Here is a 72,089-nt window from a genome sequence, read left to right on the forward strand (position 1 = left end):
CAGATCATCATTTATTTGTTTCAACAATAGCCTTTTCAGTTAATGCTGAACTGCAATGCAATAAGAACGAGCTGGATGATGTAACCATTATTGCTGATGATCCAAAATGTATGGTACATCTGTTTCAGGAAGAAAGTGTGAAATATTTATATCAATAAAGACAAGCAAAGTCTGTTATAAGTGCTAAAGAATTGTGACGTTTCTTGAACCAATCCATTGTGGAAGCAGCTGAAGAAACTTAAGAAAGGGAGAGAAAAAATAGATAGAGATTGGAAAGGACAACCGTAGAGGCATTGAAAGTTGGAGAAGAAAAGAAGAAACTGTCTCAGAAAATATTGCACTGGAGGAGTATTGCAAGTTTAAACTGATGAAAGGCATGCAACAAGTACATCAAAAAAATTTACTGACATCCATTAGTATAATTTTTAGCTTTATTTTTAAAATGAGCTGGAATGAGATCAAAGAGAAGAAAATTGAAGATTGGGTAGGAATGACTCTGGGTTGATCCTGCATTGATCATCTTTTTAGCCTCCAGCTAATTAGTGAGAAGGGGCACCCAAAGTGTCAGGAAGCTCCTTTATTATTTGTGGATCTTGAAAAGACCTATGATTAAGTACCTACTAGTCAACTTTTGAAAGCAATGGAACGTATTGGTATTATATCTCAACTGACATCACTTAATAAATGTGTATACAAAGAGTGCCAATGCCAGTTTAAATGGAGTAAGGAGATACAACTAAGTATTTAAGAATTTTCAATCCTATGATGCCTCACAGAGAGAGAGAGAGAGAGAGAGGTGTCAGCTGACTTACAGGAAAAATATGCATTTTAGAGCCTAGCAGTGGACAGCATGTAAATATTGGAAGAAAGTAATAGCATACTATAGGGAAGTAAAAATAGAAGCTGTGATTAGGGTTGTTAGAAGAAAGCATTTAGCCGCTGTTGCTATTGTTTTGATAGCATTGGAAGCAAATAAAAGGGAACAAAGAATGAAAAAATGAAGGCCATGATGTGGATACTGTACTTCATAAAAGATTGGAAAAAGACGCCCTAAGTACGTTACATGGTAAATTAGTACCAAGTACCTCAAATCTACGTTCTACATTTTGTGACCTATTTACTTGAATTTTCTTTGAAAGTTGGCTACAGGAAGCATATTTCAGAATCTCTCATATTTCACAAGGATTCCAAAAACACTTAGTAGAAGTTGGAGCCTAAATCTTTAAAGGCCATCGCCTCGACTCTCGATCGAAAAAATTCAGTATCCAACGAAATAAAGTGGCAACCTGTTTCAGACAATCTTATACTCCTTGCTAATATCCTCATTGTGTCGGTTCTCCGATTTGAGAAGTGACTTGCGTATAAAAAGGTTTTCTCCCTGTACAGTGTCGATTCCAAATATAAGTAGAACATATCCGGGCGGTAAAATTACTGCAGATGAAAGTACAAATTACTAAAATTTTTCAAAATAGCTCCCTTGTCTATTGATCGATCGATGCCCGCGCCTCTGCCAGTCGTGCGATACTTCCTGGAAGGCGTTGATGGGTACCTCTTTTAGACATCACGTTACGACCTCTTTGACGCTGTCTAGCGTTCCAAAATGGTTGCCTTTCAAGGTGAGTTTTATTCTTGGGAACAAATACAAGTTCAGCGGTGTCACATAGGGGTTTTAGGGCGGCTTGGGCAGTGACTAAAAGATCACGCGAGATTGTCACCCGAGCAGCCTTCTGGTCTGCCGACAGCACTTAGGGGAGCATCTCGGCACCCACCTTTCTCATGGCTAAATATTCTGTAAGAATGTGAATCACTGTGGTTTTTGGAATATTACACTATTCTTCTAATATTCTGACGGTCAGACGCCGATCGGAAGCGAGCATGTCTCTCATTTTTCGCCCATTTTCGTCTCTCTGAGTAGTTGACGGACATACAGGGCATTACGTCATCAACTATCTCTCTACCCTCCCGGAACATCTTGCGCCAGCGGAAAACCATTCCTTGGAAAATCTCTTAACCACAGTTATGTTCTCCAAAATGATTTCCCACTATCTATGCCCACTACTATCTGAGACCATTTTTAAGTATCATCCTGAGGCATGACATCTTATATAATGTATAATGAGGAAATGTATATGAGTTAGATATCAAGTCACTCCTTGTGACATTGGAGCCGTCTGGTGTTCGACAAACATAATGAATGGTGTTAGTTGTATCAGTCATGTTCATCATGATTTTTTCATTATTTGCTTTCATTAGTTTTTCACTTTTCAGCTGTTACCCTGTGCATATTAACATCTCCAGACTTCTCGGTCACTGCACCCTTCCTCTTTCAAACCTAGATCTCTATTTATTTAAGATGTATTGCTCTCCATGTTTTCCTAGGCCAATTATATTTCCTTCTTCATGCTGCTGACCATTCTAACAGATTTCTAGCCCATCTTTTCTCGCCAATTCCTTAAACATGGCCATTCCATTGGAGTCCTCATCTTTCGATTCTCTGTACAACTGATTCTTTTACATTCACTACTTGTCTAAAATCTTAATTTTTTTCCTTCTAACTTGGATATTACGGCTCTCTTTATTCTCTCCATCTTCATGCACGTAATTTACTTTTCAGGTGTCTTATCAAAGTTCAGCTCTTTGCCTCATAATTCAGTACTTATTTATTTTTAATTAAATGCTCTGCTACTGTTTTCAAGACTCTCTTCTTTATTTCCTTATGTTAAAAAGTGCTTCATAAAACGCCTTTCAATATTTATTTTGCTCCTCAAGCCCGAAGTAGTTTATCTTTGAAGTCAAATTTATATCAGCAAGCAAGAGATATCGCCAAATATCATCAACAATCTATATCCTCACTCACTCTATAGAACGCCTTTTTCGAAACCTACGAAACAGACAAATACATGATGATTGTATTGTATGTTCTCCCCTATTTGTGTCATTATTGCAGTGGCATCTCGCGTGCCACTCCCCTTTCTGATCACAAACTGATCATCCCCTAAGTAATCATTTACCCTGCTCTCTATTCTCTTATTGATGATCCTGAGAACCATTTTAACTGCGTGCTTATAGGAACTCACAATGGTCTGACGAAGTCTTTCCTTTACGAGGTCGGATTCCTCCATCGCAAATGTAACGAATTAGCACATAAAAATTCTTCCTTACACAATTTCCCTTACCTTTACGTAGTTTCGCGGGAATATTGCCTACCCCCACGGCTTTATTTGATTTCAATTCCTCAAAACTTTTCTATCTCGCCTCCAAGTATGCCTGGACCTAAGCTATTATGTCTACAGCATAGTCTATTTCTATATCTAAATTTGCTGGACTAATATCTTTATCAAAAAAACACATTATGCATTCATTCGATCTCCATTGGAACTTTCTTGGTTTTGTTAATAATAATTCGTTCATATCTTAAATAAAGTGCTCGGATTTTCCCTTTTTACTTCCTGGTAGCGCTTCCTCTTTTCAGGAGCTCAATTTCACCCTTATTTTGAAAACTATATCCTCGCACTAAGTCTCCACCATGCTTCTTTCTGGCTATCAGCTTACTGCATCGGATTGATATTTGGTTCTCTGTATTTCCTCCAACCAAATTCTGTGTGTACTTTCTTCCATTTCATTTTCTCAGCTATCTTCCCCATCATCTAGTCAGTGTTCGATGGCTTCCTTGTTCTTTTCCTTTTAACTCTTCCTACTGTTTTGCTTGCGGGTTTATATGTGCTCCCATTATTCTTTTACTCGACCTGTCTCCCTGTCCTTGCACATAACTTGTTCTACTACCTCTCGGTGCTCCTTTCTTTCCATATCGCTGAATGTTTCTATGTTTCATTTCCTCGTCCGTCTTTCCGAGTTATCCCATGAATCTGATGCTGCCCTTCATTAGTACTAAGCTATACTCCGAATCCGTATCCGATCTCGGGAAACTGTTCTATTTGTTTACGCTGTTCCTTAAACAGTGCGTGACTATACCATAGGGTAACTGATATCTTATGAATCCTCGGGAATTTTAAAGAGATAAGTAAGCCTGTTTTGGTGTTTAAACCACATTTCATTATGATTAAACCCTTCTTCTTGTAAAACTTTAATGCTTTCTTCCCATGATCCTTGTCCCTAAAACCGTATTATTCTACCACGCTCCCAGCTAACCCTGCCCCCGCCACCACACTCCAGACACCATAACTTTGTGTATCAAAATTACCCTCCTAGGAATACGGGCATATATTCCTTCTATTTAAACATACAGGGTCGCACCCAAAAGTGGTAGGACTGATTTTTTTACAAGAATTTTATTGACGATATACTTACATCGACTTAATCTTCAAAGTATGCTCCTTGAGCTGCTACACACTTTGTATAACGTTGCTCCCATTCCCCGTACGCCCGCTGGAAATTTTCTTTGGGGATGCCGTTGATGACCCTCGTCGAAGCCTCTTGAACGGCCTTTATCGAGTCAAAACGTCGTCCCTTGAGCTGTATTTTCATCAGGGGGAAGAAGAAGAAGTCCGGTGGTGCCAGATCGGGAGAATAGGGCGGGTGCGGCAACGTGGCAACGCCGTATTTGGCCAGGAGCTGTCTGACGACGAGCGCGCCATGGCACGGCGCGTTGTCATGATGAAGCACGCAGCAGTTTGCGATGGCCGGTCGGACTCTTTTCACGCGTTCTCGGAGGCGGGTGAGCACCTGCTCGTAAAAGTTCGCATTCACAGTCTCCCCTGGGGGGACAAACTCCTTGTCAACCACTCCATGACGGTCGAAAAACACAATCAACATCGTTTTGATTTTTGATTTGCTCATGCGAGCCTTTTTTGGACGTGGGGACGCGGAAGTGTGCCATTCCGCGGATTGTCTTTTCGTTTCGGGGTCATATTGAAAAACCCATGTTTCATCACCAGTTATCACATTGTCCAAACAATTTTCATCGCGGTGCAAATTGGCAAACACTTCTTCGGAAATGCGCACACGCGTTGCCTGTTGGTCGACACTCAGAATTTTCGGTACCATCTTGGCGCACACCTTGCGCATGGCCAAATCCTGTGAAATAATGCGTTGGACGTTGGATGCAGACAGACCCAACTGGTCTGCAGTTTCTTCACTGGTTAAGCGTCGGTCTGTGTTCAGCAGTGTCCTCACTCTGTCCACATTCGTGTCGGTTCTTGCAGCCGACGGCCGTCCGGAGCGATGGTCGTCTTCAACGAGCTCCCTACCCTCTTTAAACAACTTGTGCCACTCAAATACTGTGGAACGGCTTAAGGCAGTGTCCCCATAAGCCTGCTTGATCATATCGAGGGTCTCAGTTGTTGTCTTCCCGAGTTTCGCACAAAACTTCACGGAATAACGTTGCTCTAAATTCAGATTCATTTTGTTTTTCGACGCGGACAAAAAACTTGCTTCACTAAAAACGGCGTCCTCACTCAACGACAGCCCGCAGGCAACTGAGGTTGGTGTCGGTCTGTTGCTAAGAGACCCCTCCACCTTTCCCTGCCAGACAGACCCCCCTCCACCGCTCCGTTCGCGCCAGAGAAAATCAGTCCTACCACTTTTGGGTGCGAACTTGTAGACTGCGTCTTTTTCTTTGGCCGTTAGTTTACTTGTTGGTATGTAAATAGTGACTTGGTTAAGCTATTATTTCTAATACAAGCTAATATTTGGAAAATAAAATTCTATCACTCACCTGCTCTTTGTTTACCGCGCTTCTTCATAGCATTTTGTTCAATATTATCGCCACAGCCCTCTTCGCCCACTCACCTGCTCGCCTGTGTTACCCGGTAATTTTCGCTCCTTAATCCCAGCCATCATATTCGCCTCACATCGTGCAGCCCTAACACAGGGTGGGACAGAATTGACTCCCTAGTTTCAAAATAGCACTGAGGAGCGCGCAGGTAAATTAGTGGAGTGAGAGTACTGTCGTTAGCTGGGGGCAATTCCGTAATTTTTTGCAGTTGCCATGCAATGGTGCGGTGAGTATCGAGGCTTTGCCGTAGAAACGTTCTTTAAAAGCAATGATAGTGTGGTAGCGACGCAGGGAGCTTTTCGTACGCGGTATGGTTTGACTCTTCATGACAGGGTTCCCGATTCTAAATCCATTAGGAAATGGATTACTAGTGCACGGGCGACAGAATCTGCACTTCCTAGAAAACCAGCTGGGCGACCTTAAAGTGTGCGGACACCTGAAAACATCGTGGCAGTGAGAGCGTCCATTGAACAGTCTCCATCGCGCTCTGTGGTAGGTGATGGTATAGCTCACCCAGTACTAAGCCCGATAGTGTGTGAAATTCAGACATCAGGGTAGGGGGGCCAGTTCCTTTCCCTGTGCCGGTTATGGTTTCCCAGGAAGATCTGTAACCCGATAGATCACATAGCTTGGGTGCAGCTGCAGGTGTCCAGAGACTTACCCGGGAATCGAACCCGGAACCTCCGGTGGAATACAGCGACATAGATATATATATATATACATGTTTGTATATATATACATATATATGTATATATATACATATATATGTATATATACATATATACATACATATATGTGTGCACCCCTTCCATGGACACTTGACGTAGTGGAAGGGCTTGTGCGTTCCGATGACCCCTAGAGCTGTGCTGGCGGGAGTAATAATAATTGCTCCTGGTAGGGTCACCCATGATAAGTCGAAGGTTAGGAGCCAGATGAAAGGTAGTCCACGCAGCGTCTGTTCCTCAGTGAGGTGGCTGTAAAGGTGTCTGACCCCAGTGGGGGGCCATTGAGTGATGGTGTCGTGTTCAAAACACTATTGAGGAAAGCAACAGGAAACCACCTCAATTATTATTCCCAAGACTTTTATGATAGACATAGCGGGTATATGTAAAGTTTGCAGAGGAAGGGTGAAATTAATGCGCTATACAAGAAGGTTAAAACACTATCGGGAAGTAAGAAGGGAAATTCTGTGCTGAAAGTTAAAGCCAAGTCGGGTAAAATGATATTTGACACCGAATAGATCAAAGAGAGATGGAAGGAATGTATATAAGCACTGTATGGTGAAGAACTTCGGCCAACAATGTTAGACGTAGAAAGAGAATATGACGTAGATAAAAATGGCATAGGTCCAGGCATACTCGACGGTGAGATAGAAAGAGCATTAAGGGAGATGATATCTAATTAGGCAGACGGGGTGGAAAACATTCCTCCGGAGCAACTTAAAGGTTTGTGAAAATCTGGAAGAAAGATTCTATCGTATATTGACTAAGTTGCAACATCTGTGAGGAAACAATCTGGCCGGAAGTCTTTGTGAGATCAGTGTTATTTCCTACTCCGAAAAAGATTAACGCTGAATCATGCGAGGACTACAGAATAATGGGTTTGATTTCTCATGCAGCTGGAGTAGTTCTCAGGATCATCAAAAAAAGGATGGAGAGCTGGGAAATTTGTCTCTTACCACGAAAAATAGCACCCTTCCGAAAGCCATCTGACCTGCCTTCATATCTCCGCATTGGTGCTATTTTTCGTCATTGGGGCCGTGGCATCCTTCGAAGAAATCCCCATTTGATTAAATCACACGCTCCCAGCGGTGCTTTCACATCTTAAAGTAGTCCTCGCACGCAGATTTTGGAATGGCCTTCAGCTCGCGCGTGGCATTACTCTGAGTGGTGTCGATGTCGTCGAACCGCTTTCCTTTGAGCGCCATTTTCTATTTTGAGAGCATCCAAAAGTCGCAGGGAGCTATATCGGGAGTGCGCGGAGGCTGGAAAATCTGTACAATCTTGTGTTTTTTTTCCAAAAAATGCTGTGCAAGGTTCGATGAATGCGCTGGCGCGTTTTCGTGGTGAAGAAGCAAGTCACCGCTTGACCAGGGACACGGTCGTTTTCTTCTCACGGTATCACACAATCTCTTCAAAACTTCAACATAATATTCTTTGTTGATCGTCTAACCTCTTGGAGCATATTCGCAAATCCGCATGAACGCCATTAAGCATTAATCCCGACTGATTCCGTTCACAGAAATGAGACCGTCTCCGCTCCTTAATTGTAAAAGTTTTTCATTGACTACAAATCACATTGCGCTACCCGTATTTTTATGTAATCGGAAGTCCGCTCTGTGCTATCTCACATTAAATGATCGAGAGATTTTTTAACCGCCTGAAAATAATATTCACTCTTGCATTGAAAGCTTGCCAAAATACGGAATACATGCGTTTACGATTCGAATCAACTAAATTCAATGCGTTACCCCAATGGAGGTCTTGATCTTTGCCAATAGAATATGTAAGATATATCCGTGATTGGTGATATCGCTGATTCGTCTTCATCGTCCAGCTCTCAAGTTTCCGTTTGTATTCTGCGATATTTCCATTCATAGTTTGTAATAAATCTTTTAGCTTTAAGAATTCCAGTCATGTTCTGGTAAATATTCATCTCAAATCCTAAGTTTGAAACTACTTGTCAGTTCGTGTTGATTAGGCTGCTAATGTATTTTATTCCCCGATGAATAGCGCAACAGATGCATATACTTGTAGGAACTAATTTATCGTCATAATGTTCTGTTGCCATCCTTTATGTTTTAGCAATTTATAACTTTGGCTCATCAACTAGATGAAATGACGTGGATGTGGTGGATAATTTGCCTATATTCCAGTTACACTACTGAGTTTATCATAGCAAAAAATACTCTTTCTTCCCTCAAAAAATTGTGATCAAAGCAAAGCTATGTCAAAAGTACCACCTATATTATTCATGATAACTATGATCGGAGAACCTAGCGGTAATTGGACTTACCCCCGGATAAACATTTAATCCACCCGAATTTCATTGTTGGAGAATGACTTCACGATGGTACCTTCTGTTCCCGTGACTCCCTCGCAGAGCGTGCCTTTCGAAAGGATTGTCGTTTGCCGAAGGGCCGATCGCCTTGTGTCCATCCGTTGTTTATCGCAAGGGCGGAAACACAAAAACCGCTTCGCTTTCTCTAGTTCAGCTGACAGCGAGTGAGTGAGGAAGCGTTATCTGCGGCTAAAGATAAGGGAGATAACATGCTTGAGTCTTTCGCCTCGTTGGATCCAGTACTAATCTGCAAGAAATGTGAAACGTGCCCGACCCTAGAGTGCCCAAGACTTCCACACTTCATCTCTTGATACCCTCAGCGTCACGTTCGCACGCATTTGGACGCCAGCTCGTCCTCAATCGCTTAGTGAGAAGACTGCCCGCGCCTTGCGTTCCTCAGCTGACAAAACCGTGGATACCCACCAGCTTATCATCCTCCTTGTCGTCGTGATTCCAAATTGAGTGATTCATAGCCTATTGCGAATTTCAAAAGGAGCGTCCTCACTCGTGTCCAAGTCCGTGGGAATTTACTCATCGCTACATCCCTTTGGAGCAACAATATCGTCTGAAATGAGAGATATATTTTCCGCGAATGGTGTTTTGTGGACGAAGCCTGCCCGAGACTAGCGTCATTTACATTAGGTAAGTGTATTTAAATTTAACCGTGCCTTGATTTAATTCAGTTATTTTCCTACGCCCATCACCCGAACAAATTGATGGCCCATAGGAGATTGATGTTGCGACGGTGAAGCTTCGGCATGTGTCTTCGCCCCACGGCCACTGCCAATACAAGTACCATCAAAGCGTCTCATTCACGTGGTCTCGATTGTTGACGGTCGCAATTCTCCCATTCCTTTCGGAGATGATGGAATCGGTACTTCGGATCGATTAATGCCAACATTGGATGGGGCCAAAGCCGGGCATTCACTCTGGGACGTTGAACATAAACACAGCCGAGGCGTTACTTGCCTTAAGACGAGTCGATTTGCCAAAAGGAAAGGTAGGTCATTAAGCCCAAAAAGATGCTAATTGTTACTCAGGATCGCGAACTCGCCTTAATAATGGCCATGAAAAATGGATAAAACGTATATTTTAACTTCTTAACCTTTGCCAAGTTATCAACTACCCACACAAGTTCGAATATTTCATCGGCTCCATGATTAAAAAGGATTATTCAATTACTTCTTGATTGCGAAACGTAAAATCCCCATTATTTTTTTATGAAAATTTTGTCCGTCAGAAGTCCGTCTTTTTCAAGTGAAGAAATAAAGGGTAGACATTCTCTCTATCCCGATTCATTCTACCCTTCTTGACGAAATTGTCCTTGATGATGGTAAAATAAATGTTTTTAATTCCAAAAATATCTACCTACGTTACCACTCAGAGCGAAAAAATACCATAACATGGACACTCTTGAAAAACTTAATATTTCCAAATTTTTCAGGTATCCCAATTTGAAGCTATGCAACGATAACGTTTTCCTAAACCCCTCGTTTTTAAAATACAAATCCCCACCGCTTTTTCCTAAAAAAAAACCCTTCCCCCTTCCGGGTCACCCTAGCCTCCAGAGGCTCAAACTGATTTTTATTCTCTCAACCCTCCTTCCTTTCCTTCCCCGCCCATTTTTATTCTCTCGGCACGGCCGCCAGCCAGGCCTGGGGAAACAATTCCCTGGGTTCCGTGACCATGAGTTGTTTCGTAAAACCATGGGTCGTTTAAACCCTCTGGAGGTCTGAGAGCCCTGCTCCGTCGCCCCACCTCCTACTCCCATTTCATTTTCGCACTCCTAACTCTCCCAATCCTTTCCTCAACTTCAACTTGCCTATTTCCTCCTGGCACGATCATATATCCGCCCGTACATTTAAGGAACTAGCTTCGGAAATGGCACCGTATCTATAAATCATATTTGTGAAGTCGCGAGTAGACCACAAGGTTGCCAGAGATTGGAAAACGACTAGCGTAAAGCCAATATTGGAAAACGGAGACAAGGAGAAACCGAGCAATTGCATACCCATTTCCCTCACATCCATTTTATGCCCGGCCATGGAATATATATTGGCTAACTCGATCGTGATACACCTCGATGATCAGGATTTATTGATGAAAAATCAGCATAGTTTCCGAAAGGGTAGATCCTGTGAGACACAACTTGTGCTTTTTGTTCATGATGATCTTATTTTATGGGAGAGCAATGTTCTAGTGGACGCAATTTTCCTGTTTTAAGAAAGCTTTCGACATAGCACCCCATGGTAAACTACTTACAAAGGTAGAAGCATATGGTAGAGATAAAAACATCCTGGGCTGAGCTAAAGACTTTTTGAATGGTCGGGTACAAAGAACAGTCATAGATGGTGTTAGATCTAATCCAGTAATAGTCATTTCAGGTGCTTCCCAGGGAGCCACTTTTTGGACCACTTTTATTCCTCCTTTCCTTTAACTACATCGACTCCATGGTTAATGGTAGCATACGTTTATTTGCCGAGGATGCAGCAATTACAGAGATATCCGTCATCTAAACCTAAATGTTATATAACGCTGGTGCGACATTCGGTAATTAGAATTATCCTTCAAAAAGTGCGTAGTGATGAAGTTTTGGAAAAAGAGAAATTCCCCCCAGAACGCCTACTGCATCGGGAACACCGAAATAGCATGCGTGGACTCGATTTAATACCTTTGCGTTACCTTCACTCACGACCTCTCCTGGGTGAAATACAAACGGGGAATTTGTGGACAAGCTAACAAATAATTAAGATTTATTAGAAGGGTACTGGGTAAATTCAAAGAGAAATATTATCTTTCGCTGGTTAGGCCTTATTTAGAATATGCTGGTAATATATGGGACCCTCAGGAAGCTGAAAATGGAGGATGTGGAGCTATTGGCTGTTAAAGAAATAATCTCAAGGACGAAGATCCTAAGGCCAATAAAAAATAATTACGAAGAACTCCTATACCGATATTTCGGTCACCAGGTGACCATCAACGGGGAGAAAATCAAATAGGGAACTTGAACTTGGAGGACGAATGTGCACCAGACACTGTCCACAGGCAGTTGACTTTGGACAGTGCCTGGTGCACATTCTTCCTCCAAGTTCAAGTTCCCTATTTGATTTTCTCCCCGTTGATGATCACCTGGTGACCGAAATATCGGTATAGGAGTTCTTCGTAATTATTTTTTATTGGCCTTAGGATCTTCTTCCTTGAGATTATTTCTCAGGAAGCTGGATAAGCTTCCGAATATGATCGCGTGCAGCGTAGAGGAGTTAGATTTTTAAAACGTTTTTATGGTAAAGGTATCCATATTACTATATATCGTATCCAAAATATTAGAGGAGCTAAGCTGGGAATCACTCACGGAGCGAAGGTTTAAATACAGATTAAATCTTTTGCATGCATTCGAAGGACGTCTCTTTAGCAGTGATGTTGAAAATGCATTCTTACTCCCATCGTGCTACGGTAGGCGAGATCATTTCAATGGAATTAGAGAGATTAAATGTAGAATAGATAGATTTACGATATCATTTTTTCGGCGAACGATAAAGGATCAGAATAACATTGTCCGACCGTGGAAGGGGTAAAAATATTTGGGTTAAAATTAGTCTGGTGTGTATTCACCCCCTGCCACACAGCCTAGCGGTGGATTACAGGTTAGTAAAAAATACGAATGCAAAAAAAATATAGACTAAGCATCTTGACTTCAACATCCCATCTTTTCGTATATTTATGCCACAGGGTGATTAAGCGCGTCACGTTGCCTAAAGAGACCTGAGAAATAGTACTATGTTTTTTAATCCAGCATTAATGTTTTGCGTGTTTTTATTGAATTAGTCCCATCCGACTCATTGCCAAACTTTATACCTGACGTAGTAATATTCATCTTACAAGCGTAACTGCGCTGATTGAAAAACATATAAAATACTTTCACATCAAAATAAGTATCGGGAAATAATTATGGATGTTATTGATATTAGGAAAAATTACAAAACCCAAGCCAATATGTTATTATTAAATGAACATTATCGAAATGGTCTCAAATAAATACCTATTGCACATTCCTAGGTTTGACGCATATGTATTTTATTGAAAAGGGTACACTCACAAGCGTTTTCGCATTTTGGAGGTCAGGTGTCATCAAATATTACAGCTTGACTACATATCTATGAATATAAAGCTAATGCTAAGCTAAGGATAAATTATCATAATGATAAAAAGGGATAAGAATTCCCAGGCAAAACTGCTGGGGCTATTTCACTGAGATTTCTAGACCTTGTAGACTCCTGTGAAAGAATCCCAGAAATATGCAACCTTTACACGGCATGGGCCGATTTCGAGCCGGTAAACATTTTGAAAAGTTGGCGAAAAGAGAAAGACCAAACTTTTCTCGCGCAGAATATTTTTCTTTCAGTTTTTAATATCTAAAACGAGTAAGCTATGAGACCATGGAATCCAAGCTAAAACGCGAATTAATGATTGTTTTTGATTGATGTTGTCCATGGTTTTTCGTCTCGTAGTTATTGAAGGAACCTTTTTCAAACTCTTTTTTTTTAGAGATTTGGGGAGATTATAGGTCTATAGCGGTGTAATTTCTTCTGAGGTGTACTTTACTACAATTTTATAAAAAACGCGCAATTTTAGTGTCTTCAGTGGAATATTATCCTGATATTTTCACCTCACGCGAAGATCTAACTCGCGTATGATAAAATTGTGATATTTTTCATTCATCAAACAAAAATAATTGGTTTATTTTTGTTTATTGGTTTATTGTATTATCTTTATCATTGCTTTAAAACGTATTATTCAATAGTTTATCAGTATCGTACGCTTCTTTAATCAGAATAATATCATCTGTGGATATTATACAAACATTTCCAAACCATGAGTTTGTGACCGGGTATCCGAGCAGTTATGAATATTAAGTATAAAAATTGGGAAATATTCATTAAGCTCTTTACCTTATATATATTAATATAAAATAATTATACATTGAAATTATCAAGTTAAAGGACGATCATCACATCATTTAAATCTCTTCCCACCCTGTAATGAGTTCGTGATTCCGTGAAGAAATGGTTTCTTCAGAGTTTTTAATATTAGATAGGTTTTCTTACGTTATTTACTCAAAATAGATTACTTTCGTATTATCTGCTCATTTTGGTCGATCCTTTGATTCAACCTACATCTGCACGTAGGAAACCTCATCTTTAGTGAAATGTGCCCCGTTAACATTCCAAATTCTGATTTATTGTACGAAAATCCTCTCTATCATAGTTATTTTATTTCGTATTTAGTTGTTTTTGTTTGTAACTGTTTCGTTGGATAGAGAGCATTATTGAATTAGCACCTTATTTTTTAAATTGTTTTTCTGGATTTTGGCATGCGAGAGAAACTAAACAAAGCGTTTGTTGAGCTGAAAACCTGTGTCAGTGATATGTTGGATGACTTTAAATTCGAATCTTAAAAAAATAGACGACCTGTGTTATACATGTATATTACTCATTCTGAAAAATAATCAGTATTTTAATTAACTGCGTACTTAATTTTTGCAATAAAAGAAAGCATAAACAGGAAAACATGGAACATGAACACAGATACCTATATTGGTTTAGTATGCCGTTTTTTACGAAAACAATTAGAGACATTAATAGCTGCTAATGACATCAAATAGGGCTTAAATAGAATCATCTTGATGCATTTAAACATATGTAGGTATGTACGTATGTGCATACATACTTTAGTGTATAAATATACAGGTTTCCATCTGAGTGTGAATGTCGATGTATGTGCATTCTTCCATATATATACATATGTATATGTTTGTGTATATATATATATGTATATAGATGTGTGTTTATATATATATATATATATATATATATATATATATATATATATATATATATATAGATACTAGCTGACCCGGCGAACTTCGTACCGCCTTACAATCAATGAACAGTTTAGTTACACCATTTATAAATCAAGAACGGCTGCACCGATTTTAATCTTACTTGACTTGTTATAATAATATCAGGAAAAAAATTACATAAAACTACAAAAAAAGTATTGTAATGGCTTGTCAGAAAGTGATTTTCTTTATTCAATCTATACACATACACATTTGGGTTTATTCTCTTGAGTCACCTTCTTATATAAAACATTTTTTGGTTTGTTATCAGACGCAAGAACAAATAAAGCGGATGGATTACTAACACGTAAACATGCCACATATAATTTTACATGAGAAAAATATGGGTTTTCTAGATTAGGACCACAACCCCTAAATGATTGGCTTTGTAATTTGTTAATTGTCATCGTGAATACCACACGAATTTGAAATTATATTCGTTTGTACTCATTCACTCTGAAATTGAACTCGTTTGCACTCACTCAAGGGCATATCGGTTGGGATCATGGAAATTCTTGGAATGAGAACTTCCTCATATTTGAATTTTCCTGTGAGTATATTCGCGTTAATCGCATTGGTCATCAGTTTTTTTTATCACCAAATGCGTTTCATTGCATAGTTTTGGTTGGTTTAGGTTTCGCAGTATCATGACAACCGAGCCAACTTTCAGCTGTAAATGACGCGGTGGTAAGCCAGGCACATCCCAGGAGTTTAAAACACAGATGGATAGTTGGTGGCTTTGTCTTCGTTTGTTACACTATCAATAGGTTTGAAATAATTCAGAGTACCAACGATTTGATTCTGAATAACAAAGTATAAGTTATCCACATCTTTGTCCTTAGCCGCCAAAATTGTTCGCTCACTCAACCGTTTTTGATATTTGTGGTTATTAATGATGATCGGGAACACTTTGTTTATAAACTCATCTTTTGATGAAAAGAAATTGCAAAAGTTCCGAAGAAATGAAATCCATCTGCTCGATTCGTCGACAGGAACACGGCCATTACCATTAAGTTTCTTCACGTAGCGCCAGAGATTTAATTATTTCAGGCAAGCGTTAATTTCATCGGCAGCAGTCGATCTTGGAATGACTGGCAGTGCTTGGCGGAAATCGGCAGATAGTAAAATCATTACACCACCAAAGCATTTCGAGTCTATGCGCAGATTTTTCAATGTCCTGTCAAGTGCTTTCAATGCGCGTTCGTGCGTCATCGTGCATTCGTCCTATATGATTTTAGATGACACTAAAATTTTGGCCTTCGCGGACTGTTTCGAAATTTTACATGTCACTAGTTCCTAATTTTGTAGGTTTAACAGCATTTTTACCGTTGAATGAGCCGTACGGCATTCTTCCAACAATGTGGCCGCTATGCCAGAAGGAGCAACTGCTACCACAAGGTCCTATTTCGCACGAAAAATGTTCAAAAGCAATGATACGAGGAATGTCTTCCCAGTTCCACCAGGGACATCCAGGAAAGATAAGCCACCATTTCCATCATGAATTGCCTTCATTTATATATCATATTATTCCTTCTGTTGGGGTTTCAGCTGGTGTGTATTCGTTTGAAATGATTGGTCAAATTCATGTCGATCATATTCACGTTCACGTTCCAATTCTCGATTAAACGCGTCGTTCATTCCACGATCTGGAGCGGAATTCCTAAATTCACTAATAAACTGCCGCACACGAGGTAACACGTCTTCAATCAACAGCAAAGCCTGGTTATGCATCTCCTCATTTACCTCAGCATCGAGATTTCTTTAACTTAAAAGAATTCGATGTAAAATGTCCTCTGACGTGTTACCCTTGTATTTGTTCCACAGGTCACGTGGATTGGAAGGGAAGCATGCCGAAAGGATGATAGCAAATAATGTGCGTATCTGACTTGGAGATGCAGAAATAGTTGCTTCAGCCAATGTCGCGTCCCAATGATTATCGTTTTCAAGCAAATTGAACTCTTGACATGCAGCGCGAAATGTTGGGTCCACTATACCATTAACAGATCGTAGTGATTCGAACTATGTTGGCCCTCGAACATTCACCAGTAACAACCGCAAATAGAAGCGTTCAGCATTCTTCGGATGAACTGAGTAAATATGGCAAAGGGCATCAGCAGAACGCCCATCCAGACATTTCAACGTCACCTTGCTTCTGATACTGAAATTTCTTCGATGAAGCCATACGATAAGATACTATAACGATACTTTATTTGTTATTCTGCGCTGAGATGAATCCAAAAAAAACAGGTATCATTAAAATCGACGATACGATAATTTTACGATATTTTAATGGTTTTTCTGTTCTTCTGGGCTGGATCGTATCGAAAAAACCAGCCATCATTAAAATCGGCACAGCCGTTGTCGAGTTTTAAATGGTGCAACTAACACGATTCAGGACTTTGTTTTATATTATATATTTAAAATAGTCACGGCTATAGTAACAACAAACATATCACTCTTGTTGCAAGATTGTACTGGAAATGGTAGTGGTAAAATATGCATTTTTCTTAAGTCCGATAAGTGAATACTAGATCATTTGATGTCGAATTTTTAGTTCTTTAATGAGGCTCATGTACGGTGCGTGACCTTGCCTGTTTGTGTAATGTGCCTGCCTGGAGTGGATGCACCCCCTGCCGTACACCTTTCCGGTGGCTTGCAGGGTATTATGTAGATGTAGATACAGACCCTCGCCCCATGAATTATTTCCAACATAGTTCCCCTTATATTTTAGATACGCTGATAAGTTTACCCTTCAAACGTTTTGCAAATCCACCTCCTCTTCCCCGAACACGATCGATCTCTGTCGGAAATCAAGGAGACTCCCACCTCGAGAGTTCATTTTCGTATTCCGGCGGTGGCAATATTATGCATCATGGAAGAAATACGAATATTTTCATCTGTGTATGTATGCTGTGGTAAACGGAGTCCTGTTTGGGTGCTATGTGGAGAACACTTCAAGTAGAGCATGCCGTCCGTCGAATGGGTCGTCTAACTGTGAACCCCTAGGCGTCTCTCATTTATAATGGGCTAATCCCGACCCTGGGTTTCTTTTTTTCACCCTCCCCCCACGGAGTTGGATTGACTGCCTAATTGGATCGCGTGCAGCGTAGAGGAGCCACATTTCTAAAACGCTGTTATCATAAAATTAGAAGCGTATCCTAAATATTAGACGAGCTAGGCTGGGAATCACTCACGGAGCGAAGGTTAAATTATTGATTGAAGCTCTTGCATAAATTGGAGGGGGTCTCTTTAGCAGTGAAGTTGAAGATGTATTAATGTTCCCATCGTACTACGGTAGGCGAGGTCATGTTAGTAAAATAGGGAGATTAAGCGTAGAACAGATTGATTTAAGATGCCATTTTTTCCGCAGATGATTAGGGATCATAATAGCCTTGTCCGACTGCGTCAGGAGTAATAATATTCGGATAAAAATTAGTCTGGTGTGTATTCACCTCCTGCCAAACACCCTAGTGGTTGCTTGCAGTGTACATAAATAAGTAAAAACTCCCTAAACATCCTTCCCCTTCCAAATTACCCACCTATTGCTAATGGTGAATTTAGAAATTGCATTGCACTACAGCTAGTAGTAGCAGTATTTAGGGGAGGCGACCGACCGCTGAGGTCATTTGCGCCCTAGGGGATGGACAGGAAAGGATGAAGGGTGGAGAGAAACCCGGCGTCGGCATTAGCCTACCTTTTTACGAAAGGCGCCAAGGGGTCCGCAGCTTAATGACCCATCCGATGGACGGCGTATTCACTCAAAGTGCCCTCCACAAAGCACCTCAAATAGGGATCGAGATACCTCTGAAAAATATACAACACCGCCGGGATTTGAACCCGGTCCCTCAAGGTGTGAAGCCAGTACGTTAGCCCCCGCACCATCTTGATCTGCAATGCTAGATCATGTTTCCGGTGGACAAGAACTATTTCCCATGATGAACGATTTCTCAGGAATTGTCTCCGTTTAATATTTGAAGAGAACTTTTGGGAGATAAAGCCAATTCTTGGTGAGATAAACCAATGGACTATTTTGATAACATGCACTCAAATATTTTGATCAAAAATTATCTTATCCCCTCACGTATTCCATTATATTTAATAGGAGACTATTTGAGAATTGCGAATTCCCTGTACTCATATTATTTATCCGATGATAACGATTGATGCAGGGAAAAATTCTCAGATAGGACTAATGAGGTGATTAGGGTGATTTTTCTAAATTTGCAGAGTCCTAATAAAAACATCTAGACAACATTATATGATGATTATATTTGAATAACATTGATGGTGTTTCAAACTAATCTGTAAAACAAACCAGTGAAACCATCAAGTTAAAAATGTCAAATATTTTACAAGTACACGTTTTCTGTCAACATAATGGCAGTATCTGACGTGCAATTCCCATGTTCGACGTAATGACTTCTGAGATCTCTATAATTTCATTTTCATGTCAAACCGTTTTCCTTCCGGTCTGTAGTCATTCTTTCACTCGTTGCAATGCGAAGGAATCCCTTTAGTAACTTCTCAAGTACACACACGCATAATTGGTTAAAGATTAATATTTTGCGGGCTATCTCTCAAACAACCCTCGAAAATTTGCTAGAAATATGTTAACACTGAAATTTGGATCAATCGTTTTGCTTTGATTTGGTCGGTCGTCATGAAGATCAATTGTCGTTCCTATCGAAGTGTTCTGGATCACAACGGACAGTGAGCAATGTTGATGCTAAAATAAATTGGTGGGAACCAATTTCCTCGATTAGCTGACTTTTAGATAATTGCTTTAACGTTTAATTCGATTCCTCTCCTTCGGTACCTTAGAGTGTACGGCAGGAAATGGAAGCACCACTTGGTCTAATCGTACGGGGAAAATGTGGTTACGCGATTTGAATTGCAATCCAATAATCCGGGGATTTTTTTGATTCTAGGTCTACAGTTTTTCTCATACATGCAAATCTCCTCCTTCATTCGATTTTTCATTGAATACTACCCGCTTGCAATCTGCAAGTGCCACGAAGTTTAATTACTAAAAGTGCGGAAAAGAAAAGTCCCTACTTCTTTGACCATTTTGGTCCAATACACTTCATAGCTACGTAAACTGTTCCGCCTCCTCTAGTTTAGCCCTTCTATTTTAATGTTAAGCTTAGCCTTTGTCTTTCCGGAAAATTGTATAACCTTTGTTTAATTTATATTAATTTCTAATTTCAAATCTATCACACTGAATTACAAATTCACTCATTTGCAACCCCTTGTTTGACCGACAAATTACCTCATGAACGGCTGCAAGTTTACTTTGTAAATAAATGCTGGAGAACGTAAAAATATTCTGAATCCATGATAAGATTCCCACAATACGAGGTATTTCCACAAAGTAACTTCCGTTATGCTATAAAAATAATACTGGAACAATTACAGAAAATTAATTATTTTCATCTCAAAACTAGATATCTCTACCATTTTATAAATATTTCCCTTACAGATTTAAACATTTGTCATATCTCTGAGCTAGTTTCCAAATTTATTCTTTATAAAATTCTGCCGCCTGAGATCGCAGCCAACCGATGACTGCATCTTGAATTTCCTCGTCGAGACAAGTACAAAACATGTGGTAGCCTAGCTTTTCAGTCGGATTTCCATGCTAAACAGAGTCGTGTGTGTAAATATATATATATATATATAAAATATATATAATATATAATTATATATATATATATATATATATATATATATATATATATAAATCTGTGGAAAACTTTCTTAAGATTTTGGATACCATAAAACGCCGGTTTTCACGAACTTTTTCATCATTTTTCAGGTGCAGTTATTTCTTCACCACAAACAGGCACTCACCTCTGTCATCACCATGGACATGTGTGTTCACTCTTAGGCGAACGACAATAGCTGTTGTCACTCAACGCATTTGGTCCGTACAAAGCACGACGATTAATGTCAGAAGCTTTGAAGTTTTTTTTATCAGTATTTATTTTATTTATTTATTTATTTATTTATTCAGTATAAGTCCGAAAACAGCACATTTAGGCCTTTACATCGAACTATTAACAACGATAACAATGTCAAATTTACAAACACCCAAGCCCTAGATGGAGGGAAACTCACCCAGGCGGGAATCGAACCCGCGACCCTTGGAATGGCAGACGAGGACGTTACCCCGCCGCCACCGGGGCCGACGATAAAAACCTTATCACTGAACAGAGTTCACATTTGGCGGGAATTTCCATTAAATAGTTAATTTTGACTTGTTACTGATGTTGAACAACCGACAAGCGACTTTCCAACCACTGCAGAACGAGACGTGCTGACCTACTGTGTGCGTGAATAGAGCGACCATTCGGATTCCTCCTCTACTTCTCACACTATACAAGTACTGTACAAAAACGGAGGTTACTTTTTGGACAGCCCCCGTATCAAATAATTTAATTAATTCGACATGAAAAATCAAACTCAGGTAAAATTTTTTTATCAAAAATCAAAATATGAGGAATAGAATAAAATTAGTCTTCAGATGTAGTTTGGTTCAAGTTAGAAGAGTGGTCATCGTTTCGTAGTTTCCATAACTACATAGAGTAAATCATAAGTCATGGCGTTGGTCTTTACACAAAACAAACAATTCCAGTTAAAATGACATATTTCATAGTTTTACTGCATAAATATGGGGGCTTCATATATAAATATTGGTTGAATGGCAAGCTTAATCATTGGAACGTGCGACATCTGACCATAGGAACCCTTAGTTCTAATCTGAATGAATCTTGACACTCCTAGATAAACCCTAAAATTGCAATTTTTCGTATTCCAGAACCCCGTGGGAAACCAAAGAGAAGCAAGGAGCTTGGTTTGATCCATGTACCCTTAGTACATGAATCCCATGCGACTTAAGGTTAAGTGAGCTCAAACAAAAAAGGTGACCTCAAGTCTCACTTTTCAAAACCTGTCGTCGGAAATGTTACCGTGATGGAATATTATTGCAGAGTTTCTCCATCCATACAAGAAGTCCACCTAATTTTGTTTAGGTAAGTATTTTTTAGGGTGTTAGTTTGTTTTATGCTCTCTTTCTGGTACTCTCAAAGCTTATTTCCGGGTATCTCGATTGAAATTTCGCCTTGGTATTCTTTCCTCATGGATTTTCTTTCCCCAGATAAACGCAATTTATTGCTGATTCGTCAAATTATTGAAGAGGAAAAACTGAGGAAGAGTTTCCATTGGAATCTAGGGCTCATAAAATGGCCTTAAGTATATGGGAGAGCAGATGGTTGCAGCTGATCGCTGCCTCAATATTAATTTATTTCATTTATATGGACGCAACGCTCTATATTCTATTGCAGGTGAGCTAATTAACGAGAGGGATAACAGTGGCCCTGTTATTAATTACTTCTATAAAATTGTGATCGATGTTCCTATTAAAAATTGTCGCATTTTTTTTAAATTAACGTGTTATCTAGTGGTCAATATGTAAAAAGCAAATCATTGAAACCCTTAACCAGTTTACAGAGAATGGCGGACGGACAAATATTTCGTCGCAATTGTTTTTCATCGTAAATCTGCATCATTCTCGCCCTATTCAAATGCGAATTGGATATAAATATCTCTTCTGTGAATTGTCTTTAAACCAAACACCGAAGAATTTCTTTGTATCCCAAATCAGCTGTTCGCGTCAAAATCCATTGCTCTCCGCACTGGAAATTCGGCTCTTTATTTTGCGATGAAAAGCTGCCTCGAAGAGTTCTCCTTTGAGGTAATAGGTAACATTCGTCCCATGTGTCGTAGGTACTATGGTAATATACCTTCCAGTTCATCCCTAATAAGTACCACGAACACATTGAGTAGCTACAGGTGGAAGTCGAACATAATGAATAACTGATCGTAGCGCTTTTCCATTTGATAATTTTTTTTATTTTACGACCGGGTTTCGATGTATTACACCATCATCAGTGGGACCTGATGATGATGTAATACATCAAAACCCGGTCGTAAAATTAAAACAATTATCAAGTGGAAGAGTTCTACGATCAGTTATTCATTAAGTGCCAAGAAATACTCAAAAGATGGATCGTAGACGGCCATTCGGCGGGCAGCACCTTTTCCCAAGAGCAAATGTGAAGCATATTCCTCGCTAGGCCCGTGGAGTATTTGCTTGCGTTTCACAATCGGTCATCGTTATTAAAATCGGCCTCTAGTTTTCACTAGTTTCCGGACTCTTTTGTAAAGGAGGAGGTTGATCACGGTATTTCTCATTGTGAATGGTAACTGTACTCTCATTACACCTGCTTTAGCTATTCTCTCAAACTCAGCAGAGCAGAAGTTTGGATACATTAAAACGATCACCACATGGATAGCTACCGCTTTCTTTATCTTTAATTGCACCAGCGCTGTGTCATAAATCTAACCAGGTAAATTCGATAGATTTATATGCAAGAGCCCTTAAATACATATATACACTAAAATAGGGATAGTTGCGGGTGCAATATGGTATTTGGTTGGTATTTCTCCAAGCAATAAGCACGATGGGCGTCAATAGTCTCATTGTCAATGTTGTTTCGCGCTTTACTAACTAAATGGTGCCAATTATTATACGCAAGTGCATTTATGCATAGGTGTGTACATATTTTTTTGTCAAATTCCAAAGAAACTGCGGAGATGCCGCAACAGTAACTTTTAACGGAGTCATCCGCTAATGTGCATTTTAATGCAACAATTTCAGAGCGTAAAAATCATTCGCCTTGACTGGGACTCGAACCCAGATCCCTCAATATCCGGTCGAGTGCTTTAGCCACTTAAGCTACCGAGGCGTCCTCTTAAACTCTGAATATTTTTTTGTGTGTATAAGCATGCAAATAATAAACTGGTTCACTTTAGAGCATGAAATATGAAAAAAATTCAAATCAATAATTATGTAAATTTTAATATATTTCAGTATTTGTTCATAATTACTGATCTTTATTTTTCAGAGCATGCCCTTTACTCCAGCCGTACCCACAGATTCACCCGACGGAAATAGCTTGGATCCCATGTCTCAAATTGCCTTAAAGACGTTGTTACTAGACCCACCGAACCACTATATTCACTTACCATTGGCTGTGTTTTTCAATGAGGTATGTAAATTTCGGTGAATTGTATCACAACGTCCATAGGTATATGCATGTGTGATGCAATTAGATTACTTGAAAATAGTTCACGACCACAGCTACGCGTCCCACTCTTTCGATCCCCGGACGTCAGTTTCCATGTGGGTGGGTTATAATTGTGCCATCGAGGTAGTTTGGTACATATAAATGAACTTTCTGGTTTTGCTATATTGCTGGTTTTCATATAATATTCTCATCGCCAAAATCCCCTTAGAGTACGACCTGATTTTCTTGTTTCGTAGTTACCAATTCCTTAATCTAATGGCCCGAATATAATAAGCGATAAAAGCACAAATAATACTGAATTGATTTAATAGAATTAGATGTCGTCAGCCTTTGTTAGCATCAGAGTGCCAAATATTAGTTAGGAAAAAATGGTCAGCCTTGATTTTTGGCATGGTCAAATTTTCATTTATTAGTTATCATTATATAAGAGAGTGAATATTTTGCAATACCTTCCCTTCTTAGATAAAGATGGGCACAATTCCTTCAACACAGTTTCTTCGTGTGGAAATTGAAAGAGCGTCCCTGCTCTAAAGTGCCAATCCACCTCGAAATAAGTAAGGCTAGGAAGTCGATAAATATTGCAGGCTCTCCTCTGGACGTCATACTTCCAACGCTCTATTCGGTATAATTCCTATTCATACTTTAAAAAGACCCATTTTAGAATCAACTTCCATCATTTCATGAGGAACACAATGTATATTTCCACTGTTCTTTATATATATTCAGTGGAAATATACATTGTGTTCTTCATTTAATGAATATGAACTTCCACAAAGTTGAGTCTGAAACAATTGCATACAATCAACTTCTAGTTTTTTTCTCAATTGGACTGAATTTACTTTTTTGTAATGATTAAGAATTTTGCCATTCCCCATTTATTCAAATTTTATACTTTCTTATTTCTTCTTTGTGGCACATCTCGCTGTCAGTGAATTTTCCTCATTTTTATTCCCGCTTTAAATATAGTAATTTCCTGCCTTATTCACGTAATTATTTTTCGTGTTTTTTCAGAATAGCTCTAATTGATTGTCCGTTCGGGAATAAAGGATGCCTTCCACGTAGTGACGCTAATAAATGACATTTTTTAGAGAATAATACGCGTTGAACAATTTTCAAGTAACATGCTTAATGTTGCTATGGAACATTTCACCTCAGAGGGGCGAGAGGGAAGAATCCATAGTTAGACCGATGGACTTTTTATAGTATTACAAGTTGCGTGTTAGATAAACTTATAGATAGAGAGAAATATTCTTTTTTTTACAAAGGAGCTCTCTAGCTGGGGTTATTCGATAAATCATCCACTTAATTTTAAGTCGCAGCTGTAAGGACGGAAAAGAGCCAGTTCTGTGAATCAAAGGAGACCAATTTAGCATTTCTGAGTAATACGATTGGCCTTAGATAATTTGCAATCCATTTGGTTAAGGATTATAACACTTACTCTTGTCGGCCTTTTGGACAATTAGAATGGCCTCACATAAACCTGTGAGGGGCCCTGAACTGTAAGGAACCGGAGACGTTGGATAGTGTATTAAAGAAAGCAAAGATGAAGGTTGAGGTTGTGTGGGCAAACAGCTGTTTCCTGTCGATGCTCCACTCACAATCTGCATCATGGTTCTTGATAACCCCGTCTGAAATTGGTGAAATAAACGGTCTATATTTAATCACTTTTTGGAGGAGATTGAGGTGACTCTCCACGAAGTAAATGATCTGCTAGATTAACTACACGCTTGGCGGTAGGAGTGGAATCGTTGACACTGGGGAGGTGGTTTTGGAATTGTTGAGAAATACGATAACAGCGGTACATTTTCTGCCTATCTTGCAAAGTGTTTCACATTTTTTTTAACGGAAATTTTGCTGACACAATCTTTCACGTGGTCAAACAAGTGTTGTCACCTTTACCAGGATGCGTAATTCCACCAAAATTTTGATATGTGACACAAAAGTAGATAATGAAAGAAAAAGTCTCTAACTTCGGCTCTCCTTTTCGCATTTTTTCGACGACACTGGATTTTTGCGACGTGTGATGCTCGCCTGACTGATTTGGATGAAGAACTGGTGTGGACCGGAACATTGGTAAAAATCGTCAGCTTCAAGCACTTTCTGTTGAAAATGATGCCCCGCGTTTAAATGGAAAATGCATCATCATTTATTTAACATACGAGTTCTTGATTATATTTATACGAACTCGCATTTATAAAGCTGAAGATATCGACTCAAGATAAATCATGCTTCGAAATATTTATTGACCTGCCAAACTATAATTGCGGTAATGGTGGAAGTGGCCGGCAGCTGAGGTCATTCGCGCTATTAGCGATAGAAAGGGGTAACTTTGTAGGCGTACGGCTTTCAGGGAATGAGGGATAGGAGTTGGGAAACCTGCCGCGGGCAATAACCTACTTAAAATGAAAGGCGCCAAGGGCTACAGAAATTAACGTACCATTCAACGGACGGTAAAAAATTTGCCACAACCAGGAATAGAACCCGGACCCTCGGGTTGTAAGACAGTGGCCCAAGCGATCCCGATGGCAACCCATTATTATGTAATAAATAATTCAGCCTTACGACAAAAATACAAATAGAATTGTATGGGTGATAGTGAAAATTATTATGGACAATAAATAGCGACATACGAGTATATTGACGAAGCAGAAAAACCGCAATCAGAGATTCCATAACAAATAACAATCCACCGATACGCACTCGAGAGCTTTCTTCAATTGAGCACACACTACCTAGCTACGTAAACTATCCCACCTGCTCTATTTTTTTCCCACCCTCCTCCTTTAACGTTTAATTTAGCCTTTATCTTTGTGGAAAATCGCATAACCTATGTTTTATTTACATTTATTCTCATTCCATATCTATCCCACTGAATTTCCAATTCACTCAGCAACGCTTGCAACCCCTTGGCTGACTGACAAGCTAAAGCTTGGTCATTAGCAAACCTAACTGATTTTATGCATTCCCCGCCGAATTTCACTCATATCTACAGCTCTTCCAATGACTTTTTGATCCTTTCTCCACATACCTTACATGATTTGTATAAAAAGTACCGGGAAAATTTTCGGAGAAATAGATTTATCTCAGATATTGCTTCAGTGCCTCATAATTTTTCAATGTACTTCCCTTGCGCGTCGACATACTTTTGCCAGCGGCTTTTTCACGACTCGAAGACTCCCTGGTAGGCGAGTTCGCCAAGCTTCTTTGACGGCACTTAGGTCCCCATGGTGGTGTCTTTCGAGGGGGAATTTCATTTTTGGGAATAGGAAATGAGAATAGGGTCTACTGATGCCAAGTCGGGACTGTTAGGATGTTGGGAATCATCGCGATGTCGTTGCTGAAGGTCTTCGCAAGCAGACGCTCGATTGTCCGTCAAGACCTGCGGGACGAGTTTAGCGCAGATATTTCGCATCGCCAAATTTTCAGTGATAATGGTGTGCACTGTCATTCTTTCAATGCCAGTACGATCCGCGATCATGCGCACACATAACCTATGGTCTGAATTCAGCACTTAACGCACACGTAAGGAAAAAATTTGCGACCGATACGTTTTACACAACCCTTGTATACGTTCAACAGCACAGGTAATAATGAACAGATTGCCTTACTCCGCTTTCCTGGAAGGGTGCCCAGCCAGACTCTTCGTACCCCACTCGCACCTGAGCAGTCTGAGACATGTACAGATTGCGGATTAGTCTCCTATCTATCCAATTATTCCTATTTTCTGCAATATACTCATTAGTAATATGTAGTAATTCCTTGATAATTATTCATTTGAACTTTTCTCATATTTAGCGGGAGATTTTTTAGCATACTATGAAACTCGTTTAAAAGTCTGAGGGTAGATTAGATACAATACTTTTAGCTCTGTTTTCTGCCCGGGCAAATGTTTTTCCCTACTTGGACGGAATTAAGTCATTTAGCGTTGATAAGGGACAATTAACACCCAGAAAACTATCGTATTTGCGGTAAAGTAAGCGTGGAAAACGGATAAAATCTTCTCCTTTCCCTCCAAATATAACCAATCTTCAGTGGCCGTCTGTCCTTGTCCTCCGTAATTTTGCAGTTCCTTTGGATAAGTGCGATATGATTGCGCAGAGCTCTGAATCTAAAATTAGTGATAATTCAACTATAGAGTAAACTATAATTAATTAAATGAGCCTAAGTATAAACATGAATGGATGTTAGAGAGGAATACTTTTATTGGTTATCTACATGTTACGGTAGGTTTTGGGTGGACGCAAGCTAAACAAGGGTACAACGACAGTTCCCTGGCGTGTCGTAGCAAAGCACCACCTGACATTCAGCATCAAAATAAGCTCCTCTTCATTTCCGTATACTTCCTTCCACCCTTCATTCCATCCAACATTCTTATCCTATTCTTACCCCTTCCTCGTTTTCCAAACATTCCCCCCTCTATCACAGTCTTTAGCATCCCATTGCCAATCAAAATACGAAATTAAACCGCTGCTTATTCACCATTCAGAAAGTTCACGAGCATTCAAGAAGTGTTAAGTCCAAAACGGCAAGCTACATGTGTTGTGCAGATTACGGGAATTACTGCATCGTATCATGCGTACGAGGCATCGCCCTAATAAGTTAGTGGCGCTGCGGACCAGAAATTTATTTTATAATAATTCTGAGTCGCATTTTTACGAAATTTTGAAGCGACGACAAAAAAATGCCTCTAGACAGCTTGCAAGTAAAAAGGAATTCGGCACGTATCATAAATAATCAAATATTTATTTCGATTATTTTTTGCTTTTACAAATCGAGTTCGCATTTCCGGTTATTTCATTCCGCGATAGAAGAAAAGGTGAGCCCGATCCAAAACAATTTAAACATAATTTTCTTTGAATAAATCTTGTACAATTTATTTTTTTTCGCCATGGAACGAATTATTATATTTAACATTAATGTATGGGTGAAAAGTTGTTTTCCATAAAGCGAAACACTATACGAGTTTTACGCTGTACAAGAATGATCGCGGAACAAATTATGCTCGTTGTACGAGGTTCAACTGCATATAGATATGTGCATACACCAGCTACCTCCACCACTAGCATTGTTAGCAATACGAAACCATGCATACACATGTACGTATGCATGATTTCAGATTGTAAACCATGCTAACTACAAATAGGTATATGGATAAAGTACTTGAAATTGTAGTTATAATTAATTTTCTCCTAAATGCAATTTCAAAAACTGCATATTTTGTTATATGTAATTATAATCAATTATCCTTATAGTTAGGAATTCACATTTGGAAGTCTATTATTCCCCCAAAATCCTTGAATTCCCTGAATGATGGGAAAATAAACAGATTTTATCAATACAAGTACTAGTCGTATTAAAGATGTGAATGTAGGCTTGTTCTGTTTTTTGGAAAAGGTCATACTATCTCACATATATTTAATTAAATATTCATTTATGTTTAGGTTACAAACTTCAGTAAATTGTTCCCATCCATTACTCCGAACATAATTAGCATAAGTCATGTGTTTGTGGCACTTTGTGGCATGACAATGGTTTGGAGTGATCGCCTGTCAGTTCGCCAGGTCGGTGTTCTGCTTTTTGAAGTGCGATCTTATCTTGATGCCTTGGATGGTGCAGTGGCCAGATCACGAAGTCATCACAGTCTGATTCACCTCGACATGGGATCTTCAGGCTTCTTCATAGACGGTATTTGTGATACATTTGGATCCATTGCTCTGTACATGGGAGTTCTAGTTTGTTTGACTGCTAGTGCCCCATTATTAACCCATCGAGAAAAAGGGGGATGCTTCTCGCCATCATATCTAGTCCTGCCACTTTCACAGACATCAAAAGACTCGGAGGAATGGCGTACAAATGGAGGAGCAGTGCATAGTGCCCATAAGACTATTACTCACCAAAAAAGAAGAGTGTTGATTGTGGTCATTTGTTCAGCTTTGCAAATGATGATTGGTTCCCTGTTTTGGAACCACACTTTGAGTATATATCACTCACTTTTGGAAATAAACCCATCTACAAACCATCAAAGGGTGAGTGATATCACTTCTAATTTTTATAGCATTTTTAATATAACCAATTCAGAGTAATTTGCATTCCTTCACTTGCATATCTGGCATTAAAGTGCAAAGGTTCATGGATTTCTTCAGTCCTAGTACCATGTTTTTTTGTTTCACAATTTCCATTTAGAAACCCTGACATAATATCAATATTGGAAGCGTGTCCCAGAATTATTGACTTATTTGTTAATACTGTGAAATGCTCAGTGTGAAAAGAAAAAATGGTTACTAATCTTGAAGGGTCATTGCTGCGGGATCACATCAACAATTATAAAATTGAAAAGGGTAAAAGTAAAAAGTGAGGATGGGTTTAGGTCTGCAGTTGTGGTAATGATTAATAAGAAATAAAAGAACCTCAGTGAAGAGATTCATAATGAGCATACAATACCTATGAATACTTCCCAGTACCACTCCTGGCCATTAATGATGAATTGGCAAAACATCCTCCAGAAAAAAAATGTTATGCCCTACCTTGACCAAAACCTCCCAGAACTGGGTGTTGTTTCCACCTATTCAATACACTTTCCTGAATTTCTATCCCTTGAAATCATCCAAAAAGATCAAAAACAAAACCACCAGAAACCCGCCGTCTAAATATTTGCAAGACTCAATATGTTTTGTAATGAATCACGATAGTGTTTTTCCTTATGAATTTTCCCATTATTTCAGTATGCTCTTTAAGCTTTAATTTTGTTTTGCATTTTGTTGGCTTGAGATACTAATTAGATTTTTGTATTGGGGTTTAGGTAGTTCAAATTGATGTCTTCAAGTCCCAGACCCTGTGGATAATTATATTATGCTGGAGATTATGTAATCCACATGCATTAATGGAGATGATATTAATATCAATTTTCATTGATAGACTCTGGGTAAGAATTGATTCATTTATTTCTGTGCTTTGTTTTGTTTCTTTACTACATGGAAATAGTGTTACGCAGATTTTAGGATCTAAATTATTTATGGCTAAATAATATATTATAATTACCGTATTTTCCCATCGATAACGCGCGCGTTATCTATGCAAAAATGTTCAGATGATCGAAAAAATGACGAAGCGCATTATGTAATAAAAATTGAAAAAATCCATGCATAGACGTATTTTTACAAACACTATATAATTTTTACGCGTATATATATACATATATATATATATATATATATATATATATATATATATATATATATATATATATATATATATATATATATATATATATATATATATATATATATATATATATATATATATTTATTTATTTATTTATTTATTTATTTATGCATGTATGTATATGTGGGTCGTGGAAGACAAGGGGGTAGAGCGTTGGACTGCTGAACGGAAGGGCCCGGGTTCGATTCCCGGGAAAGGCACTCTGGGCACCTGCAGCTCCGTCCAAATTATGTGAGATTTCGGGTACCGTCGGGATTAGTAATGGGTGAATTTTACCGTCACCTACCAAACCGACCTTCGTGTTGATTACTGTGTAAATGGATATACAGATGCGCGGCATTTATACACGTTCAAGATAGCTATGAAGCCCTGGCCGCGCTATATCTATACAAATTCATTACGACTACAAAGTTCTATGTGCGCGTTGCCGATGGGAAAATACGGTGATTACAATGCAAACTTTTTTTCAATGAGATCATTGAAACTTCACTTCAGGGTAACAATAAAATATTTTGCTCAACCCTCTATATTCCCACGGTATAATAACCTTATCATCAGAATCCTCTTACTGTTTTGCCAGCACGATCTGACTCCTATTGTCCACTCCTTAAATATGATGCCCACTGCTGCAATCCTCCGTTAGTCTCCTGAGTATGTCACCCTGTTCAGTGTCCGTTGCTCCAGAAGTTGTTGGCCCCGGCCCATTTAATCTCGCTCACTCCTAGGATGCCGATTCCCAATCTGTCCATCTCCATATTGGCATTTTCCAACTTCCCGCATACTCCCAACGATCTCACGTTCCATATTCCTATTCTGCGTTTATCCACATTAACTGATGTTCCACTCCCCATCCGGAGATCCGATTGGGGGACTAGTTTACCCCCGGAATATTTTACCGGGAGGAAAGCCGTCATGTCACATTTGAATGCAAGGCTGCATTATCTAGGAAGAATAATTTGGCGATTTACCGTTTCTTTACACAAAAAGAAAGTACAAAGAGAAATAATAAATTTAGGCGGGTAACAAATAAAGCAAAAGAAGCATGGTTCAAGACGCAATGCGAGAATATGGAAAGTTTGCAGAGGGAGGGTAAAATTGGGACGCTATACAGCAAGGTTAAATCAATATCGGGAAGTAAGAACAAAAGATCTGTGCAAACAGTCGGAGATAAGTCGGGTAAGATAATAGTTGACAAGGAAAGATCCAAGAGAGATGGAAGGAATGTATAGAAGAACTAACTGTCTGATAAAGAACTTTAGATAGAAGAACCACAAGGTTAAACATAGAAAAGGGACATGACGTAGAGGAAGATAGCATAGGTGCAGGTTTACTCGACTAGGAGATAGAAAGGACTTTAATGGAGATGAAATTAAATAAGGCGGCGGGGGTAGAAAGCATTCTTGCGGAACTGCTAAAAGTTTAAGGGAAATGTGGGAGGCAGAGGCTATATGAACTGATTCGTAGTATCCATGAGGAAGGAAACTGGCCAGAAGACTTTATAACATCGGTGTTAGTTCCTATTGCGAAAAAGGTAAAGGTTACATCATGTGAGGACTACAAAACAATAGATTTGATATCCCACGCAGCTTCAGTTGTTCCCATGATCATCAACAAACAGATAGACATTAGGGCAAATGATTACATAGAGGATGATCAGTTTGGGTTCAGGAAGGGGTGAGGCACGCGTGATGCCATTACAGCAATGAGATTATTAATCGAGAGGAATATAGAACACAACCAGGAGGTATTTGCCTTTTTCGTATATTTCGAAAGGCAGTTGATGGAGTAAACTAGGAAAAGCTAATGAGTACATTGCAGAAAATAGGAATAGATTGGAGGGACAGGAGGCTCATCCGACACCTGGACATGTCTTAGACTGCTCAGGTGCGAGTGGGGAACGGAGTGTCCGGATGGGCAGTGTTAGGAAGAGGTGTAAGGAGGGTTTGTCCATTATCACCGTTGCTGTTCAACGTATATGCGGAGGAAATGATTAAAGAGGCATGGGAAGAACTGGAGGTAAGAATGAAAGTAGGCGGAGAATGCGTACAATCAGTTATGTTTGCTGATGGCCAAGCTCTAGTTTGTCAGTCAGCCAAGGGGTTGCAAGCATTGCTGAGTGAATTTGGAATTCAGTGCGACAGATATGGGATGAGAATAAATATTAATAAAACAAACGTCATGAGATTTTCCAGAAAGAAAAAGACTAAGCTAAACATTAAAATAGGAGGGCGAAAAATAGAGCAGGTAGTACAGTTTACGTATCTCGGAAGTGTTTTGGACCAATATGGTCAAAGTGGTAGGGACGTAAGAAGAAGAATTGAGCTATGAAAAGAGGCTTTCACAAGGAGGAGGGAGTTGATGGGAGGGACGTTGAATAAGGATGTTAAGAAAAGACTCGTAAAAACTTTGATATGGAGCGTAGCTATGTGCGACGCGGAAACGTGGTCACTGAAGCAGGATGATAGTAGTAGACTGGAGGCTATCGAAATGTGGTTGTGGAGAAGGATGGAGAAGGTGAAATGGACAGAGAGAAAAACAAATGAGGAAGTACTATGTGTGGTGGGTGAGGGGAGGGGTTTGTTGGGATAAATCCTAAGGAGGCAGGAAAAATGGATGAAGGGCATGGATATTGGTTGGCAGTGGGATTTTGAAGACTGTAATAGAGGGGAGAATTTTAGGAAATAATTTTAGAAAAAATTTGGGAGAGGGCAGGAACGGGATTGGGATATTGGACGGGATGAAGTGAGGAAGGATGTACCTAGAGATGAAGAGGGACTTGATGTAGAGTAGGTTGCTGGCTTGTGTTGTGTTAGGAGTCACAAAATATTTATTTGGTAGTTGTGTCCATCCAAAACCTACCTTAACCGGTAGATTACTAAAAAAGATGCACACATATATGTGTGTATACCCTCCTTTCTCCCTTATTCTCTTGGTTTATTATAACTTCCCTGTCCTCATCCTTGTCCCAACGTTCTTTGTACCTTTGTTAACCATTGCAATCCTTTTTTTATATTCCTGCAATTTAATAATATATTCTACAAAAAATGTACCATATAATCCTGAAATTTTTATTAAATTCACATATATGGAGATGACGTGTTTCCTATATGAGAAACTAATTCGATGCAAGGATATCACTCCAGAAGAAATAAATCTGCCATAACTAATGCCAAACATTGTATAGATGATAACATATTTTTAGAAAAAAATAGAAGATTAGTTTAAGAATGTACATTGAATATTTTTGCAAAATTAATGACTTCCGATTTCTGCCATTAATCGAAATACCATGAAATCCAAAAACAAAAATCCTTCAGGGACGAAAAAGCTGTACTTTCAAGTTGAAATCTCCTCTTTTAAAAGGAAATTGCTTGGAAAATAAGGGAAAAATAGAGGAATCAGAACATATACAAATGTAAGCTTCTCTATCATGATTTTCAGAGATAATTTGCCCAGAGAAGCATATCAGGTGCCCTGTCATTGTAACATAAGTTCGCCTAACACCCAGACACTGATTTCTCTTTCCCCATCTTGTAACTCAATCTGTTTTAAAAATCCTACCCTAATATCCTGAAATTTAATTTGCTTGAAAACATGGGGGTTTATGGGTTGCTAGCATAAAAGGGGTACAACTGGTTATGAATCTCTTATGCCTCAAACTGACAGGATGTTTTCTTCTTTGAAGGGTCTAATATTCTATATTTTTTATAAATATGAATACTCCTATTTTTCAGGAATTCCTCCGATGGACACAGTATTACGGATTTGTGGTGATTTTCACAGTAACAGTTGTGACACAGGCTCATATCCATTATGTCACAAGTTTAATGAATTCTGACTTCGTAGTGGAGAGTGTTATAGGTTATAAATAACTAAATAAAGACACTTTGGGTATTATGTCTGATCATTATTCATTAAATATTTTACTGATGAACTCATGAAAGAGATACTATATGTATCGATAACTTAAAAATTCTCAACATAATTTCTCATAAATGATTGGTACATTGATTTCATTCAGCTGATTCATTGTTTCTGTAAACATTGATTTGAAGAATTGGTATTTTTTTAAAATTCAGTCACAATGCATGAGGATAATGACATAGACTGTGCAAAAACTAGTTATTATCACAATTGATACAAGAGATATTATTAATTTTATGCTCACTATAGTGGACATTTTAAGAAAAAAAATTTTAACACACCTGATTTTATTTCTTTCAAATTGAAAAATTCATATAATTTGAACTTTATCATGTTCATGGCTTAAACGTTTGCAATTGATTAACCTAGGTATTCCACCTCTTGCCTATCTCTCCCATACTCTCAAATTATGTTGGCCAAGTCTTCTCTCTCCACTACCTCCAGGGAAAATGCATGGATTACTTCGTGATCGAATGCCCTAGGTCCTATGCCTTCCTTTGAAAAAGGTTTTTATGCCACCAAAAGACTCAATAAACAAAGTCGTAAGTGTCCTTTTATGCGTTTTTAGTCTTTTGTGCCTGATCACACTTGTGACTCTAAGCATATATTTTCACTTTTGTGAACATTTAACGCGAAAAGACATCTATGCCTTCGTATATGTCCGCTTTAATTATGCAGCATTTGGAATATGCCGCAAGTATTTGGGATCCTTGGGAGAAAGCGGCGATTAAAGAATTTGATAAAGTCCAGCGAAAATTTATCAGATTCGTCAAAAATAGTTATGATAGGAAGACGAGTGCGACAGATCTTTTAGAGGAATTAGACTGGGAGCCGCTTCGCATGCAAAGAGAACAAGCGAAACAGACAAGGTTCAAAACACACGAGTTTAACTACAGCATAAAGTGAATTATTATGTGCATGGTGCATGTGCATGTGCAGGTTAAATTGCTAGTAAATGCATTTGCATGTGTTATTGCTAAAATTGGTTTTGCGTAAATATATACACCTCTGCTGGTTTGAATTGGCATGATTATATTAGTTTTGCATGTGGCTTTATTCTGTTTCACGGGTGGTGTCCTAACACGCCCCACCCTACGCCCTTGCGGCGGCTAGTGGGGTATTGTGTGGATGCTGATGTACAAGGTTTGCATAAAATGTATAGGGACAAGTTTCGGAGAAACAGATTTATTTCAGATACTGCTACAATGCCTCTAAGTACTTCAGAGTACCTCTCTTGACCGTCGACACAATTTTTCCAGCGGTTTTCCACGACTCGGTAGGCGGATTCCGGAAGGTCCTGAAGAGTTCACGTGCAAGCTTCTTTGACGACACTTAGGCCGCCATGTTGGTGTCCTTTGAGAGAGTATTTCATTTTTTGGAGTAGGAAATAGTCTACTGGTGCCAATTTGGGACTGTAAGGGGGTTGGGGAATCGTTACGATGTCGTTGCAGAAGGTCTTCGCAAGCAGACGCCCGACTCTGCTCTTGATTGTTCGTCAAGACCTTCGGGACGAGCTTAGCGCAGATATTTTGCATCGCCAAATTTTCAGTGATAATGGTGTGCACTGTCATCTTATCAATGCCAATACGATCTGCGATCATGGGCACACTTAACCGACGGTCTGAACTCAGGACTTCACGCATACGTTTGAACCTAGTCGTCGGTTCTTGACCTCGACAGCCATCCACCGCGGCCGTTCAGCCCATCCTCCATGCTGTCTCAGCCATCTTTGAAGATAATGAATAACTGATCGTACCACTTTTCCACTTGATAAAATTTTATCCAGCGGAAAAGTGCTATGATCAGTTATTCTTTATGTTCGACTTCCATGACATCACGCCTGAAGCTACTCAACTTGATCCTTGAAGAGCTTGTGCAACTTAAAAACTGCAGTTTGCGATTAGCTTTCATCCTTGAAAATTTGGTGAATCATGTCTAACGTCTCCGTACCCGATTTCGCCAGTACAACACAAAATTTGATGGCATACCGCTATTCAATTGTTCGCTGTTTATTGCACTTGTACCGAGTCACGCCACAGGGGTCCACTAAAACACGATTTAGCCTGAACGAACGCTCGTAGGCGATTGACGCCTGTTGCATGCTGAAGGTCAGACCCCCTCACCACCGAGCCAGGGCGGTGCGAGCGCGTTGCGACGTACAGTCACGTCAGGACAAAATTGCTCTCTATACTTTTTATAAAAACCTTTTATGTATGCGTAAGTGCTCTCGTGACCGAGCAAAAGTGTTTTTTTCCGAAGAAGGAAAGTTTTAAGGAACTATCCTCAAAGGACGACGCAGCTCCGTTATCTTACGGTATTTTTCCCGTATTAATTAAGTAATCGCAATTCTGCTCTTTATGGTAGGTTTTGGTTTTAATGGACCCATAAGAAGCAGATCTGCGTTTCTTAGCTTCGTCTAACAAGGCAAAACCCACACCCTACTCTACAATGAGCTGTTCTTCAAATTCGCATGCTTACCATCTCGCTTAATCTCGTTCGACATACCTTTCCTTTTCTTCCTCTTCGTCGCCTGCCTCACGTTCTCCTCTTTATCGCCGTCTTCCGTATTTTCTTTCCAATTAAAATACTTTGCATCCACCTTTCATGCCTCCTCTGGGTCTCTCCCAATAATACTCTCTTCCTCTTTCATCATGCCTAGTACGAAAGCATGGGAAGGGAGTTTACAGACCGGACACCAGAATGTGGTCGAATTTGTTTGTTAGCAAGTCTTTGTTTTTTCCATTATTAATTCCAGTAAAAAAAATAGCATTTTCGACAAAATTTGGGCACAAGCATAGGATACATTGTTCTTTTAGCATGTCATCTGAACTGAAGGAGCACGTCAACCTGTTTGAAATCGCTGTCAAATCCTCATTTTATTTTCTGTCCAGTTCCGTTAAGTTGATGAAACATAGCATCATCATTGACTTTTCCGCATCTAACACATTTGATTTCGTCGCCGGCATTAGAAATATTCTCACATACATTTCCTACACCGTAGCCCAGCAAATTCTTATCATTACCATTCCTTACCATTGCCTCTAATCTTAATTAAAAACCCCAACAGCCCATTGTTTTCTAAGTATTTAGAAAGCCATCAAATTGAGGTGATTTCAATCTTGCAATTTTTTTACCTCTACAAAAACAAGCTTAAAGCCCTCCAATTACTTATGAACCGTCTTCTCTATAAACCTATTACATAATTATGCCTTTCAAAAGATTACCTGAGTCGTTCAATAAGTCCCCAGGAATAAATTGACAAGGAAATTATTTTGGTAGAGTTTAAAATGTTCAACATGCTCTCTTCTTAGCACGATATACCTTTCCCAGCGTGCCTCCAACTATTTAAGTCGTCCAAAAAGTGGGATTTCTGTAGGTACCCTGAGAAAAGGCAGCTATGTTGGCGATAACGTCCTCGTTCGACGTGAATCGTTGTCGCCGAGCCATGTCTTCAAGTTTGGAAATTAAAAAGTCCCTGGGGGCAAAATCTGGTGAATATGAAGGAGGTTGTAATGATTGATTTGAATTTTAGTTCATAATTTTCGCCATCAAAACCTCGCATGTGTACACCCGTGCACCCGTGGCCGACTTCACGGTCTTTTCCAACTTCGGAGCTGGATCGCCTTTAAAAACCCACTGTTTTGACTGTGGCTTTGTCTCTGGAGTATGGTCGTGTATCCATGCTTTGTCCAGAACTATGTGTCGATACGGAAAATCATCAAGGCTGCGACAGAATAGGGGCAAACCAGGCTCCGAATTGACCACACGATTGCGTTGATTCCCCACTGAGAGTAACCGGAGGAGAGACCAAACTTGCTGAGATTTTGTTCACACCCAAATTTGCCTGTAAAATTGAAAACACGTACCTTGTGTCCATCGTCTATACTATTTCACGATCTTTGATTCGTCGATCACTCAAAACCGTATCGTGGATTTTGTCAAACATTTCGGAAAAAGTCACTTCGACTGAATGTCCCGAACGATGTTCACCATTTGTGGATATGCGGCAACGTTTAAAATCATTTAACCAGATGTAAACGGTCGGAAACGCAGGACCAGATACGTATGCCATGCACTTCATTCAATTAGGGCTTGAATCTCTTTCCGTGTTAAGCCTTTTAAATATAAGTGTTTAATCACCGCACAACTTATTACTCAAAATCAAACATATATTATTAAACTTTATTATTCAAAATCGAGTTTTCAGAATTAGGGTCCAATTTAGGAATCGAGTGAACAAGACTTGATTAGATTAAAATAATGCGTTATATTCGTTACCAAACTCATTTTTCTCGCCCAGTTTTTAGACTAACATGATAACATATAGAAAGGGTTTGAAAGGTTGGGTAGAGAAAATGTGATTTCCTTAATTCTGTAAATAATGTATTTCCCTTCCTATTTTTTTACGAAAAAAATCAAGCCCCAGAATTAGAATCATGTGTCTGCTACCAGGACGGAGACAAATAAGTTCACCTGTTTCAATATAAATATTTCTAACTGAACTTTTCTTTTGGATTCATTCAGAATAAAACTTCGTACTTTCTATTTTCCATAATTTCTTATATTTTTACTCTACCATGATTTCGACGATTATCGTTATATTTCGGCACAAAAACAAATTGTGAGGCACTGATATGAAAAAGAGCTGAGGGGAGGGGGGGAATGGGTTGTAAAGGCCTGTCGTACAAATGGTTGTGGTTCTTTTTTATCCCCTCTTTTCGTATAACAAATACCTAATTTATTAGGTGAATTAACCCTGTTTTGAATTGGTCTTCCTCCAGTATGTATAGATATTTGTACGTTATTTCATAGATTAATGCTAAATATTTTTCCTTTTCCCCCTACCTCTCCCTTATCATCTACTCTTCTCACCTGGTGCTTGCACCCCCTGCCATACACCTTTATGGTGGATAGCGGGGTATTTATGAGGATGTCTAAAGGTGCTGAGGGAAGGATGGGAGGGAGGAGGATAGGGTAGTGGTGGTTGCCTGAAAGAGGTGAGCCATGGGTCCGGAATGTTGTAGGCATGAATTGGTATTTATACCTGAAGATGAATTTAATCGTCGAAGCCATGGCTGTATAAAAATATAAGAAATCGTAGAATATGCAAAGTAAGAAAATTTATTCAAAATGAACAGTAGCAAGGTCTATAAAGCCACACAGGAAACCATCAAATTTCTTTTGGAAGTCGGACTCAGAAGTTTTATGGCTTGGAGAAACTTCGGTGGAGGGAAATAATATTCCTTGATTCTGTCCCACATATTTCGTTGAGATTTCTTATGTAGTGCACAAGATATGGACGCTGATGCTTCAGGTATACCTAATTGCGTCAAAAGTTTCTCAATTCAGCTCTAATGCTTGTCCCAGAATTGAAAAAGAGGTGAGAATTGTTTTGTTGGAGGATTTCTGGAATACTACTAATTTTTTCTCTCCCCGTTTTGGTACCCGAATCCAGGCTGGATGCAAGGATTGGGCATTATTTTTCATAAATGCTTGCCCAGTGTCATGATCCAGAATGGGAACTGAGTGAAGATGACTTTTGTGGATATTTGAAATTTGAATTTTGTGGAAATGTAGAACTACATTTTGATCCGAAATAGTATTTCTTACCCAATTTTGTTCTTGGAATGATGGACTAGAATATTTAATATTAGACAATTATGCGTTGGAAATATGTTCGCTTAAATGTTGTGCTGCTACCTCTCCCTCATAATATGGTAAGGGAGAGGTAATACATGCATGCTGAAGAGTCGGGCTAGAGGAGTGAATGCTTATGAGGAAAAGTGCGTTTTCTTCAGCATTGCAAAAATATTTCTTCACCCAGTTGGTACACGATTTCAAACTATAGGATATCAATGTGGTGTATATTTTTGGGAAGATAAAAATGAATTTTCACGATTTAAATTTATTTTTCCCCACGCCATATATGCCCATGCTTGTATTTGGTGCCCGAAATATAGCTCCAGAATCGTAAGTTACAATGTTTCTTTTTGAAAGATCCTTAAAATCAAACTTTTTAATATAAATGAGAGGCGAGTACCCTTGGGTGGAAATATTTTTGACAATTTTGCCAAATTTTGTCGCCCACTCATTCGGTGCGCGAAATTAAGATACGACTTAATTTCTTTCTTGGGGAATTTTTTTAAATTTCAAGTTTTACCGATTTTATAAAAAATTTTCCGCCCTTAAATTGGTGCCTAGGATAGGTGCGCAGTGCAAAAGACATTGCTGAAGAAAATATTCTAAATTAAACTCATTTGTTCGACGCACCAAAGAGAAAAACGAAAGGAACCTAGAATTTCAGACTTTCTTGGATGAAAATATATTAATTTTCTATAAGATTCTTTTGAAAATAACTCCGGGTAGAAACACGAGATAAAATCATGAATAATGCCTTAAGTCGAAAATATTGTTCTGGTCAATTGCTGATAAGATCCCTCTGATGACTCCTAAAAGAGAAAATCGATAAAAAAATTAAATATATCCCCTTGTAAGCGAAAAAAGAACTCTATTCTATTTCATAAATAATATTTCCGATGGGCGGTGTAGGCCCAAGTTGAGATTATTGAGGTTTATAGTATACATGATAAGACTCAAGAGATTTCCCAGAGTAGGAAACGGGGGAAAACAACGAATGAGAACTTCAGGTGGAGAAAGGTGAAATATATATATATATATATATATATATGTATATATATATATATATATATATATATATATATATATATATATACATATCATTATTATTAGGTACTCTACCGGTTAGCGTAGGTTTTTGGATGGACAAAGCTCCTAAATAAATATTTTGTGACTCCTAGCAAAACACAACATCCTACTCTACATCAGGTCCCGCTTCATCTCTGAGTACCGTCTTTCTCCCTTCATCCCGTCCAACATCCCTATCCTGTTCCTTCCCTTTCCTCGTTTGCCCAACATTCTCCCCTCTATCACAGCCTTCAACATCCCACTGCCGGTCAATATTACCTACCCAAAAATCTGGCTTTTGGTATAGAGATAACCTTGCTTTTAGTTTTAAGGTTATGAAAACGAGGTTTTTGACTTTTTGAAAGATTGAATGCTTACTGTTACATTATTATTATTATTATCATTAGGTAATCCACCGGTTAAGGTAGGTTTTTGGATGGACGAAAGTACTAATTAAATAATTTGTGACCCCTAGCAAAACACAACATCCTACTTTACATCAGGTCCCTCTTCAGCTCTGAGTACTTCCTTCCTCCCTTCATCCCGTCCAATATCCCTATCCTGTTCCTTCCCTCTCCTCGTTTGCCTAACATTCTCCCCTCAATTACAGTCTTCAACATCCCGCTGCCGGTCAATACCCCCTTCAGCCACTTTTCCTGCCTCCATAGGATTGATCCCAACAAATCCCCCTCTTCGCCCACCATATTAAGTACTTCCTCCTTTGTTTTCTTCTCTGTCCATTTCACCTTCTCCATTCTTCTCCACACCCACATTTCAAAAGCCTTCAGTCTAGCTCGCCTAAACGTCTAAACGCCTAAAAGTCTAAACGTCTATCCTCCTGCTTCAATGACCACGTTTCCGCGCCGTACATAGCTACGCTCCATATCAAAGTTTTTACGAGTCTTTTCTTAACATCCTCACTCAGCGTCCCCGTCATCAACTCCCTCCTCCTTGTCAAAGCCTCCTTGCCTAGCGCAATTCTTCTCCTTACGTCCTTACTACTTTGACCGCGTTGTTCCAAAACGCTTCCGAGTTACGTAAGCTGTTCTATCTGCTCTAGTTTTTGCCCTCCTATTTTAATGTTTAGCTTAGCATTTTTCTTTCTAGAAAATCGCATAACCTTTGTTTTATTAATATTGATTCTCATCCCATACCTGTTGCACTGAATTTCCAATTCACTAAGCAATGCTTGCAACCCCTTGGCTGACTAACAAACCAAAGCTTGGTCATCAGCAAACCTAACTGATTTTACGAATTCCCCGCCCACTTTCATTCCTACCTCCAGTTCTTCCCATGCCCCTTTAATCATTTCCTCTGCATGTAGGTTGATCAGCAACGGTAATAATGGCCAAGCCTGCTTTACAACTCTTCCTAACACTGTTTTTTTAGTTTAGTTTAGGAGTCACAAAATGCTTTATTTATTACCTGTATCAATCCAAAAACCTACCTTAACCGGGAGATTACCTAATAATAATATTATATATATATATATATATATATATATATATATATATATATATATATACATAGATGATTTCGTCGACGCAACACGGAAGTGTTGAATAAAAAATTGTACAGCAACATACAATATAGAAACACATAAAATGATCACTCACACATTATTTCTTGATCATTTCGACGGAGCTGAATTCCGTCGAAATGATCAAGAAATAACGTCTGAGTGATCTTTTTATGTGTTTCTATATTGTTTGTTGCTGCACAATTTATATATATATATATACATATATATATGGAGGGGGAAAGGAGGAGTAAAGTGATTTAAGAGGGAAAGAGGGTAGGAATAAAAACTTCCCTGCAGGTAAAGGAGAGATAATTAAGCTGTGTAAGGAAAAGGGGCAGGCGAGAGCCCGATTGTATGACTCATAGTCCACTTTGTAAATGAAGGCAAATGGGCAGCAATGGGGAGTGAAATTCATTTACATGGTTATTTAAAGTACACTCATATCTTGCTGTCACAATTTCAAGCATTTCTGAAAATCCAATTTGGCACCTTCCAAATTACAATTCGTTCCATTCCGATTAAGAGAAGCAACAGATAAGAGCTTTAGATTCTTATCTGTTGCTTAAACATGTATTATTTCACATGCAAATGAACCAAATGATAACTCTGATTGGCATTAATTGAAATGATGACGAGAATAGTTTCAAATCTAATTCTCCGGAAAATATTTATGAAAGGTATTTATCAGATCAGCTCTGCCACGCAATAGTAGCGTGTGTGCATTCCGATGTCGTCCTACTTGTGATTAGATTAGAATTGTGTATAATGATTGTATTTTTTATGAAGGAGACGGGAAACCATTTTGAATTTCGTCGAGGCCACGCCTCCCTTCCCAGGGAGTCCGCGGATATTCTCGCACTCTTTGTACTCCCGGGTTGAGTGCTGCGCATACATCCTCTCTTGGTCAGTTCCCCTGGTAGCATTTCAATTCGTTTTTCTTCCGTCGCTTGATGGATCGATAGGAAGGGCAGGAAAACGCAATGTTTTCTCTCCCTTTAAAATGGCGAAAGAATTGACGCTCACACCAAGGCATGGCAATGACGTAGACTAAGTTATCAGCAGTGATTGATCAATTTGGATTAAAATTATCAAATCAAAAAATAATTACAATTAATAAATTTTAGGCCACATTAGCTAATAATAGCATTGACAGAGACTTTCAACAAAATTGTCAGCAATTATTGTCCGACAATATCGCCAGGCAATATCGTCAAGCTATGATTCTTCATATATAGGTGCTATATGTCATTTGAAAACATTTTCAACATGAAATAACAAATAGAGACGGCTATGGTACTATTATTTTAATAGGTTCAACAAAATTCCAGAACTCTATTTGCAAGACTCTATGCATAAATTTATCATAAATATTCACATGTAATTTTATCAAAATACTCGTTTCCACCCAGAGATGGAGGTGATTGGCGTACCTTGCCAGGGCACAAGGTTTTTCACCTGGTGGCTGCCCTTTCCTAGCTCCGCGGAATCTATAGATACTTTCCAAGGCGAACACAAGGAGCCAGAAGGTGTACATGCGGTGTAGATACAGAGCTGATGGATAATTTCCGCCAACCTCGCGGAGGAATGCACTCCCACACCTGGTGGTTCCCCCTCCAATGCACAAAATTCGCCGGAGCTTTTATTGATCGCCGTTGACGGGGGCCTCCGTCCATTTTCAATATGATCCACCGTTTATTCAGGTAAAAAATTCACTCCCTAAACGTAAGCTTCAAAAGGTTGAGATCTTCGGGTAGCGAAAATCAAACGAAATTTGTTCTGAACCATTATTTTCCCTTTCATTCGCAATATGCTCCATGATATGGCTTTCCTTCCAATTTATTCATTTGAGAGGTTTGAATGACTGGTTTCATAAAATATTCTTTGCGCTCAGAAATTTCTAGGTACGAATAAATCCACGATCCTCGAATCCCACAATCTTCCGGTAATTCTGTAAGCCATTAGGAAAAATTGTTTCGTGCAAACAATTCCCCTCTTCCTGCAAATCAAAGGGTTTGGTAAGAGAGCGGTCGGAGAAGGTGGAGTTGACAATGGAAGCCTTAACTTTGCGGGAGTGATGTCCAGAAATGTGAAGATTGAAGGAATGTAATTAGATCATTTAATTCGCCCTAGATAGGCAATTTCATGAATGGTATAGTTTCAGGCGTAATTTGAAAATATTAATGACAATATTACAATTTTCCATTTGTTCAAGAATATGATACTTACCAGATTATCGAAAACTGTGCGGTAGTAAATTTGTTAAAAATTAGAAAATTGCGAAAAATGGTGATCAACACGATAAGTTTACATCGATACAAAATTATTGGTATTTTTGAACTTGTGAGTCAATGGTGCTGCATTGGAGATGTGGCCTTGTATTTAAATCCTTTTTGTAAAGTTATGGTTAAATGTATCTCAACACATACTGTATCAATGAATTTGCTCCAGAATCAAAACATCTGAGTTTACGCCGTTGGTTTTTTACATGTTTCCACGGTGACGTATGTGATAAATAAGGAAAAACCGTAACTTTACGGGATTTTAAGTAGTTCTGCACCTATGAATTATTTAAATGAATTCTACTCTAATGCTACCATTTGTTTATGCAAAGTTCAATTGTTACAGTATTCCTTGATGCTTGTTTTTACTTGACTGCTTTGTCAAGGGTTCTGTGAAGTCCGATTAAATTCGGTACGTAGCATGTAGCGATACCAATGAGCACGTAGGCCACTGTGAGAAACCACTGTCAACCATGAAATTCGTAGGTGGCAAAATATCCCGTTGTGATATGCCCTTGTTCATTATATCAAGGATCTGCGGCTATGAATAACGCACAGGAAGTTCTATGGAGAGTTGAGCTTACGATTTCTTTAAAAAATATGAAATGTGGTAGATATTTAAAACTGGAATATTTAATCCTGTTGGTCATTGATTCCATTTATCTTTATAGCTATTTCAACTTATCTACGAAAGTAGTTAAATTGAAATGGTAACAGTTGAAATTTGAAATTAGTTAACCCAGCATTTATTTTTACCTCTAAAAATAACTTTAAACAAAAGAATTACTACAAAACAAGTTTGAAGAAAGTTGCTATTCGTCGTTGGGATCGTGATCTCGACATAATTACAACCTATCCCATATGCGTACAGAACTGTCCCAAAAGGAAATAAAATGCTGGACCTATTTAAAGGATTGGAAACCGCCTGCCCATATGGGTGTGAAACTTCCGAGATAATCTCAAACAGCGTATTAGATCTACGTATTGTCACCACGGGCCAAGCTAATGAGTTGATGTAAGACCGTCCAAATCAGTTAGGAAAAGTTGGCTGATGGATCCTGAGCCCCTCCCTTTCAAGTTCACTCCCAAAAAAGGGAACGAGAACAATGTTACGGACTGCCCGTCCAGAACGTTTGGCAGTGAATCCCAGGAGAGGGCATAAGAAACGATTCTTCTCCATACTAACATTATTCATTTCCATTCTGGTGCACCAAAAAATGGCCTTAGAGTGAAGAGTTAACGCGAAAGATGCCTCCACGTAATGAAAACAATCCATAAAATAGCAAATAATTTTTTTGGAAGAATGGGTACCCCTGCTTCCAAAATTATATTTGCTGTGCACACATCGAAGTTCACGGGGGAGAGGAGAGAAGTTATTTTGGTCGGCACCCGGTATTTAATATTCACATTTGAATAAATACACGTTGTTCTAGGAGAAATGAGGAGCAGAAATGAACAAAAAGCAAGTCGATGCCCACTGAGTGAAAGAAAGATCCCTTACGAAAGAAATGGTCGGAAGAAGGCCGCGATCAGGCCCGGGGTAAGTCGCTCAAAGTCGTCTACTGCGGAAGAAGGCTGTTACTGCTTCAGGGTTTCGAAGACCACCATTCAAATGAAATATCCTCGCACCATCCCGTAGCGGGAGAGATGGTGTAGGTGTGATAGCTGAAACTGATTGGCATGGATACGGATGCGCTGAATTTCGAACCGGTGATTCTTCTCTGATTTGTTAATTACACGAAAAGAGCATGGGGACACTTCAACGATCGTATTTTTTATCAGCTGCTTCCAAAGTATTTACCACATTACATATTGTGCCTAACTACGGGCAAAAGATAGAGAAGTCGTAATGATATCAACAAGATTACCCGAACAACTGCTTCCCCGCAATTCTGAGAAGAAAGCAAGACCTTCGTTCAGGAATTAGAAAATAATTGTCCATTCAGCAAACCTTATTGTGGTACGACCAGTTTCATGGCATATGTGGCAACTTCAGGTACCGGAACGGTGTGTTGAAAGATGTCAGGTGCGATTAAACTGGCCGTAATTCAATAAAGGTTGGAGAAATCTAACAAGTTTTCCAATTCCTCAATATGCGATTTCACAAGTTTAAGCTTAATGCTATTGAGTTGAATATCTTTGTTATTAACTTTTTTATAATATATATATATATATATATATATAATATATATTATATATATTATATATATATATATATATATATATATATATATATATTCAAACACGAAATCCCGCCATATGGCGAACAAATATTCATTTACATGGAAAAAAGATAAAAGGAAAAGGGAAAGGAACACATAGAAAGGACGAACACAGAAGAGGTGGGGAAGGCAGAATCGGACAGATGACAAGAGCAAAAATATTTCCTTGAGCGGCACTTGAACACCTATGTTCTATGTGCTCCTATCCCTTTTCCTTGTATCTATTTTCCATGTGGGTCGCGGTAGTCCCGGGGGTAGAGCGTTGGACTGGTGCCCGGGTTCGATTCCCGGGCGAGGCACTCTGGGCACCTGCAGCTCCACCCAAGCTATGTGATTTTTCGGGTACCAGCCCTTCCTGGGCACAGGGAAAGGAATTGGATGTGTGCCGTCGGGCTTAGTACTGGGAAACCTGCCATCACCTACCAAACCGACCTTCGGGTTGATTACTGTGTAGAAACATAAATATAAACACACACACATTCAAATACAAAAATCTCGCCGTACGGCGAACAAATATATTTTCCCATGGATACATAAATAAGGAAAATGAACACATATAAAAGGCAAACATATCGGGCACAAGAGAGGTGGGGAAGGCGGAATCGAGCAAAAGCAATCATACAAAAGTGTAGAAACGTGGCACGCATAGCCGGGAGGAGGAGACGAGCCACATTGACCAAATAAACATTTAATCGCTAAAATCCCGCCATATGGTGAACAAATATTCAAGGTTCAAGTCCCGGTTGTTAAAGTCCCGGTGGTTCAAGTCCCGGCCATTAAAATATTTTTGCACTTGTGGTCTTCTCGATTCCGCCTTCCCCACTTCTTTTGTGTCTGTCTTTCATATTTGTTACTCTCCCTTTACCTTATTTCTATATCCATGTGAATATATACCTTGAAAAAAAGTCTCACGGATGTGAATAATAATTCAAATATATTCAATTTCACTGACATAGCTATGAATATTGGTTTCGACTCGATTACATCACACGACATTTTAATTGAAATAGTTTATTATCACTTTAATTTATATACGTTTATGTTAAATGATATATATGTTGATTATTATTTAATAATTAGGTTTCACTTCATTATTTTAAGTAAGACTTAAAATGCACATCCTCTTCTTAAATTGGAGACAATAAATTATTAACAGTCATAATTCTGACCACTGGAGAAATTCAAAAGGCGTTTTTTTCCATTGAATTAAATATACATGACCTTGTAAAAATGAAAATGGAAATCTTTTCATGCAATATGTCCTAATCAATATTTATGAAATTGTATTTGCACGACGACGCAACCTATGATTACCGTAGTCGGCATTTTATCCATCTTTTTAAATTTGAATTAATGTACTTCTTCCTACTAGGGGAAAACTTATTCTTCTTTTCTTGATGTGCACTCTTCATCAATTTTCTGACTCTGAAATATAAAAAAAAATTATTTTGATTAATCTTCTTTGGTTAGTCAAATTTATAATAATTAATATATATTTCATTATTTTTTTCATAAATTTGAAATGAAACGGTAGGAGTATATGAACTATATTTGCAGTTTCCGTGTGACTGCCCAAGGTTCACGACCATTGTTTTGTAGCAAGACTACATGTTTAGGTGACAACATGAGAAATATAAAACCTATTTCTATCATTAGTATTATTTCTTAATCTACCGGTTTAGGTATGCTTCGGATGGTCGCAAGTAACTAAACGTAACAGCGGCAATTCTCCTGTCTCTATCAATGAAACACAAACTGACATCCAACTTTACAATTGGCCACTGTTCAAGTCCAAATGGTTTCTCTCCCTTCATTTTGGCAAACATTCTTCTAACATCTCCCTCGCCCCCTCTATCACAGTCTTCAATATTTTATTGCAAAGCGAAATGCCCCGTAACCATCATTCCGCCTCATTCTTAATTCTCCCAACAATCCTCTCTCCTCCCCATCATGCCTAGCACTTCCTCGTTTGTTTTCTTTTCAGTTCACTTCACCTTTTCCATTTAAATAGCCTCCAATCTATGGCTATCTGTTTGTTTTAATGACCACGTGTCCTCGCTGTATAAAACCACGCTCCATATCAATGTTAAATATGCTTTTTCTCAACATACTTACTCAGCGTCCCTATCATAAATACTTTCTACTTTTAAAAGATTCTTTGTCTTAAGCAACACTTAGTCTTTTGTCCTTACTACTTTGACTTTTTTTTGTTCAAAATATTTTCGACATAGGGAAACTGTTCCACCTGCTCTAGTTTTTGCCTTTTTTTATATAAATTGGCCTTTACTTTCTCGAAAACCTCGGAAGCTAAGTTATTTCCTTTTATTCCACATCTAAGTGTTGCGCTGACTTCCCAATGCACTCACCTATGCTTGCAACCCCTTGGTCGACCGAAAAAATAAGCTTGATAATCAGCAAACCTGATTTTATGAATTCCACACCAACTTTCATCCCTACCTCCATTCCTTCTCATGAGTCTTTAACTATTTCCTCAACAATGATGAAAAACGCAGTTCATAATGGACGTCCCTGTCTTACTCCTCTCCCTAACACGGCACATCCTCACTTATCATCCGCCACTCTCACCTAGGTATCTGAGACATGAACAGGTTGCGGATTAGCCTCATATAACCCCAATCTATTCCCATATTCGGCAATATATGCATTAGTTTTACCCAATGCACAATATCAAATGCCTTTTCTAAATCTATGAATCAGGCAAATAAGTCCTGATTGTATTCTATGTGTGATCTCATTACTGCAATGTCAACACGCGTGCTTCTATCCTCCCTGAACCCAAACTGATTATCCCCTAAATAGTCGTTTGCCTTACACTCCATCCTCCTATTGATGATCCTGTGAGTAACTTCATCTTCGCCCGATATCAAATTTATTGTTCTGTAGTCCTCACATATGACTACTATTCCTTTTTTGGAATAAGAACTAATACTGATCTGACGAACTCTTCTAGCCAAATTTTCTTTCATATGAACTACGAATTTATTTTATTTATTTATTTATCGACTTAATTGGGCGAGGTTGAGACTAATCAGTCCATACAAAATATTCCTCCAACCTATTCCAAAACCTGTACGTTGTTTCGTGGTAATATTTTCTACCCCCACTGCCTTATTTGATTTCAATTGCTTTAATGCCCTTTCTATCTCGCTATCGAGTAAGCCTGAACCTCAGCTACGTCGTATCCCTTTCTTTATCTGCTCTTGCTGTACTAATAGGGTAGCGGGTTCGATTCCCGCCTGGGTGAGTTTCCCTCCACCTAGGGCTTGGGTGTTTGTGTATGTGACCATTGTTATCGTTGTTAATAGTTCGATGTAAAGGCCAAAATGTGCTGTTTTCTGATACTGAATAAATAAATAAATAAATAAATGAATAATGTCTTTAGCGTATTACGAACTAGTAGTAGTTGTATATATTCCTTCCATTTCTCTTGGATTATCTCTGGTTCAGATAATATTTTTCTGACTTATCGTTAATAGCTGTCACAGATCTTAGTTCCTGACAGGGTTTTCACCTTCCTCTATATTGCCTCAATTTCCACTTTCCATATCCTGTCTTCCAGGATGCTTCTTTTCCTGTATTTTTTACCTGCCTCAGTTTATTATTTAACTCTTTACACTTCCTTCTACCTAACTCTGTACTTAAATTCTTCCAATTTCCTTCTCTAAAATGTTTTCTAATCATCTCATCCCGAAGAAATGCAAGAATCTTGTCCTTTACCAATTGACCGTTCCTATGGTTTCGTTTGTGACTTTCGATATCCCTATTTTCATGTGTTTCTATTTTTCCTCTATAGTATCCAGTTACTTGTCCTCGCTTATATTTTCTCTACAGCCCGCTGATACTCCTTTCTTTCCGCTTCAGTTGATGATTTTAAATTCCATTTCTGAAAACCGCCTTTCCAGTTTTACCTTTTTGAATCGTACTCACTCACAGTTTCCCGGGAGCGGATGCGGACTCAGGCCCCTACATCGATGTAGTGGCCGGAGTCCGCATCCGTTCCCGGGAAACTGTGCGATTTAATCACACTGTAACTAAGTCGATACCTAAACATAATATAGCGCAATTGATATATTTTCTGAATCCCCGGGCATTTTCCATGTGTACCTTGTGGGTAAACCATGCATTTTTTATGATCAACCCCAGTGTCCTGCAGAACTCTATTGCTTTCTCCCCGCAGTCATTTCTTGTTCCTAAACCGTACATGTAGTCTCCGACCTCACTATCATCTCTTCCTTCCCCTACCATCGCGTTCCAACCCCCTATCAATATCGAATATTTCACTCCAAGAACACACCCGCGATTAAATCCTTTAGCTTATCATACTCGTATACCCTATATATGTGTCCCATGGCTGTTTGGTGGCATGTATATATGAATAATAATCAAGTTCCTTATTTCCGCTTTTACTTCTACAAGTAATATTCCATTAGTCGCTTGCTCTATGTTTACTACGGATATTCCTACCTTTTCGTTCAATGCCTGCCACCCCTCGCTGGCTCTACCCCTCTCCGCTGAACATTACGTTATAACTATCGCTCGTATTCGATGGTTTCTGGCTCAACTTTGTGGAAGTTTATATTCATGGAATGAAGAACACAATGTATTTTTCCACTGTTCTTTATTTTGGTTCTATCAATTTCAACGCTTAGGCGCCATTATCCTAATGACGCCTGTGCGTTGGAACTAGTAGTACCGAAATTAAGAACAGTGGAAAAATACATTGTGTTCCTCATTCCATGAACTATCATTCCATTAATCCACCTCAACTCGCACAGCCCTAAAATATCGTACCACTTCTCTCCCTCAATCTCTTTATATTTTCTGAATTCTGTTCCCGGCATCGTCCTAACACCCCAATTCCCTCTTCTAGTAAGCCCATTCCTCTGCTATGTCTTCTATTCTGCTGCTGTCGCTTTCGCTTGGAAAAGATTTTGTGAAATGCCGGCCGCGGAAGCCCTGCCTCCCACACTGCCGGGCATGTCACACGGTGGATTGGGCCGAGTCTCGTAGTTGCCACGACTCATTTTCTCTACCATGCACACCATTCAAATTTATGGATAAACATTTGAGGTGGTTTCCCGTAGCCTTCATTAATAGTGCTTTTAACATGACACCATCACTCAATGGCCGCCCCATTGCGATCAGACACCTTGGCAGCCGCCTCACTGAGGAACAGACTCGGCGTGTATTACTTTTCGTCAGGTTACTGCCCTATAACCTATCTGGCATTGGTGGTCCTACCAGGAGCAAATATCATTACTCCTGCCAGCTCTAGGGGTCATCGGAACGCCCTTCCACCACGATAAGATTGCACTCATACATATGCGAGAAAAACGCTTGGAAAATAGGGAGAAAAAAGGGGGAGGAAGAGAAGGGTGAAGATAAGAAGGCGGGGAAAGGAAAAGGTGAGGGAAGCAAGAGAAAGGATGGAGGAGTTCTAAGGATGACGTCACCTAGAGAGGTAGCCCTGCGATGAAAATAGGGCCGTGAAAAGTAAAAATTAATGTGGATACCACAAAATGAGTTCATTTTCTCCTACCACAAAGGATTTCCACAAAGTTTTGCCTCAAAGAAGACCACATTAGTTAGGATAGGAACGTGGAATGTTAGGACAATGATGAGGACGGGGAAATTGGAGAATATTAAGCGAGAGATGGGCAGGGGAAATATAGAAATTTTAGGTCTATGCGAGGTGAGATGGAAAGATAGCGGGGATTACTGGAGCGATAAGTATAGAATGATATACAGCGGTGGGGACGAGAGCCAACGAGGGGTTGCCATAGTATTAAATGAAGAGGTAGGAAGAAGCATAGTCAACATAGAGCAGGTAACGGATAGAATACTACTAGTAGAGATAAAAGCAGAACCGACGAACTTGGTCATTATTCAGGTATACATGCCACCGAGCAACCATAAGGAAGAAGATCTCGACAGGATATACGATCAGTTAGAGGACATAATCGCGTGTGTTCCTGCAGGGAAACATTTGATAGTGATGGGGGATTGGAATGCGACGGTAGGCGCAGGAAGAGATGGTGACGAGGTCGGGGACTACGGATTAGGCATGAGGAATGACCGCGGGGAGAAAGCAGTAGAGTTTTGCAGGAGACAGGGCTTAGTCATCACCAACACTTGGTTTAGACACCACAAAAGACGCAGGTATACATGGAAAATGCCAGGTGACTCAGAAAGGTATCAGCTAGATTATATCCTGGTTTGACACATGTTTAAGAACAGTGTGATAAATTCGCACAGCTTCCCGGGAGCGGATGCGGACTCTGACCACAATTTAGTTGCTATGAAATGTAGCGTCCGTTTCAAAAAGATAAGGCAGGGGCGGCGAGTTAGAAAATGGAATGTAGAAGCATTAAATGGTTTGAAAAGGAAGGAATACAAACAGGCGGTAGAGGAAATCATGGAGGATGTTAAAGAGCTAAGTACTATCGAAGAAAAATGGGAATGTATCAAGAAAGGGTTGTCTAAAGCCGCAAAAGCACTATTGGAACCGTTAACGCTAAAAGGACTAGGACACCATGGATCACGGATGATATGATTACAAAGATGGATGAGCGGCGAAAATGGAAGAATGTCAATACAGAACTAGGGAAAATGAAGTAAAAAGAATTGAATAAAAAATTGAGGCGGGCAACAAATAAAGCAAAGGAAGCATGGTGGAAGACGCAGTGCGAGCAAAGTCTGCAGAGGAATGGTGAAATCGGTGCGCTGCACAGCAAAGTTAAATCGTTATCGGGAAGTAAGAAAGGGAGATCAACGATAGCAGTTAGAGATAAGGCGGGTAAGGTAATAGTTGACGCCGGAAAGATCCAAGAGAGATGGAAGGAGTATATAGAAGAACTGTACAGTAAAGAACATAGACCAACAAAGTTAGACATTGAAAAAGAACAGGACGTAAAGGAAGACAGCTTAGGTCCAGGCATACTAGACAATGAGATAGAAAGGCCATTAAGGGAGATGAAACTAAATAAGGCTGTTGGGGTGGATAACATTCCCGTGGAACTTTTAAAATATTTAGGAAAATGTGGGAGGAAGAGGCTATATGGGCTGATCCGTAGTATTTATGAGGAGGGAATCTGGCCGGAAGACTTCGTGAGATCAGTTTTAGTTCCAATTCCGAAAAAGATAAAGGCCACGTCATGTGAGGACTACAGGACAATTAGTTTGATATCCCACGCAGCTAAAGTTGTTCTTAGGATGATAAACAAAAGGATAGAGAGTAGGGCAAATGATTACTTAGGGGATGATCAGTTTGGGTTTAGGAAGGGGAGAGGTACGCGTGATACCATTGCAGTAATGAGATTATTAATCGAGAGGAATATAGAACACAATCAGGAGGTATTTGCCTGTTTCGTAGATTTCGAAAAAGCGTTTGATAGAGTGGATTGGGAAAAACTAATGAGTATTCTGCAGAAAATAGGAATAGATTGGAGGGAAAGGAGGCTAATCCGTAACCTCTACATGTCTCAGACTGCTCAGGTGCGAGTGGGGAACGGGGAGTCCGGTTGGGCAGTGTTAGGAAGAGGTGTAAGGCAGGGTTGCCCATTATCACGGTTGCTGTTCAACCTGTATGCAGAGGAAATGATCAAAGAGGCATGGGAAGAACTGGAAGTAGGAATGAAAGTGGGCGGGGAATTCGTAAAATCAGTTAGGTTTGCTGATGACCAAGCTTTAGTTTGTCAGTCAGCCAAGGGGCTGCAAGCATTGCTTAGTGAATTGGAAATTCAGTGCGACAGGTATGGGATGAGAATCAATATTAATAAAACAAAGGTTATGCGATTTTCTAGAAATAAAAAGGCTAAGCTAAACGTTAAAATAGGAGGGCAAAAACTAGAGCAGGTAGAACAGTTTACGTATCTCGGTAGTGTTTTGGACCAAAACGGTCAAAGTAGTAGGGACGCAAGGAGAAGAATTGCGCTAGGCAAAGAGGCTTTCACAAGGAGGAGGGAGTTGATGAGAGGGACGTTGAGTAAGGATATTAAGAAAAGGCTCCTGAAAACTTTCATATGGAGCGTAGCTATGTACTGTGCGGAAACGTGGTCATTGAAGCAGGAGGATAGACGTAGACTGGAGGCTTTTGAAATGTGGGTGTGGAGAAGAATGGAGAAGGTAAAATGGACAGAGAAGAAAACAAATGAGGAAGTACTTGGTATGGTGGGCGAAGAGAGGGATTTGTTGGGAGCTATCCTATGGAGGCAGGAAAAGTGGATGAAGGGGGTATTGACCGGCAGTGGGATGTTGAAGACTGTAATTGAGGGGAGAATGTTAGGCAAACGAGGAAAGGGAAGGAACAGGATAGGGATGTTGGACGGGATGAAGGGAGGAAGAAAGTACTCAGAGATGAAGAGGGACCTGTAATAGAGTAGGATGATGGATTTTGTGTTTTGTTGGAAGTAATAAAATGTTAGTTTGGTAGTTGTGTCCATCCAAAAACCTACCTTAACCGGTAGATTACCTTTAAAAAAATGTATGTATATATATATATATATATATATATATATATATATATATATATATATATATATATATATGAGGTAAAACAGATTAAAACATTGGGTGAAAGTCAGAATAAAAAAGTAGAATCTTAATGAAATAAAATAAGGAGTAAGATAAAAATATCACAAGCTTATTGAAAGATTATTCTCAATATTTATCGGTGCACCAACACCAAAGAATTTGCATGAACGAAATTATTTTCTGTTCAATTATGGAAAAAGGGATATAGCTCATTTCTAAGGGATTCTATAAACATTTCTTGTAATGGCCTCATTATGACTAGAGTAGTTCCACTACCAAGCATTCCGAATAAAAATGTGATATTATTTATTCCATGAATTGCCATCTTAATGGATGATTAGCCACCTGCAGAAACTGCAGATGTAACGGCTTATGATGTTTTTCTTCAAATTGAGAGGGTAGCAAGTGTATTTTTGTAATAATTTCAAACAAAAACCATGTATGAAAACAAGTGAGCTGAGATCAGTATCATCCAATGAATAATAAATATTATAGTAGCTTGAGATTGCTAGAAGCCAAAATCAACAGTCAACATGATATCTTTTCCCACTCAACCAATTAACCATTAATTAGTGTCTTGAGGGAAATTAAGTTGATTCTTACCAGCAAATGAACAGAAATTCCAAGACATTAGGCTTGAGAAAAAATACAAAAAGTAAAGTATGATTCTATGCTTTTGTACAGGGCAACATGGAATAGAATTAGTACTGAATCAACAAGATTGTAGTAGTTATTAGGGCACTAAACACAGCAGTGAAAAATATGAATCAGTCGCTGATTGATTGCATAGGCACTAATTGATGGAACATAGAATAAACATAATGTAAATCAATCAAGTTTTCAAGCTGGTGCTAATAGAGAAGCACTTATGTAGGCCTAGATCAAATTTAGTTTTGTTGGGTTGCACACCAAGATATTAGATGTACGAGGGTCATCCGGAAAGTAGTACCCGTTCGTGCCGCATGAAGTGCTGACGACGCGAGTAGCCGCTGGACGAGGTCAGATAGCTTCAGTGGCTTGTCTGCCTTCTCTGAGCCAAGTTGCGTGACGCTAGCATTGCCTGTGTTGTTTCTGTGATTGTTTACAATGTTTAAAAAAATTGAGAACGCCGCCAGTTGTGAAGTGAGGGCAGTGATTAAATTCCTCAATGCAAGAAACGTTCGCCCATGTGATATTCATCGCCAATTAAAGGAGGTGTATGGAGACAATGTAATGGACGAGTCGTCTGTTCGGCGGTGGTGTCGCAACTTCAACATGGGGAGGGGGAACACACACGACGATGAGCGTTCGGGGAGACCGTCTGTCATTACAGACCAACTGGTGAGCTCAGTTGACGAATTCGTGAGGAACGATCGGCGCGTCACAATTGATGACATCTGTGAGCATTTTCCCAATGTTTCTCGAACAATTGTTCATGAAATTGTTAAACACCATCTGCATTATGCAAAAATTTGTGCAAGATGGGTCCCTCGCGTATCTCAATGAGCTGGCGGCGAAGGACTATGCAGCAGGAATACAGAAACTTGTCACACGTTATGACAAATGCCTTAATTTGCTTGGAGATTATGTTGAGAAGTAGTTTAAAGTATCCTCTTTCAAATAAAATTTTTTATGTTTGTTAATATTTACTTTTGTGTCTTTATTTCACGAACGGGTACTACTTTCCGGATGACCCTCGTATTATGAAAATACCCTAGTACATATATCGGTGACATAGATACTTATCATCCCTTTCTCATCATGAATAACAGTCTGTGGCACAAAAACATGAAGACATTAAAACAGTAAGATTGAACATTAACCCTAAGAAAGTAGAACATGCCACAAAAGGAAAAATGCTATTGTAATCAACGAATCCTTTAAGTAGGTGGTGAAAAAGTGGACAACTGAAGGAAGGGGAAAGATTTGTGGCCATTAAATGCAGAATAAGCAGAAGAGTCACCCAAGAATTATAACATTGGCACAAGGTAACCTTGGAGTATGTGAATAATTGCTATTATCAATTTCAAATATCTGGAGATTGGTCATTTGTGCAGACTTAGAACCAATTAGGAGACTTAGCTGAAGGAAGAGGAGGTGCATTGCTATGGTTGACAGTTCAAACTCAAAGTTTCCATGTGAACTTTATTTTGGATGCTCATGGTGGTGGACACTATCACTCAATTATACACTTTGCAACATCCCAGGAAATTGTATACAAGGAAGCAACCCCATAACTCATATGAAGTGACTAATGTGGTTGGCAGGCCAATAATATGGTATCAAACCATGGGGAGGGTCTCTATTGCCATTATTTTCACATTGAGGATTTATCTAATAAATTGTACCATCATCATCAAGTCATCAGACATATGCAGCTATCCTGCAAAATTGGCTTGACGATTTCCAAGGGAATATTTGAAAATTATATGCATAAATTTCCTCTGTAAATATTATAATAATCATAAACATGTTCTTTGAATAACTTGATTGATTTGAAACAAAACAGAAACAAATCACCTGCCAAGGGATTTCCAAGGGAATATTTGAAAATTATATGCATAAATTTCCTCTGTAAATATTATAATAATCATAAACATGTTCTTTGAATAGCATGATTGATTTGACACAAAACAGAAACAAATCACCTGCCCATTACCAATTTGTCTCAAAAAATGTTTCAAGTACTCTTGATAAGCCCTGGAAGAAACATTCTTCTAAGGAGAGGATGAAATTAATGATGATGGTTAAGGTGACAGATGGACAAAAGATCTGTAATGTAATAGAGAAATCAAGAAGGGAGCAATGGAAAAGTAAAGGAAATCCCAAAATGAGAAGGTGGAGGGAGAATTTAAATGGAAAATTTGATATAACATAGAAAAAAACTCAAGCAGAAACCAAGCTGATGAGGGCACTGGAAGTTTAGCATGGAGTTCCACAAAGTTAAAAAAAGGAGATCCAGGAGCAAGCGAATTTTTTAGAGGTTAAAACTCACTCATTGGATCTTTGTTCGTGCTAGCAAAGCCATGTGCCAATTTTCCATGTCCCAAATAACTTGGGTAATTCCATTTTTCCCAAAGATATACAGGGTCGCACCCAAAAGTGGTAGGACTGATTTTCTCTGGCGCGAACGGAGTGGTGGAGGGGGCTCTTAGCAACAGACCGACACCAACCTCAGTCGCCTGCGGGCTGTCGTTGAGTGAGGACGCCGTTTTTAGTGAAGCAAGTTTTTTGTCCGCGTCGAAAAACAAATTGAATCTGAATTTAGAGCAACGTTATTCCGCGAAGTTATGTGCGAAACTCGGGAAGACGGCAACTGAGACCCTCGATATGATCAAGCAGGCTTATGGAGACACTGCCTTAAGCCGTTCCACAGTATGGCACAGAGTGGCACAAGTTGTTTAAAGAGGGTAGGGAGCTCGTTGAAGACGACCATCGCTCCGGACGGCCGTCGGCGGCAAGAACCGACACGAATGTGGACAGAGTGAGGACACTGCTGAACACAGACCGACGCTTAACCAGTGAAGAAACTGCAGACCAGTTGGGTCTGTCTGCATCCAACGTCCAACGCATTATTTCACAGGATTTGGCCATGCGCAAGGTGTGCGCCAAGATGGTGCCGAAAATTCTGCCATGGCGCGCTCGTCGTCAGACAGCTCCTGGCCAAATACGTCGTTACCACGTTGCCGCACCCGCCCTATTCTCCCGATCTGGCACCACCGGACTTCTTCTTCTTCCCCCTGATGAAAAGACAGCTCAAGGAACGACGTTTTGATTCGATAAAGGCCGTTCAAGAGGCTTCGACGAGGGTCATCAACGGCATCCCCAAAGAAAATTTCCAGCGGGCGTACGGGGAATGGGAGCAACGTTATACTAAGTGTGTAGCACCTCAAGGAGCATACTTTGAAGATTATTAAGTCGATGTAAGTATATCGTCAATAAAATTCTTGTAAAAAAATCAGTCCTACCACTTTTGGGTGCGACCCTGTATATTTGAAAATGTTTATTTCCATAATTACACCACACTGCTTTCCTTATAGTTGGACAATTGTATTTGAGGCTTCTTATATATTGCTTAAAGATATATTCATGAAATTAATAATAAAGCCATAAAAGTATAAAAAGGACATACCAAAGTATAATATAAGGCATTGAACTGGCACTTGCTTTTCAACTCAGGATCTGATTCGATATTTATCTCTTCACTCCTCAGGAAAATTTCATTGTGCTGATCACCGGAAAATTCTAATGAGAAAAAATTATGAATTTAGATTTTTTGAAATTGATGAAAGGACTTCATGTTACTAGTTATTTGAAATGTCTGATATATTTTTTCATCTGTGACCAACCATGCTAAAGCAAAATCCCTAGCCATGGACATTGTGCAAATTGAAATTGCTTGTGAGCAGAGAGAATTCCACAAGGTACTATGTTTATCAATGATCATGGCAAATATATTGTCATTGGTCAGGGTATAGTCTCAAAGGACTGACCAAGAATATAGTGGAGCCATGGTAATGTAAGGAGTACCTACACTCTTTTAAATAAGGGAAAACCATGTTAGGGAAGAGAATAATGAGCTGGAGGAGGACCTTCAACAGTCCTGTACCTTGACAGAAATTTGGTATTAAATGTCTATATAAACCATTTCCTTAGTAAAGAAATGGTGTTGATGCAGATGTTGAAATATGGTCAGACTTAGGTGGGAAATCATAAAATGTCCAAATATTTGGTTTTTAATCCTTTAAAATTTTTGTTATATATTGTATTCATTTTTGCTGAATCTCTAAATAAAATGACTTGCTCATTTAAACTGGTTGTACTCATGAATTAATTGTTTATTTTATTCACATGTGTGAAAACCGATATATACATGTATATACTTTAATAGCGCTTACTAGCATTGTATAACAAATTCAACTGCAAATACTCATGCACTAGGTGAAAATCATACCCTACCATCCTGGAGAAATCAAACTTAGACATTCAGTATCCTGGCGAGGCAAGCAAATATAATGCAGTCCTCACAGGTACTGACATGGTTATACTAAGCATGGTATGATTGAAAAACTTCAAAATTATGATGCATGGATGTTAGTAACGTGTTGAGGGAAAACATTGAATAGTTGATGAAGCATTACCATAAAAGCTTGTGGTAAATTTTGAGAAGCCATTGAAAGTAAAAGTTTGTAAACAAAACCCCACTTTGTATAGAGCAAGTGTATAAATCTTGAACTTCATGCAACAAAACTGGTGAGCAATTACTTCCTCTTCCATTGGACAATGCACATGTGCCTTTGGCCACATCTCAGCTTGAACAACGGTGAGATTAAGAAAATGTGAAAGAAAGAGGTAATTAAAAGATTCAATGGAGCTATGCTGCCTTTGAATCTTTTAGCTGTGTTGGTATTACCCATTTGCCCTGTGCAAGGACAACAAGCAATACTCCAGAGTGGTAATGGACATTTTATGCTGTATAGAATGTATATGGCCCAGGAGGAAAGTCCTCCTGGGCCATGCTTTTCAATTTAATTTTACTTGCTGTCGTTTTTATTTACTTATTATAATATGTTGAGTGGTGTCTCAGAATATTACCTAATGGCATGATTTCTTTTATAATATCTAATTATACTGAATATACTAACAAAGGTTCTTCGCTTGTACACTTCCTGTTAAACTATCTAAATTTGTTGAAGGATGAGCTCATTATCTGTATACAAAAAACATGCATGACATCGCGTTTACAGTATATTGGTGTGCTGTAGGATATCAAATCTTCAGATTGGACCAGTCTCCATTCTTCAATTTCAGAAGTTTGCAAATCTCATTCCTCCAAGATGGTATTGGCTCATATAGAATGCAAAGGTACTGGCTAGATATTTTTGAGTGGAATTTGAATTTCATCCACAAAAAGTGTATTGTATTCATGAAAATGGTTCCTATTTTCACAAGTTTATAACCTTAAATATATTTATAATATTATAAGTATTAGCTATTATGGGAGAAAAGCAACAGATAAGGTCATTTGTGCCATTTTTTGCCAGGATGTTAAGGGAATGGTGGAAGGTTGGAAACAAACTTGACATCTCTTACACTTTATGATAGGCAACAAGGGGTCCAAACTTTTAGCATCCCATCAGACAGAGAGCAATTTTGGATCAGAAAGTTGAATAGGAAGTCATTCATAATTAGTTTAATACATAAATATTTGAACGCAGAATCAATGATGAATTCCTGTGTGATCACTGCAACTTTTCCATGTATTCACAATAATACTAATCTAGGATAATAATGTTAAAATATTTACACAGCAGAAAAAATATTCCTATTTTAAAAGATTTACTAATGAAACCTGTATATTGTGCAGTTATAGAGCAGAGGTTTTAAAAGATTTTGTTCTTGCTAGACATATCTAGTGACTTATCTTCCCCTGAAATCCAAGTAAGCCACTTCTGGGTTGTCTTTAGATTTCCCAGGGGTGGAAACAATGAAGTTCACTGTACCCATGCCTAAGATGGAGCTCAAAGCCATATTCTTTGAATTTACAAGCAAGTGCATAACGCACAAGACAAACCTGGTCAGAGTTATTGAAAGAATAGATATCAACTGGTGTAATAAAGTGGCCAGAGCATACCATATATATAGCTTAGGAGTGATTACTCATTTTCATAATGTATTCATATCTGTGATTATAATTATTACCTTACCTTCAATATTTATTAATGTCTCTAATGATTTTCCAAATTCCTGGTACATTCCCAGCTGCATGTTCTCATCATTCCATAGGGAAGGTCCTAACTCATCATCTTGATAAAACTCCATTAAATTTAGCCCTAATATTTTTAGAAATTTACTGGATGGTCTCTGAAAAAATCAAGAATATGACATAAAAATAATTAGGCACTATTGAGTACAGTCATTCTATAAATCAATATTTTTGGCTATTAGAAGATGCTTCCCATATTGCTTTCTTGCACTCATTGCAATAAAAATAAATATATGGAAATCACTTGAGTAATTTACTGTATTTCCTAGCCCATATGATACACTTTTTTTCTCCAAAATATGCTCAAAAATCAGCCTGGGTCTAATGAGCCAGGGGTATAATTTCCACCTATGAGTGCAAGCCAATTCACCGGAAATATACTTACTTTTATATATTTTTTCCCACATTATACATAGCAAATGGTTGCCGTTTTGACAAATGTTGATTACCACACTGTTTGAGCCAGTAGTAAGCAATATTGTTAACATAAAAAGAATTTGATTTGTTCTACCTGACAAGTATACTATTTTGTAAATTCTAACCAGTAAAATCAGGGTGAGTCTTATATGCTGGTGTATCTTATGCATCACTGAATCTTATGGGCCGGGATATATCATATTATTTGCAAATTACAATGAGTCTCATCAAATATTTCTAACATATGTTTTATCTAAATGGTTCATAATGCCTTTTTAATCTCAAGTTAGAAATGTGCTATCCATACATTATTTTTAGGATTTAAGTAAGTTATATAATGAAAGAATTTTGAATGGACTGTGAGTACAAATTTACAAAATGAGAACTACAGTAAAATAATATACCCAGAGCTGCTAAATATAGCCAAGGATGTACTGACCTTTGGCTGAGACAGAGGTTGTTCCAATTTCCCCATGCGCACATCAGTGATGATAGGAATTTTTAGGTAGCAGTCCCTCACTGCATGCTGTGTGTTTTTTATGCACTTGTCTGTATCACATGACATTATTCCTAGGGCATCATTTTCTTTTTTTGCTGCATGAGGGTCATTGATCATTATCAAAAGCTGTTCACATATTTTTGTGATGACATCTGGCCCTCCTTCGCAGCGTAAATGTGACTGGATACCCTTCTCATGTTTTGGCGATGGACATCTGTGCTTCTGTATCAATGCTTTCTCATAATTATGGTTGAGATTATTTTCTTCAGAGATTTCCCCTTTAGATATGGATTAATACATATATTGTTCTTTAAATAAAGTTTAATGCACATATATTCTTATGCATATATTCTAATGCATATATTCTTATGCATATATCCTTATCAAATGGAAAGCAATCATGGAAGCTACCTATTAATCTTATACTTCATGCACATAGTGAATGAAAAGGTCATAGGCCAAGTAATTTGTGTTACTTTATTTGATATTCTTCTATCTTAGCATTGGTATTATATATATATATATATATATATATATATATATATATATATATATATATATATATATATATAGGTATTATTCTAAGACAAAGTGATTCATTCAAACAATATATAAGGCATTAACTTTTTGTTCCTAGCTATGCATACATGTTAGTTTTGTTACAGTTTTGGATTGAGGAAAAAAGTGATGAAACTTTAAGAAATTTGGTGAAAAAAATGACAGGAAAGTACTAAGCAAGTCAGGGAGATCACATAATTGGGCATGCAGTTTTACTTTTTCATAAATACTATTACTAGCTGGTACATTTTGTTAAAAGGAGGCTCTTGGAGGTTCCATGAGTAATGCCAGATACGTACATTGTAAATGGGTACTATTGGCATGTTTATGGGGCATCAACCCATTCCAAATAGCTGCAAACAAAACATATGATTAGCACTTAAAATGACATATTTAACCAATGCTTGAGAAAAAATAACCATGACTCAAAGGAATCATGATCTAGGCAAAGCATCCAGGACCTTCATTATGAGTGCTTTGTATATTTGTTAGAAAAGATCGCTGAAATGTCCTCTCTCAAAGCTATTCCACTGAAATTCATGCTAATGTGCAACAATTAAAAGTCCACTTTTAATCTTGAAAGTCCTCAGAAGTCAATGCAAAGCAAATATCTCATAAAACCAATGCAATCGAGGAAAATTTATTATACATACATCTTTAATTATTTGTTTGTGCCATTGAATGAGTCAGAGAATTAAACTATTGGCCATTTTTTTAAATGGGAGTGAGCAGAAGTATTATGGAATAATGGAAGAAATAAAGTTAAATAAAAAAATATTGGTTTCCTTTGCAACTGCTGCACCTTGATTGTTCTATGAACTTTTGAATCCCATACAAATGAATCCCCAAATATGCAGCACCACTAATAAAATTGATTCCCAAACAGAAAATATCTTTTCTTCTTACCTGCTCCCTTAGGAAGAAGAGAAGGATATCTCCCAGTCTTAGAAAGTCTATCTTTTAGTAGTTTAGTATCCTTAGATGCATTTTTAGGATTATGCTGATATTCTCCTCTATGATGCTTTGCTTCACTCCAATGGGAAGGCATACAAGGGTTTTTCCTAGAACAAAGTATATTTGTAATCCTTATAAAAATGAATATAATGGACATGAAGACTAATTTTATTATGGTTAGGTGAATTGTTCTTAGAATCTCACTTACCTCATGATATTGCTTTGATTTTCCTCAGAATTGTATTTGCATGTTAATGAAAGACAATTATTTCTGTTATTGGCATATATTACAGATGCTTCACTTACTTCATCTGCAATTTTTTTATGAGATCTTGGGAATCCCTGGAAATTTGCATCAAAGTGATCAGTGGAGTCAACAAATTTCAGAATGATTGTAATATATGTGGCAGTAATTTGTGTCCACCACCTATGCTTCATGAGTTATGTTGCATCACGGTTATATGAAGCTTTGGGATTCTGCCAGTTTTTAATGATTATATGCAACATCATTTGGATGAAAATGGAAGACTTTGATAGTAATGAACACTCAGTTTGATTTGATTCACTTGCCATTTTAAATATGATTCTTTTAGCTGGTTATCTTAATATTACGTGATTTTTAAATATATTTTAAATATACATAGTTCAATTGCAAGAATGCAACATGTAGTGTTTCAAATGACCATCCATAAATCACTAGCTTTAAAATCTCCTACTCATAGTATTTGACAAGGTGATTACCTCGTCAAATACTATGAATAGGAGATTCAAAAAAGGAGCTGAGTAAGGAGAAGCAAAACATTGATTCATTATGTAGACAAGGGCAGGTGGTCAGATGCATGTTCCATGAAAACACTTGATTCTTTTTAAAGTATATTTATTTTATTGCTGCTTCCGATTAAATAGGCACAGCAAAAGTTATCACAAGGAAAAGCCCTTTCGTCCTCTCACTACAAGAAACTCAAGTCACTCTTCAGCTGGCTCACAGGAGCTTACAGCTGCTGCAAATGCATGACAGAAAGTATGTATTTTTAGAGGTCTAAAAAGTAAGCATCAGCAGGGGTTCAACTGTGGGCAAATTGTAAAAAAACAGTAAGTTTTCAATTGATACATATTTGAATAATTATTGTTACCCTTTCACTCTGATGACTTGCTGGTTTAATTGCATTAGCACAATACGGTGTTGATGATCCACTTTGCCAAGAAAATTCCTGTGAGCTTGATGATGACAACTGCTTCTCTATGCTATGACTTGCAGGTTTTATTCCCAAACTAAAGTAGTGAATTATAGTCATTAGGATATCTAATATTTTACATCTTACCAGGTTATTACCATTCTAACATTTTATTCCAAATTAGTATTAGGTGATACAAGAAATACAAAGGCATGCAGGATGCATGAAGGACTGGTGGACAGAGCAATATCCATCATTCAACCTAAAAATATGTTTTTATTTCTGAATTAACTTATTAAACCTGAAATTCAATTAGATGCTAAGGAGTGTTGTATTATTCAATGACCCAGTATCAAATATAAAAATGTACTTCAATTGGGAGCATTACACACTTGTTGAACATAATTCATCAAAATGACTCTTTACAGCCACTCTATTCTAGTGCTTGAGTACACTGAATATAAATACACCTCATTATTATGAGAACTGGGTATTGCTATGAGTATGGGCCACTATAATAGTCCAATTAGAGGAAATATTAGCATGTTTAGAACTAGGGACCAGAACCCATTTTTATCTTTATGATGAACTCTTTCATATTAAGAGAAGAGTCCCCCATTACTTCCTCCTCCCTCATTCATTATGACTTGGATTCCATTATTAGGAGATTTTAACATTGCCAATTGTTTGCCATTTTCAATAAGTAAACATTAGTTGGCTGGAAATCAATGGATTTAAATGTGCTTGTGATGTCAAATAAATTTTATTATTACAAGGAAAATAAATATTTAATAGGCATTTCATAAATGTTTAAAAAAATTTTAAGCTAATTTCTAGGCTTTAAAGCTCCACAAATAAACTATCAAAGTGCACTCTGCAGTGGCCACTTTTCAGAACATGATGACAGAGAGGGTACCCAGTAAATTAGGAAATTATAACTGTCCTCTTCTAGCTTCGTCTTAAACCACAGAAGAAAGGTATGCAGTCCATCACCATTCTTCGATCCATGGAGGAAACAAAATAATCAAACTGTCACAGCTGTGTTAAGTCAGTATACAACACATGCTATTCATATAAAGAACCAAGGTGGCATGGCAAGACTATTATCAAGGTATTTATTTATGGGGGTAATTGAGTTGAACAAAATATTCATTGGTTGGGGTCTTTCAGAGTATATACTATGCTTATACAATGGGACAATTTCAAAGTGTGCCATGATAAAAACAATTCTGGGGCTACATAACGGTTAATTTCATGTTATGTTAAGTCTTACGGGAAACTTACAGAGAAAGAGTTTTTTTCTGTGTACTGACTATTCAATTAATGCAAATGTCTCAGATTATATCAAAATTGGACTTATTCAGATTTAAATGAAAAGATACATTGCAAGTAAAAAATGGAGAATGAATAGCGCCAAATCCATGAGTTTCAATTCATGGAACAGAGGATCCTTTATGGCTTTTTTCAGAAAATGAGGGATAATCTTTAATTATCCTTGTATCCTTGATAAATGTTCACCCACAATCTTATGTGTTTTCTTAGTACAGTTACCCACATGACAGCTCCTTTAATTTTTGAACTGTTGTCTAAGATAAGATATTTATGGAAAAAATTCCAGTTAACCATCAATGTGCTCATCACTATCAATAATGCAGCCTACAATATGCAAGTAACTCAGAATATAAAAAGAAGACAATTTGGTTACTGCCAGGAAATCATCTTTGATGTAATATGCATCATTTAATCAATGAAATATAAAATATTTTTAGGTTATTCACAAATATATTCATAATACCATTAGAAAATGTATCAGAAATATTTAGTTCCTACTGTGTATTATCAAGCAGAAATGTTTTGCATAATTTAAAAATGAAATCGCATGCACAAATTACATCCTGCAAATAAGGCTGTTGACACTTTATGAAGCCTACTCAAACCTGCTTTAATTAATAATTTTCTATCAAACAAAAACAATTATGCTTATAAGATATTTATGTATTCAAAGAAAAGGAATGATAAATTTTAGTTTTTTCAGATTTACTTCAATGTTTTTCATTTTTTTTAATCACAGCTTGCTAAAGAGTGAAAATGTTCCCGTAAAATAAAGAGTTATTAAAATGATTGCCATATCTCATAATTTGATTAATCAGAAACTGGTAGATATATTTTCTCCATAGAAACTTACATACCATAAATCAATCCTGGTGGTAAAAGAAGGAAATGATTCTGAAGGGTTTTACACATGGCAATCAGATTATTCTATCAAATTTGTGAATTGCTTAGAAATAAAGCAACATTAATAACTTCTTCATACTCATTTAAGGAGACATTACTTTATGTTTAATTTTCCAGCTCAACGTGACTGAAACAGACTCATGGCGCTCATTTTACCTTGATGTAGTTCCTTGCTTCAGGGGAAGTGCTTTTATTGAAGAACTCATGCTGTTCAAATAATTACTTGATGAAATGCTCCTGCAACTTCTATAAGAGTTTTCCTTTTGGCACCTGGTGGAATCTAGAATATATTATTTTGGACATATGGTAAGCATTAAAAATCAAGTGAAATATCTATTAACCATTAGGAAGAGTGGGACATTGATACATCAGCAGAATACCACATATGCCAGGAGGCAATTAGGCAATAGAAATTAAATTCTTTGAGGAAAACTCGGTTGCATATCCTACTGACTCAAGAAACCTATATTTTAGATGAGTCAATAATTTTATGTACTGTTAAATTTCAGACTATAAGCCATTAGTTGCTATGTTTTACTCATATGTTGCGCTCAAATTTGCTTTTTACAATACGAAAGGCCAAAATGCTGATTAGACTGATATCACATGGAGTCCACCAGCAAAACTAACATTATAAAAAACAAATTTTAAAATCATATCATGAACAAAATTATCATGAGTATATATTTTGGTTAGCAAGGTGAGCCAGCAAACTTCCACAATTAACATCCAGATGTGAACTTTAAATCATTGGGCTTTAACATATGGTGGAAGGTGCAAGGGTAATCACAAAAGAATCAGTGGCATATCTAAGGTGGACATGGAGAAGGGATGGCCCACTGAGGGTGTCTGTATATGTATATGTATGTATCTAATTATTATTAGGTAATATACTGGTTAAGGTAGGTTTTGGATGGACATAATTACTAATTAAATAGTTTGTGACCCCTAGCAAAACACAACATCCTACTCTACATCAGGTCCCTCTTCAGCTCGGAGTACTTTCTTCCTCCCTTCATCCCATCCAACATCCCTATCCTGTTCCTTCCCTTTCCTCGTTTGCCTAACATTCTCCCCTCAATTACAGTCTTCAACATCCCACTGCCGGTCAATACCCCCTTCATCCACTTTTCCTGCCTCCATAGGATTGCTCCCAACAAATCCCTCTCTTCGCCCACCATACCAAGTACTTCCTCATTTGTTTTCTTCTCTGTCCATTTCACCTTCTCCATTCTTCTCCACACCCACATTTCAAAAGCCTCCAGTCTACGTCTATCCTCCTGCTTCAATGACCACGTTTCCGCGCCGTACATCGCTACGCTCCATATCAAAGTTTTTACGAGTCTTTTCTTGACATCCTTACTCAACGTCCCTCTCATCAACTCCCTCCTCCTTGTGAAAGCCTCTTTGCCTAGTGCAATTCTTCTCCTTACGTCTTTACTGCTTTGACCGTGTTGTTCCAAAACGCTTCCGAGTTACGTAAGCTGTTCTACCTGCTCTAGTTTTTGCCCTCCTATTTTAATGTTTAGCTTAGCCTTTTTCTTTCTAGAAAATCACATAACCTTTGTTTTATTAATATTGATTCTCATCCCATACCTGTCGCACTGAATTTCCAATTCACTCAGGAATGCTTGCAACCCCTTGGCTGACTGACAAACTAAAGCTTAGTCATCAGCAAACCTAACTGATTTTACTAATTCCCTGCCCACTTTTATTCCTACCTCCAGTTCTTCCCATGCCTCTGTAATCATTTCCTCTACATACAGGTTGAACAGCAATGGTGATAATGGGCAACCCTGCCTTACACCTCTTCCTAACATTGCCTTATTTAGTTTCATCTCCCTTAATGCCCTCTCTATCTCATCGTCGAGTTTGCCTGGACCTAAGCTATCTTCCTCTACGTCATGTTCCTTTTCTATGTCTAACTTTGTTGGTCTAAGTTCTTTACCATTCAGTTCCTCTATATAGTCCTTCCATCTCTCTTGGATCTTTCCCGTGTCAACCACTATCTTACCCGCCTTATCACTAATTGTTACCATAGATCTACCCTTCTTACCTCCCGATAAAGATTTAACTTTGCTATACAGCGCACCAATTTCACCCTTCCTCTGCAGACTCTCCATATCCTCGCACTGCGTCTTCTACCAAGCTTCTTTTGCTTTATTTTTGCTCGCCTCAATTTATTGTTTAATTCTTTGCAATTCATTTTACCTAACTCTGTATTTACATACTTAATATATATATATATATATATATATATATATATATATATATATATATATATATATATATATATATATATATATATATATATATATATTCCTTCTACATAGGTGAATGCATTACCCCCTTATCCATCAGAATGAATAATCACCGGTACTCCTGTAATTCTGCCTCACTCTCTTCTCTTCCTATCCCTTCACACGCTAATTCCCACAACCTTTCATTCGACCAGTGTTTTTCCCTCAGCATCCTAGAATCCCTACCTGATTCAGCTACCAACATAGAGGTGAGAACTCGTGAATCCGCCTACATACTATCCTTCCGTTCCTTCAAAATTCCCACCCTTAACCGCCATATTTAATTTCCCTCCCGGCATTCCCTCCACACCTCCCCTCCACGCCCATAACTCTTTCCCCTCTCCTGATCCATAGCATATTTTCAGTCTCTCTTGAAGAAGGCCCCTGAGAGGGCCGAAAGCTCGAACAATTTACCGTGTAAGTGTTCTTTTATATGTGTCTATTCTTTTCTATTTGTGTTATGTTGTGTCAGCCCATTATTGTGCCGCTCGTATGAGTTTTTCATTGTGTGTTACTGTGTATTGTACTATATATATATATATATATATATATATATATATATATATATATATATATATATATATATATATATATAATTATATTAAAACATTATATCCAGTGTATGTAAAAATACATCTATATCGGATGTGTTCGTGTAAAAATACTTCTATGATTGGATTTTTTCAATTTTCATAACGTAACTCGCATGACCATTTTTTTTTGATCATGTGAAAATTTTTGTATAGATAACGTGCACATTATCGATGGGAAAAAACGGTAAACGATTAATTCACAAAGAGATAATTAATGTACTGATATTCATCATGGTTTGAAATTTTATACCTATACAATACTGTTGAGTAAATATTGAACATTATTTTTTATCCATATAATTTACAGTGCAGCCCTTTCATGTTATGCTCTGTTACTGGCTCAAT

At 38.4% G+C, this 72,089-nt stretch overlaps 1 protein-coding gene across 1 annotated transcript; it reads left to right on the top strand.

Moving 5' to 3' along the window:
- Positions 1-21,881: 21,881 nt before the first annotated feature.
- On the top strand, positions 21,882-34,935 carry LOC139700750 (ceramide phosphoethanolamine synthase-like). The gene is made up of 5 exons (XM_071599184.1): positions 21,882-22,036; positions 23,660-23,803; positions 29,284-29,868; positions 30,642-30,764; positions 34,798-34,935. The coding sequence occupies exons 1-5, from the start codon at positions 21,935-21,937 to the stop codon at positions 34,933-34,935; spliced, it is 1,092 nt and encodes a 363-aa protein (XP_071455285.1). The 5' UTR covers positions 21,882-21,934.
- Positions 34,936-72,089: the final 37,154 nt, after the last annotated feature.

This window comes from Hetaerina americana, unplaced genomic scaffold (genome assembly GCF_022747635.1).
Source record: "Hetaerina americana unplaced genomic scaffold, ioHetAmer1.1.p SCAF_109, whole genome shotgun sequence".
In the NCBI taxonomy this organism is placed as follows: domain Eukaryota; kingdom Metazoa; phylum Arthropoda; class Insecta; order Odonata; family Calopterygidae; genus Hetaerina; species Hetaerina americana.

Bases quoted from the DNA above. Each gene is read 5' to 3' on its own strand.
- LOC139700750 (XM_071599184.1), top strand. From the start codon at position 21,935: ATGGCCTTAAGTATATGGGAGAGCAGATGGTTGCAGCTGATCGCTGCC. The intron at 22,037-23,659 runs GTGAGCTAATTA...TTTATTTTTCAG, and splicing joins CGCTCTATATTCTATTGCAG to AGCATGCCCTTTACTCCAGC. The intron at 29,869-30,641 runs GTGAGTGATATC...ATTGGGGTTTAG, and splicing joins CATCTACAAACCATCAAAGG to GTAGTTCAAATTGATGTCTT.